This window comes from Sarcophilus harrisii, chromosome 1 (genome assembly GCF_902635505.1).
Source record: "Sarcophilus harrisii chromosome 1, mSarHar1.11, whole genome shotgun sequence".
NCBI lineage: Eukaryota > Metazoa > Chordata > Mammalia > Dasyuromorphia > Dasyuridae > Sarcophilus > Sarcophilus harrisii.
Genome location: NC_045426.1, coordinates 431,012,614 through 431,084,702, shown reverse-complemented (window position 1 = coordinate 431,084,702; position 72,089 = coordinate 431,012,614). Strand labels below are relative to the sequence as shown.

Below are 72,089 nucleotides of genomic sequence, written 5' to 3'. Positions count from 1 at the left end.
GGTGCATAGGAAGAATATATAAACATGGACAAGAAGGTAAAGGCTCAGATATTAGTTGGAGGACTCAGGCTTTGCTAAACCCATGTCTGCCTCATTTTTTTCTTTAAAATGGGAAAAACAATAGCACATACATACCAGAATTGCTGTGAGAATAAAACATAGTAATATTTGTAGCATGCTTGGGATCTATTTACTGTGTTAATTTATATATATATATATATATATATATATATATATATATCTTATTGTAGCTTTTGTTGTAGTTCCAAAGAACTAGAAACCAAGAATTTGTCTATCAATATAGTAATTGCTGAAACAAATTATGGTAAATCTCAGAGAAACCCAGGAAGATTTATATGAATAAATACAGAAAGTGAGTAAAGCTAGAATAATTTGTACATTAACAACATTATAAAGACGAACCACTTTGAAATACTTAAGGACCCTGATAAGCATAATGACCAGTCATGATTCCAAAGGACTTATGATCAAACATGCTATTAACAGAGAGGTAAGTGCATATTAAAGCATACATTTTTGCACATGAACAATATAGAAATTGGTTTTTCTTGACTATGCACCTTGCTTAAGTTTTGTTTTTCTTTTTCAATATTGGGAGTAGGTGAGAGGGACTGAAGGTGAATTTTTATAGTTTGAAAAAAAATAATCTTGAAAAACAAACTGAACAAAAAAGAAATAATAAAAAAGAAATGGACAGTTTCAGAAATACCTGGAAATATATAGATTGAAAAGAACAGCATCAGGAGAATAATTTATTATAAAGATTAACCACTTTGAAAAAGTAAGAATTCTGATCAGCGCAGTGACTAACTATTCCAGAGGACTTGTGATGAAAAATATCACCATCTCCTGATCTTACAGTGATGGTCTCAAAATGTTCAGAGACATACATAGCAACAACAGATCTACCTGGTTTACTGCTATGAGATCTAAGTAAATCATTTCCCCCCTCTTTTTTTTTCCAATAGTATTTAATTTTTCCAAATACATGTATAGTTTTCAGCATTCATTTTTGGAAAATTCTGTGTTCCAAATTTTTTTCTCCCTCTCTCCCTTACCTCAATTTTCCCAAACTCTTTCATTTATTGGTTGTACAATCTTGGCACATCATTTCTGGGCCTCAGTTGCATTATCTGTACAGAGAGAAGGACGTTTGAACTAAATGACATTGAAGTTCTCTTCCATCCTTACATTTCTGACCTGATGGTCTTCTAGCTTTTCAGCCTCATTATGCTCATCTGTGAAAGAGGAATGTTAGACTAGATAAACTTTAGAACTCCTCATATCCATGATATATTAAGTAACCATTTAAGAGTAAAAGAAAAATATAGTGATATCAACAAAATACCTATTTTACCTAGTGTACATATGTCTGTTCTGGCACTTTGAGAGTTTGTAGTTGATCCAATTTTAAATTTACATTTCAAGATAATTATTACATGGTGTTTTTGCTGCATTTGTAATCAGTGCCAATTATGTTTTAGTGAACCATATGTATTTCCATTTGTCATATGCTTGTTCTTCCTCCATTCTGAGAGAGAACATATTAATGCCCAGCAGTGTGTCTCTACATGAAGAGACTAAATGTACTGTTAAGCTCTGTTCCATAGAAGCACCAGCTTACCCACTTTATTTCCATCCATTTTTTCTTCTTCCTAGTGTCTGAATAGCTGTCAGTTGTTTGATTTTTCTAATTCTATATTTTTCTGTTGCACAGCATTTTAGTGTTCTGGTTAGCTTTTTGGAGATTTTTGGACCAGCCTTCGTTTCAGCAGAATAATTACCATGAGAATAGCCAGAGATAAAGTCCAAATTCTTTATTATTTCCTTCACAGTCTGTTTCCTTCACGTGGGGCCTGGCTAGCTTTCTGGAGGCCCTTCAAATGGGCCTTGGTCTCATGGAGAAGTGAAGGAGGTCAGATCAGCCACCATGGTAGTGGGGGATGGAATGAATGTCTCCTTGGCTCTGAGACCTTGAGCTCCAGTCTCTAGTCTTCTGTCTTCTCAGAGTCTGACTCCGAGTCCCCTCTAGGTCTGACTTTGGTCTCTTAAATACTCTATTACAATTAAATTCATTCATCATACTGAGTATGTCAATCATATCACTAGGGAACCATTATTTGTTGTAAGATTAAATCAATCATACTGAACTAGAGAACTATTAATCACTATTAATGCTAAACTAGATAAACATTGTCTTATCAATTCCACTGAGTTAACACCTTGTAAGAATCCTTGTTTCGAGTACAGAGTTCTGGCCCATTACACAGCATCTCTCATCACAATAAAGAGGAGAGGGATTAAGGGACATGAAGGAGAAAAGTTATATTTAAAGTGAGTGGTCAATGAACAGTGTTGTGGAAAAGAGGGAGAAAAAAGCTATGAAATAAAGAAATGATGACAGAGTCACAAAGTCTTTTGAGATTTCTGCTATGAACTGGGGTGGGGGGTGAATTTCTATCAACATAAGTAAAGAGTAACTGTTTTGAAACATTTAAATTGTCCTTGTTGTTTGTCCTTCTTTCAAAGAAGGTCAGTGATGTCAGGGAGTAGTCTTGACTCCCTTGTGAATTGGATTTAAGTGAGGCAGAGTTACACAAAGTTGTCAGCTTCAATCTGTCTTCTAAAGTCATTGAATTTCAGTGACAAGACATAAGTCAGAATGACTGGCAATGGCCTGGGTTGCATTGGATAATCTTGGCTTCTTTGATGTCTAACTAAGCTCCAAACACTCCAAAGCTACTGCTTCAGCTGCCTTCATGCTCATTGGAACAAATTGTTCTTATTTGCTCATTTCGGAAACTTTTAACATGTTATGGGGAGATATCTCTGTAACTCACTGACATGCCTGAGGACTATTAGTTACCCTCAACCTCTTTTAATTTGTCTGCCAAGGCAGTTTTACTTGCATGTGACCCCTACCCACAGGTGGCTGTTGGGTGAAGGTATACACTAAAGGTGAATGAACAGTGCTGAAAAGGATTCAGCAAGCCCTCACACCAGAGGTGCTAGTCCTCCCAGAACAGTCCAGGTACTGCAAATTGACCCTATGACATATAATAAACTATGATTTCAAATACTCGACATTTTACATACCATATGAAAAGAAAAATGTTTTTTCCATCCTCTATGATGATTTAATTCTAAGGCAGAGCTCGATAATATTTGTATGACAATGAATAAAAAATATTGCTATCCCAAGGTATAATTGCTAGACAATTATTTGTACTTTTTTAAACTTACGTCTTCCTTATATGAACTGATGCTGAGTAAAAGAGCAGGACCAGGAGATCATTATATACTTCTACAACAATACTATAGGATGATCAATTCTGATGGATCTGGTCATCTTCAGCAATGAGATCAACCAAATCAGTTCCAATGGATTTGTAATGAACTGAACCAGCTACGCCCAGCGAAAAGAACTCTGGGAGATGACTATGAACCATTACATTGACTTCCCAATCCCTATATTTTTGCCTGCCTGCATTTTTTATTTCCTTCACAGACTAATTGTACACTATTTCAGAGTTCGATTCTTTTTGTACAGCAAAATAATGGTTTGGACATGTATACTTATATTGTATTTAATTTATACTTTAATATATTTAACATCTATTGGTCATCCTGCCATCTAGGGGAGGGGATGGGGGGAAGGAGGGGAAAAATTGGAACAAAAGGTTTGGCAATTGTCAATGCTGTAAAATTACCCATGCATATAACTTGTAAATAAAAAGCTATTAAAATAAAAATAAATAAAAAACTTAAGTCTTCTTACATATTTCTTGAGACTTTACCTCATGATTGAATAGAATAAGAAATTGGAAGGTATTGAAATACTGCAGGAATTAAATTATCTTTATTTTGTTTTAATAGGAAGAGAGACAGGGTTTGTGATGGCATTGAAATATTGCATTCCCAGGTAAAGAAATTTCTTTAATGGTATCTTCTCTGGAAGTTATTACTTCAGATTGTTGCTTAATACCACCCTCCTCATCATCATTATCATTGGTATAATTAGTAGTATTTCTTTTTTGATATATTAAGTTTGAAATACTTACAGAACATTTAATCTGAAATATCCAATAGGCAATTGTTGCTATAAGTCTGTAGCTTAGGATACACTAGGGATAGATATATAAATCTGGGAAAGTCAGCTGATTTAGAAATAAATATGCATTTCCTACATACATAGATATATCTATCTATCCATCTGTGTGTACATGTACACATGTGTATACATGTATGTGTAGAGGGACAGACAGCACAGACACACACACACACACACAGAGGATAAAGTCAGAAAAGAGAACTCAGGACAGAATGTTTACTATTTACTATTCCTGGAATTTCAAGAGCTAGAATGAATGATGATCGAGCAATGGGGACAGAAAAGGCGTGATTAGATAAGTAGTAGGAAAAACAGGAGAAAGGAGTGTCACAAGAGACAGCATCCAAAGGAAGTGAATAGTTAACAGTTTAAAGGGTAGAAAAGATTAAGAAAAATGAGAATTGAGAAAGAGCCCTTAAATTTAGAAATTAAGTGATCATTGCTCACTCTAAAGAAATCAATTTCAATTTAGGGATGAGGAAAAGTGAAAAGAAAGTGAGATCCCCTGCTGCTTCCAGGGAAAGTCATTAATTCAAAAAGGATTTTTGAGTGCCCACTATGTGTTTAGGAACACAAAAGAGCACAAATGGATGCCCACTTAATAGGTAAGTTGTTTTGGGAATTCCTTTTGTGAATGAATTGGATGAGATGGATACTAAGCTCACTTCCAACTTTTAACTACGTAATTCACTGTCTATCTGGAGTAAAAATGTCAGGTTTCAAACATTTAAGCTCTCTTCTACTCTGCAGAGAGTATCCTGGGCACAAGAAACAGGGATGTACTCTAGGAAGCATCCCTGCATCCAAGAGGCTTCAAGAATAATGACTTCAAAAAGGATAGAAGCTGCCAGTGCTGGAGAGTGTTCAAAATGAATAACAGCAGGTTGCCAAAGTCTGAGCAGGATTTTCAACAATAACACTGCTGGAGAAAGAAGTAGCAGAGAGAATCATCCAACTGCACTAATGCCTGGGCAGAGGAGATCCTGTGAACTGAGGACACTGTCCTTCCCTGAGGGACATCATGCTGAATGGAAGGGATCCCAACAAATGAAGATGACATCATATAATATTAGTCAGTTCTTTTATTATTATTATTACAGTGAAAAATAGGTCAGGCCCATAAACCACAATGATCCAAGTAACTGTGGTGAAAAAACAGAAACCTCTATTATTTCATCAAATCATATTATCATAAGAATAAATTTGGTATCATGGATAGAGTTATACAATCAGAGAATTTGAGTTGAAAGGGATCTCTGCAGTTAGCCCAAAAGAAAACTCCATTATAACATAGTTCAGCCTTTGCTTTGAGATTTCCATATTTGGGGAACCCCACCTCTCTGTTGAAGTTATGTGATGCAGTCAGATTCTTTCCATACTAGGATGGGAATAGCCATCAAAATGATGAAGTATGGGTGAGAACCCAAAAGTATATTGGAGTTACAGACTGATGTCACAAGTCATCCCAAAAGAATTTGTACATATAGACCTCTAAGTCGAGGGGCAAATTCCAAGTAGAGTTAACAAGAAAAGTGGTTTTAGCAATTAACATGGGGAAAGACAAGTTCCCTAATGGAACTCAGAATTAACTAGAAGGAAGACATTATTAAGGGGAAAAACATGAGATGGGAATTTGTCAATGATTGGAAGGCTAAATTCATAGAGCAGTTTAACAAAGATCTACAATGTAAACAGATCTTTTATAGGGGAAGTATAATCTGGGACTTGCTGGGGTGAGGGGAGTGGTTTGAAATCATAACTTGACTTTCTGTTGGGGATATAGTAAGATGGAGTTACTAGAGAATTGAGACTGTAATCAAAAGTTTACTTGAATAAAAGGCCTACATAAAAATAAAAGGCCTTACCAAAATTAAAAGGATCTATTTATAATCCTATCAATTCTTTCTGCTTGCCTCAAGGAGTACCTAAACTTCCAGATTGTTTTCATAGATTCTGGTTTTCTCTGGCAATGTCTACCTGGTTATCCAGAAGCTCATCATCTCCAATTTTTGGAAAGGTCTAATTGTCAGAAAGTTTTTCCTCATGTTAAAAGCTTTAATGGTTTTCTTTGCAAACTCTGATAGTTCCTAATTCACTCCTTTGTTTTAGTTGCTGTTCATCCTTTGCTTTTGAAAAAGACCAATGATGTCATGAGGGTGATGTCTTGACTTGCATATAAATTGGATATGAGTGAGGCAGAGCTGTGCAAAGTCATCAGCTTTACTCTCTCCTCCAGGATCTTCAGAGTCCAGTAGGATGACAAAGATCAAGATGATTGTCAGTGGTTCCTGACGATGTTGGTGACCATGGCTAAATTAAGGTCTTTCCTAGTTTTTCTGAAGCCACATCCATTCAATGAATAACTGCTAAATAAGAACCGAGATAAATGGCCCGATTTATCACCTCACAGATATCAATCTGAGAAGAAAAGACCTTTATGAGTTTCTGGCCACAAGAGAAAATAATTGTTATTTACACTCTTTTTAAGTCATCAAAACCTAAACAATGAGACTCATAGAGACTTGGGCTGCTATTATTAGCCACTTAATGAAAGCCAGAATGATTTGGATTTAAAGGCATTGTCAAGTAGCATAATGAGGCTCTTATAAAATCAATTTTTTTTCAGAGCAATATTTCAAGAAATCAAAAATATAAACCTTGTAGGACAAAACCAACATATCCTAACTGTTTGAAAAAGGACAAGGAGGAGGACAAAGAGAGGGGGGAGAAAGAAGAGGAGGAGGAGGAGAAAAAAGAAGGGGGGAGGAAGAGGAGAAGGAGGAGAAGAATAAGCAGAAGAGGAAGAGAAGAAGGGAAAGAAACAGAGGAGGAAGAGGTAGAGGAGAGGAAGAGGTAAAGGAGAAGGGAAAAGGGAAGAGAAGATAGAAGAAATAGCAGCATTTTCCAACTTCTATTTGAATGGACAGATTGGGTGCCTAGGGATTTCTGACCTCTGGCACCAAACCAAAAGTGGATGCTATGGATAAGTTCACTTACCTTGAAGTACACTTTCCAGGCATGTAGACCTTGATAATGAGGTTGATAAATGCATTGCCAGAATGCTCTAACTCAGTGTTTGGGAGGCTCTCAAGCAAAGTGTAGGAGAGAAGTGTTATTAGGCAGATTACCAAACTGAAGGTCTACAGAACCATTATGTTGATCTCTTTGTTGTTTGCCTATGAAACCTGGACAGATTACTAGCGCCTTGCCAGGAAACTGAATCACTTATTGTTCGAATACCAAATGTACACTTGCCAAAAAGACTGTTTTATGGAGAACTCACAGAGGGCAAGCACTCAGAAGGTGATTAGAAAAAGGAACACAAGGACACTTTCAAGGTCTCTCTTAAGAACTTTAGAGTTGATTGTATACCATGGGAGACACTGGCACAGGACCATCCAGCATGGTGTGCTCTCATCAAAGAAGGTACTGTGTTTCATGAGCAAAAGAGAACTGAATTGGCTCAGAAAAAAAGCAAGATGTGCAAAGTTAGAGAATCCACCCAAATGTTCATAGGAACTATTTGTGTCCAATCTATGGGAGAGCATTCTGAGCTCATATTGGTCTGATCAGACACAGTCAGACACACTAACTGCATCCTAACATAGTGATGTCATTTTGGTCCTCTTCAAGAATAAAGGACAATAACTAACTAACCAACAACCAACCAACCAACCGATTAAGTGATGTAGTAGAGAGATTGCTGGACTTGGAATCAAGAAGACCTAGATTCAGAACCCATTTCTAACACTTGCTAGTGGAGGGATCATGGTAAACTAACAACCTCTTTGTGCCTAAATTTCTTCATTTTCATAATAAGAAGGGTTGGATAAGATGGTCTTTAAGAGGCCTTCCAGCTCCAAATCCATGATTATAGTACTAAGTGAAACAGAACAAGCTAGAACACTGACTTTCAAGGAAAAAGACTTGACTTTGAATCCCTGCTCTTTCATTTACTTTCATTTACTACTTGTGTGATGTTAAGCAAACCACATCACACCTATTAGACCACATAACACCTATTAATAAGTGGGCTGGGTGAGATCAACTTTAAATTATCTTCCAATTCTATTTTTGAGACTTTACCACTCTATTTATATTTTTTGGCCAGAGAGTATCAACATTTTAAAATTATTACCATGTCTGTTTTTTTTTTTAAATGAAACAAACAGAGAGGGATTCTGTTTAAGGCCATATAAAATTAAAAAATCCTGCTTTGCAAATTTGGAGATGAGAATTCCTTCATCTGAGGTCTGGAAATGATTATCTGATCCTTAATCTTCTATGTGGTACAATTTAGGTTCAATTATATTGTCAGATGGCTCTTCTAGTTCTTAGCACTAGTATTGTTACCTTATGTCAGAATCTTAAATTATTTTTCCTTTTAGAGTCCCAAATCTGAAGGAGACCTGAGAGATAACTTACTCCTAATGTAGTCTCTAACTCAATTGAGAAAATTTGGACAAGTATGAGTTGATCTGAAAAATATACCCTAAATAGTTACCCTAAAAAGGTTCTTTAGTACTTTGAATTACTTGGATTCAAGATATCATGAATGCAAGAAGGATAATGAAAAACATATGACAGATGTGAATCAATAAACATTTTTAATCATCTTCTGTATGCTAAGTGCTGAGGATATCAATATAAATATGAAAGACAGCTTTTAACTTCAAAGAGTTTACAATCTAATGAGGAAAGACAACACACAAAAGGAAGATAAAAAAAAGGTACCCAATTTAAGGGCATACAAAGAAATCTGAAAGTAGTACAGTCAGGTGGGAAATTAGATATCTGTTCTGAATCACCTCCTTAAATGAAGATTTTAGAGTTCATAACTTCATTCTCCAATCAGCAGAACAAAGGAACATTATTATGTGTGAATTCTAAGACTGATTGGATCTTGCAGAGAGATCCTTTCTTCAGTAGGACTGTATTTGGTTAATTATTTAGTTGATCATTGTATTTGATCATTGTACTATGAAGGATGCAATAATATTATGAAACTCTACATTGATTTTTATCTTTATACCCCCAGTGCTTAGCACAATGCCTCACATAGAACAGAATCTTAATTATAAATGCTTATAAAAAATAAAACAAACCCCAACAAAATTCCAGAATCTTTTAGTTACCAATTCTCTATCATCTAAGATGACTTTATATTTCATTTGTACATATGTTATATTTATTTCTGAACATACTAATTTTCCTCTAGCAGCATAAAAACTTTTAACTTTTTTATTTTATTAAATATTCCCCACTTAGATGTAAATTTTTAAACATTCATTTTTTAAGTTTTGAGCTCCAAATTCTCTTTTTTCTCTTCTACCTGTCCCTCTTCGAGAAGGCAAGAAATAATATCTTTCATACATATAAAATCAAAGCATATAAACTTCTTGAAGACAGAAAATAGCTCATTTTCATCTTTATATTCTTAGTCCCTAGAATTAGCTGTCATACTGTAGGTATTCAATGATTACAGGATCATATAATTATAGATTGAAAACCAGAAATGAAGTTAGAGGTCATTGAAATGAATTGAATTTGTGAGGGGAAAAGACAACAAAAAACCCATATTAGAAATAATAGAGAAAGATGGTGGAATAAGGTAGAAACTTGCTTAAGATCTCTCAATTACTCTCCAAACAACTTTCTGAAGAAGCAAAACTAACAAAAAGACAGGGTGAACACAATTTTCTAGCCCAAGACATCTTAGAATGTTGACAGTAAAGCCTGAGGTGAGAATGGAGTGCAGTTTAGCACAGGTGGCCTGGACAAGCCATCAGCAGACTGTGCCCCAGCATAGAAGTAAAGTTCTATGCGTTGGCTAAAGCCAGCAGTGAGACTCCCACATCTTCCTCCTTCCACAAGCTAATAGTGAGACCCTGCCTCTATTCCTCCCATGAGCCAGCAGCAAGGGCCCAGTGTGAGCTAACAGTAGGCTCCACCTCAACAAACTCTGCAGGCTTTAAAGGCAACTGAATCAGCAGGTGTGACATCTGGGGCTTTCAGCCTACGCATGGTAAGAAAGTTAGACAACAGAGCAGGAAATTGGAAGGAATATTTTGCTGACAATGAGATTAGAACTTTATTGTGTTGCTCATATAGGAATCAAGGGTACATAGGCCGCAATTCCAGGATGAGGAGGAGCACTAGCTTACTAGAGCTTGTAGACTGAAGGAAAAGCAGGGATCCTGGTTATAAATTCAGAGAAGAAAAGAGTGCTTGTGGTGGCTCACAGATCCTAGTACAGGCCAGGAGAGCAATAACCACACCTTGGAAGAACTAAAAACTTATAGGTTCCCACAATTAGCTCTGAAAAGAGCAGCATGAAAAACCTGAAGCTTGGGATAGTGCCCCCTCTACTCTAGAAGCACAGTTCCATTTTATTATAAAGGTAAAAGTTAAAAAAATTTAAAAAAGAAAATAAACAAGTTACTATGAAAAGTGACTATGGTTTTGCCAGAAAAAAAAATCAAATTAAAAAGAATGCCTGGAAGAACTTAGAAAATATTTTAAAAGTCAATAAGAGAGAGAAGAAAAATTGGGTTAAAATGAGAGTGATAAAAATGAATCGTGAAAAAAAGAGTCAATAGCATGGTAAAAGGAAGCTCACAAATGAAATTCACTGAAGAAAATAACTCCTTAAAAAACAGAATTGGCCAAATGGAAAAAAGATACAAAAATTTATAGATGAAAATAACTCCTTAAAAAGTAGAATTGACCAAATAGAAAAAGCGTTACAAAAGTTCAAAGTTCACTAAAATAATTCCTTAAAAATTAGAGTTGGGCAAATGGAAATTAATAATTCTGTGGGACATCAAGAAACAATAAAATCAAAAGAATAAAAAAAAGAAGATACTGTGAGATAGTTTTTTTTTGGGAAAATGGTTTACCTGGAAAATAAAAGAAAGAGAAATAATTTAAGAATTATTGAAACTACCTGAAAGTTGTGATCTAATTAATAGCCTAGAAATCATATTTGAAAAAAATTAACAAGAATAGCTTCCATGATACGCTAGAATCAGAGGGTAAAAGAGAAATCAAAAGAATCCACCAATCATCTCTTGAAAGAGATCACAAATGAAAACTTCCAGAAATATTACAGTCAAATTCCAAAACTCAGATTAAAGAGAAAATGCTTCAAGCAGCCGAGAAAAAAATTCTCATATTGTAGAACCAGAGTCATGATTACACAGTGTTTAGCAACTTCTACATTAAAAGTTCAGAAACCAGAAATATGATATTCTGGAAAGGTAAAGGAGGTAGAATTACAAGAAAGAATCACCTACCCAGAGAAAATGAATATAATCCTTCATATTTAATGAAATAAAGGATGTGCAAGCATAGAACAGGAAGTTGCCTGAGCTTTTTCTAGTTTCCCTCAGAAACATTAAATCAAGCCTCTAAAGAAACTCTAGAGTTGACAGAACCCATAACAAGATGGAGTGAAACAATTTTCCAGCTTAAGATAATTTAAATGAACTTTGGCCAAAATGGGGGAAAAAAAATCCACTGAAGAAAACAGCTGCTTTAAAAGTAGAACTGGTCAAATGAAAAAGGAGGTAAAAAAGCTAACTGAGGAAAATAATTCATTAAAAATTAGAAATTGGCAAGTGGAAGCTCATAATGCTATGAAATAAAAACTGAATCAAATAAAACCAAAAGAATGAAAAAATAGAAGAAAATGTAAAATGCCTCATTGGGAAAATAACTTATTTCAAAAATAGAACAGAGAATATAAGAATTACTGGACTTCCTGAAATCCACAATCAAAAAAGAGAGGCTGGACAACATCTTTCAAGAAATTATTAAGGAAAACTGCCCATATATCCTAAAAACCAGAGAGAAACATAGACATTGAAAGAATTTACCAATTACTTCCTGAAAGAGATCACAAAAGGAAAACTCCAAGGAATATTATAGCCAAATTCCAGAATTATCAGGTCAAGGAGAAAATACTGCAGGCAGTCAGAAAAACATCAAATGTTAAGGATCCACAATCAACATTACTCAGCATTTAGCAGCTTCTGCACTAAAGAATTAGCAAAGTTGGAATACAATATTCCAGAAGGCAAAGGAGCTTGGATTACAACCAAAAATCAGTTGTCCAGCAAAACTGAGCATCATCTTTCAGTGGAAAAAATGGATATTCAATGAAATGAGGAACCTTCAAACTTTCCTGATGAAAAGACAAGAGCTGAACACAAAATTCAATCAAATTTAAGAATAAAGAGAACCATAAAAAAGGTAAACAGGAAAACCACAACCATATTATTCAATAAGATTAAACTATTTACGTCCCTGTATACTTCTAAGTATGAGAATTGAAAACTAATTAATCCAAAAGAATAAATAAGTCAGAGAATAAATTATAGAAATAATCAATCATTTCAATAAAGAGAATGATAACAATGAGACAACATGCCAAAATTTGTGGGATGCAGCCAAAGCAGTACGTGGTAGGGGGGAGGGAGAAAAATATACATCTCTGAATGTTTATATCAATAAAATAGAGAACCACCAATCAATGAATTGTATATACAAATAAAAAACCCCAACAAATTAAAAATACTGATTTAAACACTAAATTGAAAATTCTGAAAATTTAAGGAGAGAGGAATAAAACTGAAAGAAAGAAAGTCATTGAATTAATATATAAAACTCAAGACTTGTTTTATGAAAAAAAAAACCCAATAAAATAGACAAGTCATTTGTTAATTTGATTTTAAAGAAAAGAAAGAAAAAAAAAACAAATTACCAGTATCAAAAAGGAAAAGGATAAATTTACCAAGATGAAGAGAAAATTAAAACAATTACTAGGAGCTATTTTGCTAAACTATATGCCAGTAAATTTGACAGTCTAAACAAATTAATGAATAATTATGAAAATATAAATTTCCAAGATTAACAGAAGAGGAAATAGAATACCTAAATAACCCTATCTCAGAAAAAGAAATTGAATAAGCCATCAATGAACTCCCTAATAAAATGTTCTCAGGGCCAAATTGATTCACAAGTGAATTTTACCAATTAAAAAAAATAATTCTAATATTATGCAAACTATTTTGGAAAATAGGTAAAGAAGCCCTATGAAAGAAATAATTATTTCTTGCTTATATTAATAATTAATTTTTGAATCAGAATCAAGATGAGATGTTTCCTTTTTTCTACTTTTTCATCCAGAAATCAACCAGTATGAAACATCTAATAGATTTGCTCAGCTAAGAGGTCTAATCAATGATAATAAAAGAAATTCTAAACTAAGGTTAATGGATGTATTCCTTCTCATAATGTTTATTTAGATAGGTCTAGAAAAATGTTGATTTCCTTTTTTGTTAGATAGGTGATTTGGAAATTCTTAAGTCTCTCTGAGCAAGATTTGGGTTTTCTAAGCCATGTACCCCAAGAGCTTCATTGTTATGTAGCCCAGCTCTCATTGTAATATTCATTTTCCCATTAATTGTTAACCAGTCATAATTGATTGTCACTTTCGGAACACTTACTTTTTCAAGAGTATGTAAACTATGAGCCAGCCACCATGATGGGTCTTTGATCTTAGAGAGATAGTCAAATGACCATCTCTTTATTAATAAATATGCTGTCATTATCAGTAAAGTGATTAAATTATTCAGAAGTTATGTGACTCAAACGTTTTAAATGCCCTGCTACTAAATTCCTTTTATGACACAAATAATGATGCTCCTACCTAAACCAGGAAGAGTGAAACCAGAGGGGGGAAAAAAAAACTATAGACCAATTTCCCTAGTAATTTTAATTTTAATGCAAGAATTTTAAATTTAAAAAACACTAGCAAGGAGATGCTATAGCACTATATTATAAAGATCATATACTGTGATCAAGTGGGAATTATACCAGAAATGTAAGGTAGTTCTCTATTAGGAAAACTATCATCATAATGGATCACATCAGTAACAAAATCAACAGAAATCCTAATGAAGCGGGTTGTGGTCCCTTTAAGAAACTGTATTTCCTGTTGATTTGTGATTCCTTTCAGATTATTCCCAGTCCCTCCTGGCTGAGGCATTTCAATTCAGGAAGCCAGGGCCTTTGATTCACAAATTCTAGTCAAAAGCATCCCTTTAAATTCCAATAGAAGATCCAGGCTTGTCCCAGCTCCCATCGGATCTGAGCCAACTTGGGCTCTCCCAGCCCCAATTCTGATGATCTGCTTGGGTTTCCCAACCCCCACCAAGACAAGCAATATAATGATCTTCCATCAACTAAGATCTTTACAGATGGACCTTGGCAGTTCCTTTTACTGCCAGGATCTTCTGCCCACTGAGAATTGAATTCTCAGTGCAAAACTCCATTTTCCATAGATCTGTCCATTAGAATACTCTTTTCAGTGCCATCCTCTCTTTACCCTCACCTATTTCCCTAACCAGACTGTAACCTTACTTCCAATCCCCATAATAAACCTCTTTTATCAATCTAGGTTTTGGGGTCTGTAAATTCCTTTACAGAGGACCTCTGCACCACCAGAAGGGAGTTCTCAAAACTCCCTAACCTTGTGCCAAATCCCAAGGGGTTGCAGGGGAGCTACATTTGATTCCCTGAGCCCCGAACCTGCCACTAGACCTCATTTAACTCCCTGACTACCAGAAACCCTAATTTCATTTGGGTTCCCCAAATCTAAACCTCATCACTTTGACTGTGTATATTCCTTCTAGCTATATGATTAGTGATACAATTTTAAAGAATATTTATATTTCTTGTGGCTATACTATTAGTGATATAATTTTTAAGAATTACATCTTCTTGTGGATGTATGTAAACAGTTTAACTCTATTAAATCCTTTATGTTTTCTTTTCCCTTTTTACCTGTCTATGCTTCTCTTGGGTCTTGATATTGGAGGTCAGATTCTGCTCATCTTATAAAAGCTTGAAATTCTTCTATTTCATTGAATAATCATTTTTTTCCTTTATATGTTATGCTTAATTTTTCTGGGTAAATGATTATTGGTTGTAGTCCTAGCTCCTTTGCCTTCCAGAATATCTGTTCTATGCCCTCCAATCCATTAATGTTGCAATTTGTCAAATCCTCTGTAATCCTGACTGTAACTTCCTGATATTTGAATTGTTTTCTTGCAACTACTTTTAATAGTTTATCCTTGATCTGATATTTCTGAAATGTGGCTATAATGTTCCTTGTTAGTTTTTATTTTTGGATCTCTTTCCTAAGGTGATCGGTGGATTCTTTCAATGCCTATTTTTATCCTCTGGTTCCAGGATATCAGGACAGTTTTCCTTCATAATTTCTTCAAATATGCTGTCCAGATCCTTCTTTTGATTATGGCTTTCAGATAGACTAATGATTCTGATGGTGTGTCTTGTGGATCTATTTTCCAGGTCAGTTATTTTCTCCATAAGGTATTTTCCATTTTTTCATTCTTTTGAATTTATTTAATTGATTCTTGATGTCTCATAGGGTCACTAACTTTCACTTGCCCAATTCTAACTTTTAAGATATTGTTTTCCTCAATTAACTTTTGTACTTTCTTTTACATTTGGCCCAATATACTTTCAAAGAATTATTTTCTGAAGTGGATTTTTATATTTTCTTCTCCATTTGGCCAATTCTACTTTTCAAGCAGTTTTCCAAACAATTAACTTTTTTTCATAATTCTCTTACATTTCTTTTCCCAATTTTTCTTTTACCTCTCTTCTATGATTTTTAAGCTCCTTTTTGAGCTCTTCCATAAGTTCTTTCTGGGCTTGAGACCACATCATGTTTTTCTTTGGGGATTTGTCCTTAGGTGTTTTGACATTGTTTTCCTCTTCTGAGTTTGTGTCTTAGCCTTTCCTGTCACCACAACAACTTTCTATGGTAAGATAGTTTTTGTAATTATTTTTTGTTCTTCTCCCTACCCCGCTTTTTGCTTTTTTTTTTTTTAATTTGAGCTCTGCTAAAAGGGTAGAAATTGTACTATCTCAGGCTTCTTGGGCCATTGGCTGCAAATCTTGATTCTTTGTCTGGTGCTGTACTGATATTGTTCTGAGGCTCATGGGGGACGCTTGTTTCTTGTTCTATGCTGAGGGAGTGGGATGGAGATTGTAGCTGTAACTACTGGAGGATATAACAGTCTGGCAGCTTACCTGGTACTTAGCTGGGATCCTAGTGGTGGTGACTCGCATATCCTGAGATCTCGTGGGATGTTTCTATGTTCCCATGGGTCTACACTGAAGTACACACTGACCTGACTGCTAAAGGATATCTGCTTGCCTGGGACCATGAGTTAGCTAAGAAGTCTCTCCTTGGGGGAGGATACCTAACCACCCTGGGCTATACCAAATTTGAAATGGAACTGGAGTCTGCTGGCTCCTCTGGCTATACCAAGGTAGACATAATTTCTTAAAATAATTTTTTTTTTTATTTTTAACTTAGATATTAACAAAAATAGCACTTTCATGCACATAAAAGAATACACAAAGATTTAATCTGAAATTATCCCCAATTTTTGCCTGGATAAATTGGATATAGGTCTAAACCAACCTTTCTCTCTCGCTCTCTCTCTCTCTCTCTCTCTCTCTCTTTGTGTGTGTGTACTGATGAATGTACAACTGTCTTTTGTCCATTTAGATGAATGAGTTTGATCCAAATCATTATTCCTTTCTCCATGTTTGTGTGCCCTTCTCACGAAACCAGATTATGAGAAAAAGCAAGTTCCCTTCTTCTTCCTTTCCACATTGATATATTCCTTTTACTTTCTCTTCTCTTCCATCTCTTCAAACTTTCAGAATAAAATCAATCCAATCCCAGATCTTCTGTTTTCCTTATTTGACTCCTTTAATACCCTTTGAAGAAATGGCATTTCTTCCTTATGGAACACTTGTTTTTATTCTCCTTCACTAACATATTTATACTATATCATCACACAGGTTTTCACTTTATTTTTAAGTCAATTGTTTTTGACATCAGATATCGGTTTCTCTTTGGTACATTTGAATTTTCAGAGATTTTATTATTTAGGTATGGCTTATAACTCTCTTCTAAGTCAATTTTTTTCTTCCAAATCTTTTTTCAAGAGTTTTTAATTATTTTTTAATCTCTTGCTTCATTTATTTTAGATAATTATGTAGTTCTTATGGAAAATCCTTTTTATCCTTTGCGTCTTTGCTTGCAGTTGTTATATAGTTATTTTCTCTTTTTTTTGGCGGAATGTTTTTATTTGCAATAATTTCTAATACTGGTCAGCATTTTTAACCTGTTTTTAGGGGTGACATTCGAGGGTTCAGAGGAGTCACAGGCCCAAAGTTATGTATAGAACAAGAAGAAAATTCAGAAACATGCAACTATTGCATGGTTCTGATCCCAACAGGGTCTCAGTTTTAGTCTCTAACCCAATTTGAAAACTGCAGTGGAATAAATAGTGTAGAAATCTCAAATCAAAAGATGGCCTGTAGCTTGTCTCTCTAAACCAGCAAAGTTTTCCAGTTGTCACATAGTTAATGAATTCAGGCATAGTTTACGGGAACTCCAACTGGGGCAAGTCAATAAGTCAATTGCTCAGACCCCAAGCCCAGGTCAGGAACTTGAAGATCTCATGTTAAGAAGGCAGAATTTAGATTTTGTCCTGGATCAGACCACTTTGAGAGTTGCAGATTCCCAACCTGAGTTTCCCTAAGTTCTTGAAGAGAAAAAAAGTCAATATTTAATGCCTCTATAAAGCAGCAGTAATGAGACATTCTCTGGGAAGTGGACTGAGCCTGGCTCAAACACCAAATCCAGAACCAGGATAAAGGATAAGCAAATAACAATTAAAAGACTCATCAAAAAAGTTGTTTGGTGATGTTTCACAAATCAAAAAAAAAAAAAGAAAAGAAAAATAAAAACTCAATGAAAAGCACACAGCTTGGTCAAAAGCACAACTAGAAGCAAGAATTTTAATGTTTTTTTAAGAATTAAGTTTTTTATAAGTAAAATGAGAGTCCTAGAAGAAAAAAAATGGAAAAACAGCTATGGAAGAAAGAATCAGAAAGGGAATTTGCAGTTTAGTACAAGAAGTGCCATACCCAAGAAATAATCTATTTAAAAATTAGAATGGACCAAATATAAGTTAATGACTATTTAGGAACTTAGTCCCTTGTGTTCCTTAACTTATTATTTTTACAAAAGGTCTTATATTAATTGCACACCTACCAGCTCTTCTAAGAACCTGAATTATAGTATATTTCATAGAATTTCAAATAAAATATCTATTCTGATCTTTTCTAGAATTGGAGAGAAGTTTCTGGGAAATAAAAATCTTCAATTTGCAAGATGAAAAGGTGGAGTTTTTTATTTTTTTTTCTCTGTAAACTAACCTGAGGTTAAGTTCTATCTAGTTAAACATAAGCCAGACAAAGGCAATCCTGGAAGCAGGATGGAATTTTTCCATCTTAAAAAAGCAATCAGGAAATGGAATATATCTGAATTTCCAGCTAAGTAAATGTTCCTGGGAGTAAAACAAAGAATGGTAATCCTGACTGTTTTAAAACATGCGTAAGGTCTATAATTGAAACTCTGATTTCATGGCAGCTGGAAAGAGAGATATGGCAGAGAGCTGGGTTTCAAAAGAATACTAACCATTCCTCTTGTCTCAGGATACACCTCTATAATTTTAGCTGAGTGGCCTTCAGCTTTGGATTTAAATGAGTTATGAAAAGCTTTAACTACTTGATCAAGGAATATATTAATGAATCAGTAAAGAAAATTTTTCAGGCTGATAACAGAAAAATCCTTTAAAGGGCCTTGAGCTAACACTTCATTGTATCCTATATTATACTCCAAACCACTCCTTGCAAATCCCAACCAGTATACCTATATAGTATACCTGTACAATGCTTGAGTGCTACAGAGTTTCATATCAAATAATTTCCAAATCTTGGCTCAATTTTTTTTTTTAAATAATCAAAATAAGTCCATTAATTGACATTTAAGTAGCATGTTAGGGTTTATAAAAATGCTTTACATATCTTTTCCTAAGGGATCTTCACAATAATCTTTTGAGCTAAGTACTACATATATATTTATCCTCATTTTACAGATGGGGAAACTGAGACTTAGAAATATAAAGTGAGCTATCCGAGGTAACACACAAATAGGTACCACAGGCAGGATTTGAACCTAGGATTCTTCTATTCCAAGATTAGCAATCTTTTTTAGCACACTGTCTCTGCTCCTTCATAGGAATTATGATTCATTGGCAGGGAATTCTATTTTTAAAATATAATGATGAGAATTGCAAGGAAACCTGAGAGAGTTGGGTTATATGTTTGAACATCATACATTTTAAAATATTACATTTTCCCTCTCCTCTTCGATGCTTTTGACTTCCTACACTTGAGCCAATAACCCCAATTTCCTCATGAATGACCTACCTTAAACAATATTCCTAGCACTGACCCACTTTTGGCTACTACTAATACTCCAAAGTGAGTAATTCCCTGGAAACACTATTCTTGTTATATGTGACACTGGAATTACTTTCAAGATTCTGAGTGAACATGTGGCTCTCTTGGTACTTCTCTTAAATCAACTAACTATTTTGTGCATTTAAAATGCAATCTAATTCTAAATATTTATGCAATTTTCTTTTTGTTTTTTTTTCCCTTTTTTCTTTTGCAGTATGTATACAGCATATTGTCTTTATTATCTGGTAGGAACCATGATTCAAGTTCAAAACTTCCTCAGTGGATGACTAGCTGTGCAATCCTGGATAACATTTAACCTCCTCAGTCTCATTTCCCTCATTTATAAAATGAGGATAATAAGATTGTGTTTCCCAGGTTATTGTGAGCATGAAATGAGATAACATATGTATTAATATGTTTCACAAACCTTAAAATATTTTTTAAATATTGATTATCCTTACCTAGAGGTAACATTATTATTAATATTATTAATAATTAATTAATTAATGGCATTATTATTAGTAGAATAGCAGTTTACAGCTGTTTTTCCAGGTGTGATTATTTGTTGTATTAAACCACACATCCTATTTTGCCTAGTCCTCTTTCTATCTAGTGGCATAGATTTGTGACATCTAAGAATCACAAGGGATTCAGAATTACAAGGGATTTTGAGAGGTCCCCATTTCTCAGGAAAGAACAATTTGTGCCTCTACAAGAACCTCATCTATAATCTCTTCCTCACCTCCACATAGTCACATGATTTTATTCAAAGACATCTAAACATTATATTTCTTGAAGAAGCAAGTAATGCCTTATTTCTGACTATTATAAATAAAAAATTCCCTATATTAAATCTAAATTTGCCTTTTTATAATTTTTACTATTTGCTCTTAGTTTTTTCCTCCACGGCTAAAATGACTAATCCCTCTTCCACAAACTCTTCAAATCTCTGAAAACATCCATGATATTTTGTCTACTCTTCTCCAGGTTAAATACCCACTGATCCTTCAAATGAACCACATATGGTACTAACTCGAAGCCATTCACTTTGCTTCCCATTAACTAAGGAATTCTTAACTCTGTGTGTGTGTGTGTGACAAGAGAGAAACAGACACACACACACACTGAGAGAGAGAGAGAGAGAGAGAGAGACACACACACACACACAGAGACAGAGAGACAGAGACAGAAAGAGAGAGAGAGAGAGAGAGAGAGAGAGAGAGAGAGAGAGAGAGAGAGAGAAAGAGAGAGAGAGAAACAGAGAGAGACAGAGACAGAAAGACAGAGAGAGACAGAGACAGAGAGAGAGAGAAAGAAACAGAGAGACAGAGACAGAAAGACAGAGAGAGAGAGAGAGACAGAGACAGAGAGAGAGAGAGAAAGAAACAGAGAGAGACAGAGACAGAAAGACAGAGAGAGAGAGACAGAGAGAGAGACAGAGAGAGAGAGAGAGAGAGAAGAGAGAGAGAGACAGAGACAGAGAGACAGAGAAACACAGAGAAAGAGAGTCTCTGAGTGAAAGAGAGACAGACAGATGCAGAGAGAGACAGAGTTACAGAGAGAGACAGAGACAGAGACAGAGAAAGACAGAGACAGAGAGAAGAAGGGAAGAAGGGAGGAGAGAGGGAGAAGGAGACAGAGGAAGAAAGAGACAGAGACAGAGAAACACAGAACACAGAGAGTCTCTGAGTGAAAGAGAGAGACAGACAGAAGACAGAAGAAACAGACAGAGACAAAAGACAAAAGACAGACAGACAGACAGAAACAGAGACAGAGACAAGAGACAGCAATGTTCCCCTTTCGAAGTCTAATGACACTTATGGACCCTTCTCAGAAAAAAAAAAAAAAAGTTTTTAAATACATAAAATCGAATAAATCTGATTTAAAAGGAACCCAATTATACTGTAATATGCTTTTCAAAATATAGATTGAAAACAATTGCAAGGTCTCCAAATTCAAACTGTTGCTCAATGTCCTCAAAACTTAATGTCCCAAGCTAACAACAACAGAATGCCTAGTTTTGACCAGGGCAGATGACAATGTGGCTATTATTCTCCTAATCCTGGGCCCTGTATATTCTGGTAGGGGTAATAATATCTTGTCTGTGGCTATTGACTATAAAGTAACTGTTTTCTCTGTCTCCAATCAACTGAGGTAATCAGCCCAAACAGCAGTTGAATAACTGCATATTGTCACCTCAGAGTTAGGGAGTCACCCTCCACCAGGACACATAATACTAAATTGTTGATGAAATAGTAGGAGTCTATCTTTCATAATCACTAGGGTGTTAGCTTCCTACTTGCTAATTTGCTACATTTTTCTGTCTTAGTTTCCAAAAGGATTTTAAGGGATACTGAAATAAAAGTGTCAAGGAGAGATTTTTTTTTAATGATTGATTTTACATTTTTTGGGAAAGATTTTTGATTTTTATTCTTTTTCTTCTCATTAAATTCCATTTAAATTTATTCTGAAATTACTTTTCAGACAGCTTGTTCAATTTAGCTGTAGTACTATTCATTCATGGTTTAACCAGATTTCAGAAGGATCTTCTTTGGCCTTTGGAAATCTTTAATGAGGTAGAGTCCACTACCTCCTGACACTGCCTATTCTTTTTTGAACCTCTTTACTCATTTGGATTATATCAAGCCTAAATGTGTTTTAAAAAACAAAAAAACAAGCAAATAATTGAAAAGAACTTCCACACTTTGCCTGTAGTCCTATCTTCTGAGGGCATTCTTCCTAGTAATAGTTTTCAATACTTGAACACCTTCATGTGTCTCCTAACTTTAATTACCATCATAAAGGTCCCCACCTTTCTTTGATAAATTTTCAGACATCATGTCCTTTACCCTTTGAAGCACCTTGACTGATCTTTCCATAACATTTTTAAACAATTTTTTTTTAATCAATGTCCTTCCTAAATCTTACTCTAGAACTATCCAACAAATATACATTAAGTACATATCTACTTATGTTGGATTATGAGTATTTAAAAGTATATATAGTTCTTGATTTCAAGGAGCTTTTTTATACTCTAATAGAGTTGTTAAGTGAGGGACTAAGTTATAATAAAGTCACATGTGATAGGTGTAGAGAAGTGCAACTCAACTTAAAATACTTTATAAGAGATTGGAGAAAAGAGTTTTGGGCTGGGGAACCAGGCAAGGATTCATGGAAGGAGTAACACCTAACCTAGGTTTTATCAGATGTGAAGAATTTCCACAGGCAGAGATAGAAGAAAATCCATTTCAAAACTGCTTGTCAGTGTGAATTAAGCATAGATGTAGAAAAATGGGGAAAGAAATGGGAAATATTGAAATTATGGACCTCAATCAGACACTTTCTATAACAGGATACCAAAATGATGGGATATAAAGTTACATCCCAAAAGTATTTTGGAGTTACAGGTCATATCCCAAGATGTCTCAAAATAATTTATAGAAATATTCCTCTAAATCAAGGGGCAAAGATTTTATTACATTGCTAAGAGTGGGCTAAATCCATAGAGAAGTTAGCAAAGAAAGGTTTTAGCAATTTACAAGGCTAAAGACAAGTTCCCTAGTAGAGCTCACAATTCACTGGAGAGGAAGATACCATTGAAGTGTGACAATTGATTTGGGGGAATCACCAGAGTAACCCTAAAAGGATTTTACATATGTGTGTGTGTGTATATATATATATATATATATATATATATATATATATATATACAATACCATTAGGTATTAGCTATTGTGATGCTTAGCAAGTAAATTACACTCCGAAAGGAATTAGCTATAACAAGGAGGTGGGGGTATATCTTGGAGGGGTAACCCTAAAGATTTTGGTGAGATTTCAAGATATAAGCAGATCTTTTATAGAGAAAATACAACTGGAGAAGTATGACATTATAACTTGGCTTTCTAATTGGATACAGTAAACTATGGGGTAAGGATGATTTTTTTCAATGCCCTTGCATTGAATAAAAGGTCTTCTTAGGAACAAAAAGGCCCATTTAAGGCTGAGATAATTCTATCAGTGCTCCTCCCTGTTTGCCTCGGAGGCAAGTAGGCTTCCAGACTGTTTATGGTGATTCTGGCTTTCTATGCTAACGGCCCATCTAGATACCTAGGACCTCATCAGAAATAGTATTGCTTAATTTGAATTTAGAGTGGGTAAGAAGATTAATGTGAGATAAACTTGGTAAGGGGGAGGCATTGCAGGAATGATGTAATTTGCAAGTCATTCCCCAATTGATAAATGATCAAAGGAAATGAACAGACAGTTTTCAGATGAAGAAATTAAAGCCATTTCTAGTCATATTTTTTTTAAAAATGTTGTAAATCACTATTGGTTAGAAAAATGCAAATTGACATCTCTTAGGTACCACTTTATATCTCTCAGATTGGCTAAGATAACAGGAAAAAATAATGATAAATATAGGAGGAGATGTGGGAAAACTGGGACATTAATATATTGTTGGTGGACTAATCCAAAACTCTGCCCAAAGGGCTACCAAACTGTGCATACGCTGTGGTCCAGGAGTGTTCTTACTGGATCTATATCCAAAAAGATTATAAAAGAGGGAAAAAGACCCACATGTGTAAAAAATGTTTGCAACAGCTTTTTTTGTGGTGACAAGAAAGTAGAAATTGAATAGACCCATCAGTTGGAGAGTAGCTGAATGTTATTATATATTAATGTAATGGAATATTATTGTTCCATATGAAATGATCAGCAAGCTGATTTCAGAAAAGCCTGGAAAGACTTATATGAACTGATGCTAAGTGGAGGAGAACCAAGAGAACATGGTCTATAATGACAACAAGATTATGTAATAATCAATTGTGATGGACTTGGCTCTTTTCAATACTGAGGTGATTCAAGGGGATTCCAATAGAATTGTGATGGAAAGAGTCATCTGCATCCAGAGAGAGCACTATGGAAACTGTGTGTGGATCACAGCGTGGTATTTTCACCTTTTTTATTGTACTTGTTGTTTATCTTTTTTCTTTCTTTTTAATTTTTCCCCCTTTTGATCTGATTTTTCTTGTATAGTATGATAAATGTGGAAATATTTTAGAAGAATTTCACACATTTGATTTATGTTGCTTTGCTTGCTGTCTGGGGGGAGACAAGGAAAAAATATTGGAATGCAAGGATTTGCAGGGGTGAATGTTGGAAATTATCTTTGCATGCATTTTGAAAAATAAAAATAGCTATTATAAATTTAATAAATAAAAAAGTTAAAAAAGCAATGATGTAATCTGACTTGTATATTCAGAAGATCATTAATTGTGGCGTATGCATTTATTGGCAACCAGTTTGAAAATGATAAAATAGCCTCAGTCAGAAATTAAAGACTTGAACTTGTGCAATATAAGTGAGAAGGTAAAGGAGATAATGTACACATTTTTTTTTTCTAAAATAAACAGAATATAATTGGCTCTTAGGAGTAAGGTAGAATGGCTGATGGGACTATCAGAAAGGAAAATTCAGGGGAAGGGCAGGCTTGAGAGAAAGAAGAAGAATTCAACTTTGGACACATTGGATATGAGGCAGTAGCAGGCCACTTCTATGAAGAGGTTCATCTGGCACTTTTAAGTCTAGGTGAAAAGAAAAGTCGTGTCTAGAAATAAAAGTTTCAGAGTCATCTTCCTTGATAACAAGTGAAGCTGTGAAGATAGATGACTTTACTTGAGGGTAAAGAAGAGAGATCTCAGAAGAGAGATGAGCCCAGAAACAAGGGAGAACCTATATTTTTGGGAAAGAAGAAAAAGCACTAGAAAAGGAGATAGAGTTATTCATCAGAAGAAGAAACTGGAGAGAATGTTGGGTAGAATCACCAGTCAGCAAAGAAGCTAAGGGAAGACAGCTCCAAAGAAGGAGCAATGGGTTTCTGTAATGATCATTACATATTGATGATTAATATTTCAAATCTAATCTTAGGATTATTTCTACTATGAGGGATATACTGCCCTTATAAAACATTTCTCCCCGTTGACAAAAAGAAAAAGAATTACTACCTACTGTTTAGAGGAAGACATTTTGTAAATCCAAGGATATCTTAGATCCATTCCTTCAGATTTCTAGAGCTCATTCAACAAGACATGTGAAGACATGTATTTTTTACAACATAGGAACAAACTATTGGTATTCTTGCTACATATTTATTCCAACAAAAAACTGTAGATTTTAGATTTTTATTAATTTTGCTAATTGTAAATTTCATAATTTCAATTGGAGTTAATGTTCAAATGATATTTTAAAATAAGAACTAGTTTGATAGTGAACAATCATGGTCCAGACAATAATAACAAAAAATTAGAAATATTTTTTCTTTGTAAGAAATATACTTAAACATGTAAAGAAGTCAAGTGTTTCAGGAGAATAAATTTGGTAGGTCCAAGTACCTCAAATAGAGGAAATTATTGAGAGAACAGGTTTCTATTAGAAGGTACTCATGAGATAAGTCAATACCTTTAAGAAATAAAGGTCACTTGAAAAAGCAAATGTCTTTCATGTCAGTAGAACTCATATTCCATAATAAACACAGTGGAAAGATATTTGATGCAGCCTGGAAATGGGACAAGTATGCATAGAGGTGTTTGATGTGGAAGAGGAGCAGACAAGAGAAGCAGGAATGTTTTATTATATAGTGCATGGAAACAGGTGTTGGTTGTCAAAAAAAAAGAAATGGAAAAGGCAGAGGTACAAATTAGAACAGAGAAAGGCTGTTAATGCAAATGCATCCAGGAGTCTCCAAAATTAAGAAAGAAAAATGAGTTAGGACCCAAGAATTCCCTATTATTCACTATGATAAGATATGATATGTTGATATGTGCCTTTTCAAACACACACAAACACACACACTCTAGAACATGAGTGTAGAAGGTTCCCCAAAAAGTCAGTTAATAGGAAAACAACCTATTTATAGATCAAAGGTAAGTCAGTCACTTCAATTAGCATTTTAAAAAATAATATTTTATTTTCCAAAATACATGAAAAGATAGTTTTCAATATTTACCCTTGCAAAATTTCATGCTCCAAATTTTTCTCCATCCCTCCCTAATTCCCCCTTTCCTACAGCAAGTATCGTACATATGAACTGTAATGGTCTGAGGCTTGAATTGATGCACTGAGGTCCCAAGAACGTGAGGCTAAATAGTAATTGAATGCTTGGATAAAGAATGGCCCCCCGCCCACTCTCTGTGCAAGTTCTGATGTGTTGTATAGGAAATGACGATTTTGGTGGGTGGAGGCACAGGGGCAGGAAGAGAGGCTGGGAGAGATTGCTGGCTGGGTTCTGTTCTGGTGGCTGCTGGTCTAGCTAGCTTCTTGACTCAGCTGCTGACATTGCTATTGCCGATTCCCTTCTACCTCCGATCTTTCTTCATCTCTGCTAAGAATAAAGATTGACGATTTTCCCCTAATCTGAATTCCTGACTCTGGCTGATTTTAAAATACAGGGTCATCACAATGAACTATATCGTAGATGAAAGGTGATTTCAGAGAGAAAGCACTTTTTTAATTGTTAAAAAGAATTGATTGAGCAATTCTATAGGAAGTGTAAAATACAAAATTCAGAACCTATAAAAAGTGTAAAATCTGGGTTAGGCCTTTACAAAAAAGGTTCTGAAAAAAGGTCTTAAGAGTTTAGATTTGGAAAGAAATTTAGAGATCAGTTAGTGAGTCATAGATGAAGAATGTTCACCTCAGAAATTTTCATCTCAAGGTCACAGAGGTCAAAGGTAGCAGAGGTAAGGATGTGATGCAGGTCCTTTAAGCTCAAATCTCATGTTCTTTCTGCTAGCCCACATCACCTGATGAGTTAGTTCTGTAGGAAGAATGAGAGGTTCTAGGCAAACTTTAATAATGAAGATATTGATGAGCCAGAGGAATGCCTCTAAGGAGTGTTTCTTTTTGGAGAAATAGAAAAGCATACAAAAAAAGAATTATAGAGGATGAGAAATCACAGCTAACTGGCATTTATATAGTGCTTCAAAGTTTGCAAAGTGATGTAATATGATCCTCACAACAACTTTGAAAAGTAGATGCAATTCTTATCTCCCTTTTACAAGTAAAGAAATTGTGATGATCCAAACAATGACTTGTCCAAAGTCACATGGGTCTAGGAGGTGTATGAGGCAAGGTTTGAATTCAGATCTTCCTCACTTTGAATCCAGCATTCTTACTCACTATGCCAAAAGTATAGAAGACTTGTTATCTGTACTGGCAGAGTGTACTCCAGCAACGAGTCCACATATTTATCCAGGTATCTAAGTCAGGATTTTCTCTAATTGGAGATGGGAAGGGCACATCACCAAAGAGTAATACCAAAAAGAGAGAGAGATACATACACGAGTAAGACAAGGAACAACCAATATGGGCAACAAGTGATGCCTGAAAAAATGTTCTCAGGACCAGAAAAAAAAGGGCTTGGTAGCCAATATCAAAAGAAGAAGAATAAAGCAGGGATAGATCCATGGTTTGGGGGCAGCTGGTATAGTGGACAAGAAAATGGTCAACTCATTCATCAGATTTCAGGATTTTTTTAAATTAGAAAGCTTAGAGCAAACAGAGTAAAGAGGAATTTGAGACTTGAGATGGAAGTTAATGGAAGAATAAAGGCTTTTCATGGGTTTGAGCCTTCAAATGCATATGAACTATATTTGAGGCTTCTGAAAGATCATAGAATCATTGTTGATGATCTTTGTGAAACCATGGAAAAGAAGAAAGGTGTTAGAAAACTAGAGATGGATGTGTGTGTGTGTGTGTGTGTGTGTGTATGTAACACACATACATATAATTTTCAAAATGCAGGAAAAAAGTAGATTCCAGAAATTACACATTGAAGAACCTGACATGTATCTCTGACAAAGGTCTAGAATGTACATTAAACAGACTATTTTTGAGAACTTAGATGAAGAAATAGCACTAGAAGCCAGCATAACTTTGATAAGAATAATTCTAACCTCCAAATGACTTGCCCCCCCCCACCCGTTAAAGCCATGTCTTGAATCTTTGTCCCACATAAGGATGTTCCACACTATCCACCAATGCTCCACTCCCTTAATTATCCCATCTCAAGCTTCAGATATCCCTTAAATCTGTTTGCTTTAGCCTTTCTATTCTCATTCTTAGCCTTTCTATTCTCATTGTTAACTTGTACGATTCTTTTCTTTAATCTTTCTGTAAATCTTTGAAGAACCTTTCTATTAGAGGTCTTCCTTTAGTTCAGCAATATCTCATGTGTTCCAGTTCCCCTAGAGTTTCTCATTCTCCCTGCAGAATGAGCACCTCATAGCAGGAATAATAGCCTGAGTATTTTTATCCTTCTTGCATTTCAACCCAGCTGTAGGCCATTTCAACTTTATATCCTGCTCCTGAATTTCCTTGCTGCCTTAGTCCTTCTCAGGGCTGCTTATCCATCTTTGGTGTCCAGCTGCCATCCCTCTCTCACCTGTGGCTCAAGAAGCTGTAGCATGCACACTAGATACATTCTGGTAAATCATCTTGAAAGATGGGCTAAATAAAATTGAGGATTACCAATGAACCTCAAACCCGTTGGTGAGTTAGAGGGATGTCTACCACAAGTATATGAAAACTTTCAGCAGTAGAATGGAGCAATGAGAACAATTTGTTTCAAAAGCCATAAAGACTGCTGAAGCAAGTGCTGTGGAGTGCTTAGAGATTGGTCAAGCATTGAAGATGCCATGATAATCCACTGTATCCTGAGCCATTGTCAGTCATCTTGACTTTTGTCCTACCATTGGACTTCAGTGATTTTGGAAGAGATCATGAGGCTAATATCTTTGGGCAACTCTGTCTCATTGGTTCTCTTTGAAAATAAAGTACAAACAATGATCCAAAACGGAGCTGTTCAAACATGGAATAATCTCCCACAAGTTAACTCTCTACTACTAGAAGTACTGAAGGCAAGACTGGATATCTCTTAGCCAGGGATGTTATGGAAAGAATTCCTATATTAGGCAGGGCATTGAACTAAATGGCCTCTAAAATGTTTTCTAATGCTGAGATTCTATAATTCTATAATTCTAACATGATATAAAATATTGTTATCCTCTATGAATAAAATTTCTTTTGGAGATTATCATTTCTTTTATGTGAATTTTGATAGTGATAGACATTTTTTAAAAGAATTATAGTTCATTTTCTACCTAATTGGAATCATTCTCTTGTATAATAAATATTTGAAATGTAACATATGTAGTTGAATTATCAAAAAATCTGAATATTCAAGGTCAAAATGATTTGTAGCTTCATGGAGAGTAAATGTTGAATAGAATTTCAGGGTAGACACGTTCAATGTTTATAAAAGCAAACAGCTTAGCTCACATTTTTATTCTTGGATTATTTTAAGCAGGGTTGTGCCAGAATAAATAAAAACAGATAACTTGGTTTCAGATTTTCATTCCTGAACCTGAGTTTCAAAATGCATGCCATGTAGGCAATTGTCCATGAGAAAACAAGAATAGTAAGTCACTTAGAAGAACTACCATGTTTGTTGGTATATATTTATATGGTATATTTGGAGCATGTCATCATTTTTCCTTGTATCTATTGTACCTGTAATAATATATACTTGAATATCTATTGATGGACTATAGTAGTACACCTTTAAGTTTGAAATCCCATGATTACTTAAAAATTTTGAAAGTTGGAGATGCATTTTTAATAAATCTTGGTTTAGTTATGGTGGTTTTTCAACAAAGTCTGAATGTAAGCTCTGAAATTCACAAACACACACCACATACACACACTGACCTGTATACAAGCAATGTCAATGGGCTTACAAGGAAGCCTCAGGAATTCACGTCCAGGTTTCGTGCACTGCCAATAAGCAATAGTAAAGGCTATTTTTGGAATAGTGTACTTATGATGATAAACATATTTATGAGCACAATGAAAAGTATCACATTATCCACATCATCAAATTAACTACAGCTACTGTTTTAACGAGGAATGCCAAGAAAGTATTATTCAAGACTATTGGTTAACTGTTGAACACGATGCTTAAATTTTAATGGATGAAATCTGTCCTTCAATAAAGAAAAATCTCAAAGGTTATTCAGTCTGCATCAATGGAAGGAGTAACCATTAATATATGAGAGGATTATGAATTTAAAAAGTATCTATTAGTAAAAAAAAAAAAAAAAAGTAACAGAATTAGAACAGCACTTGAAAAGTGACTGCCTTTATGATCACATTGCCCTCAAACAGGAGAAATTCACTCCTTCCTTCCTCCCTAACTGAAACAAACAATTAATTCTGGAAGTTTTCTTATTAGTTTTGCCTCCTCCCTCCCCATCGTATGAATGGAAATTCATCTTCGTGTATACAGATACTTTGATGTGAAGCTACAATCTTTGAGATTTCACAATTATTTTACAATATTTCAATAAAATTATTTAAGAAAATCTAATAAAAGGAAAAAAGGAAAGCCAATGCAAATGTTTTTCATGTTCGGTACAGTTTTTCACATTATAATTTTACAGTCTAGAAAATAAATCGCATTTTCCTATATCTAATGCTTTTGAATAGTAAGTTGGATATGTTGCTGAGAAAGATTAAATGCATTTGTGCACAATGGTGACCTAAAAACCATGAGCTGGATGAAATGGAATGTGACTATCTCAGATGTTTCTGCCTGTCAGTAAGTGATAAAGAAGCCATTTCTGAGGGATTAGCACTTATGCTAACGTGTATGAATTAAACTTTCTACAAATGTCAAGGGTCAACATCTTTTATAAAATATTGAATTGAAGAGGAATATTTGAAAATTGAAATTTCACATGATAAATGCTGACAAGTTCTTTATAAGTCTTAAATTACCACATAAATATGATTTATCATCATCATAATCATCATCATCATTATTATTGCCATAGCTAATCCTTCAATGAAAAGAAAAAGCATTTCTCTGTTGTAAAAAAAATTGCAATTTAAACAATGTATCAATTAAATAATTCGATCTACAATTTTCCCCTCTAATGAAATAAGGAAGTTATTTAAAGGACAACCTATAGTGAGTACTTCCTAGCCAACCAGTGCCAAAGTCTACTTCTAAATTCCTCAAAATAATGCAACATTCTAAAGATCAAGAGAGATGTTTGATGGTCAAAAACTCACTAGTGTGAAAGGCATGAAGTAATGGCTACTCCTGAACCAAGATACTCAACTTTAATTATTCTTTTTAAGTAGGGCATGTTACCCTTTAAGGATGATAGGATGGTCAAGAGAAGGCATATGCAATGTCAGACTGACACCATGGAATATCATTTATTTCTTTTGTCACACTGTCCCATACTAAACACTCAGCTGCAATCTGAGTCTCTAGCTTGAGTCAACAATGCCCATTACTCATCCTCTCAATCAAACATCAGTGTAGGAAGTTTGAGACTTAGGCCAAAGATGAAAGGATCTGAACAGCTGTTCCTCTTGGGTTCAGTGATGATACCAGTGTGAGAGAAAAAAAAAAAAAAAGTAAATGCCTTGGAAAAGTAATTGCATCTTTGCATACTATAGGCGCCAAATTCAAAGCATCTACCCCTTCTGTTTATTTTGGAAGAGTTATGTACACTAGTCTGGCTGTGAGCAAGGTATTCATATATCTGCTTTTGCCCAACATGGACTGTGTAGTTAGTCCATCCATCTTGTTCAAATAAGGATATCTCTCATAGAAGTTTTTATATTGCATTTACCTCATCTATTTCCTCACAGACTAATAAGCTACCAATATCTGGTATAGATATCTGGCATAATAAACTAATAGTGCCATGATAAAAACAAATGTCAAGCTTTAGTCTTTTCTGTATAGTATGCCACAGAAGTTGAACCATAATTTCTCTGAGAGCTGATATAGGAAAAATTATTTTAGAACAAATGGTCATCATGCAAAGTTACCCTAGCTCTCTAACCCCCTACACCATAATAATTGGGTAGATTAAAAATAGAACTAAAAATATTACAAAACTAGTAGTATTTATAAATATAGAATGATCCTTTATTTATTCTCCTTTTAATTTTTTTAACTTTAATTCAAGCAAACAGCTTTTAGGGTATAGGAACAAAAACCTTTTCTTTTATATGTACAAAGCAAAACTAGAGCTATTCTGAACTCAAAGAATTTGTTCTTAACTGAAAACATAACCAACATGCCCAGCATATTCATAATATAAATTACTCCTAGAAATTCTAGATACTTTTTTGTTTAAATGTTAATAATTTTAGCAATCATAATAACATGAAATATAATAAAGTTATATATGTTATGAGATTAAAATAATACATTTTGCCATTTTGGTAAAGACATTTGGAAATGCAGTCTATTAAAGAATTCAATCATTCAACAAGGATTGAAATGACTATACTATGACAGCCCCCTGGATATTAAAAAAAAACAAAAAATAGAATCTGGGATTTCTCCATTCAAAGGAGTGCTCAAGTAGGAATTTTTTGTAAAATTGCAGAGCAATTACTAAAAGGCTGGGAAAACAAGGAACTGGAGATGGCATACTGAGGGGTTAATACATGTCATGTAAGGTCTGGAATCCAAGTTGCCCTGATTCCTAGGTCAACTCCTTTATTCACTATGCCATTTTGTTTCTCAAGACACTATATATACAAAAACAAAAGCAAATCAATCCCTGTTCTCATGTTTTATTGGATGGAGATTATCACAAGAATACAAACAAGTACATGCAAAAATTATACAAAGTAAATAAATAAATCCAAGGATAAAATTATTTCTGCCAAATTTTCTAGAAAAAAATGAAGTGAAAATTTCAGGGATGACCATTTCTCTCTCAACTTAATTCTCAGCTTGTTGAGAGTGACTCTTTGCATTGCTCATTCATCCTCAAGGTGGACTGTGAGACAAATTGTTTAAGTAAAACCTTCCTTCATCAGCTTTTAGAACTCTTAAAGATCAATCTGTGTACCTCTTTAGGCCTGTTTCCTCACCTGTAACACAAAAGGCTTGGACTAGATAGTCTCTAGCCAAAGTTTCTTCTAACTCTTTTCATGATCCTGTCGCTAAAATCGATATAACCTATGTATCATATAACTCTTTCCCCTTTTTTGCTATTGTTGTCTTTTGTTTTTGAAGAGGACCAATGACATCACAAAGGGATGTGCTGATTCATGCATGAAATGGATTTAAGGAAGGCAGAGGTACACCAAGTCACCAGTCTTAGTGTCTCTTCCAGATTCATTGAAATTCAAGAGCAAAACAGAAGTCAAGATAAATGGAGATTGTTCTGGATGCATGGATGACTTTGTCATCTTTAATGGCTGATTATCAAGCTCTAAATGCACAGGCTCCTATTTCAGCTGCTTTAAAGATCTTTGGAACACATTGTTGTCAACTGTTCATTTAATCAGGGAAGACATTCCCCTAATCCACTGACGGGTTTGAAGCTTATTGGTGACTTTCAACTTGGTTTAGTCCATCTGTCAAGACATTTTACTAGGATGTGGCTCCTGAGCATACTATACCTTCTTTAGTCACAGGTGAGAACTGGGTGAAATAGAGACACCAAAGGTGGATGAGCAGCCTTGAAAAGTGCCCAGGTAGAGGGAATATTCAGGGAGGATTAGTACTTCTAAAGGTATGAGGGCTTGCTGAGCCTTTTTCAGGCTTGCTCATCTACTTTTTTGATATAATTAAATGTCAAAAAACAACAATCACATCACAGATGCTTTGGTCTAAACTTCTTTGCTAAAAGTTCCTAAAAATTAGAAAGTTTTATAATCTATGGTCATATGTTATATAAGTAATATCCTTTTCAGTTCCATTTATCTCCTGTATGATATTCCAAAAAAAGTAAAAATTGAAAAATCATACAGAAATTAAAATACTGCCCCTACATATAAATTTGATTGTAGAATCTTAAGCTTCTTAGTATCTCTCAAATTCATATGATGCTTCTGAGTTGATGAGAAAAAATCCTGACGTGAGTTTTTAGCATGAAGCAAGTTCCTATGAATGACTTGTTCTGACTTGTTTGTATAGTAGCCAGACAGGGTTGTTTCAGACAGCATTATAAACATAACTATTATAAAAGATGATCCTTTTCACTTGCTTTTATGAATTGATAATATCATACTTGAAATGACTGCCATCTGACTGCATGTGCACTTATAAGCCTTATGATTTTCAAGGTCACTGGGAGAATGAAAAAAAAAAGGCAATCAAACTTATACCCTAGTCAAGAACAGAATTTCAGAACAGACACATTCAAAGTTTATAAAAGCATACCATGAGCTCAAATGTGCATTGCTGGATTGTAACAAACTGAACAGTGCCAGAAGTATATAAAAACTTAGCTCAGATGTTCATTCTTGACTAGAGCATTCACTTCCATGAATACAAATGTTACACATGAAAAACTTTTAAAAGTCTCTTTGTTAGAATACTTTTTAACAATTCTTTTACCATTTTCAAGGACTGTATCGTTGTTACTTATTACATGAGGATATTTCCATTGTGCAAGAATTTTCTGATTTGTATCATGTACTACTAATTCCATTTATCCTAATTAACTAAAATCCATTTTTGTCAATCTTTCTTCATAGTTCCTTTACCAAATCCTGTTTCCATGTTCATCTACCAACACTGGGACACTTTATATTATACAATATGTGCTTCAACATCCACATCCAGAGTAAGAACTATGAAGACTGAATAGGGATCAAAGCATACTATTTTCATTTGTTTTTGTTGTAGTTTTCCCCCTTCTGTTTTGATTTTTCTTTCATAACATGACTAATTTGGAAATATTTGATATTAATTTACATGTATAATATATCAGATTATCAGGGGAGGGAGCAGTTACATGGAAGGGAGAAACTGAAAATGTGCAACTGAAACTGAAACTTGAAACTGAAAATCTTACAAAAGGGAATGTCAAACACTATATGCAATTGGAAAAAAATTATGTAAAAAAGAAGAAAAAAAATTGTTCAAATAATTAAAATTGAGGGGATAACTATCAATTTGAGAAAGGTTGAATAAGTTGTATTACATGATTATTATGGACTGTTATTGTGCTATGAGCAGGATGGCTTCTGAAAAACCTGAGAAGATTTATATACATTTATATAAATTGAAGTGAGCAGAAGCAGAACATCGTAATAATAAGTTATATTGTAATGTTGATCAACTTCGAAAGATTTAGTTACTGTGATCAAGACTTTGATCCAAAATAACTTCAGATGATCCATTTTGAAAAATGCTATCTATTTTCAGAGAGAGAACTGATGTACAGAGTTTAGAAGCATAATTTTTTACTTTCCCTTTGGGGTTTGTTTTGCTTAGAACTAATTTCTTTGATAATACACCCTTCCTGTAATTTCCTTTTCTTTCTTCTTCCCTTTCTCTCCCATTTCCCTGTTAAGTGAAATGTAATTTTGTATGCAACTCTTTGTGTATGCATTCTTTTCTCCTATGACCAGGTTAAATCACAATGATGTTCAATTTTTAGCTCTTCTCCCCCACCTATGCTTTGTAAAGATGTCTATATGGCCACCCTGATTATGTGAAATAATTCCCCTTAATCTTCCTTCTCTCCTCTCCACCTTTTAGTGTATTATTCTTCTCTATATTTCTTTCATTGAGTGACAACAGAACTACTTTTATATCTTATTGGTTAGGCTCTTTCTATGACTCCTGATGAAGACAGAATTTATAGAGAATACATATATCATCTTCCCATGTTATTATTATATAAACAGTTCATATTTGTTTAGACTTTTATCATTATTTGTGTTTACCTTTTATCTTTCTCTTAATTCCTATGTTTGAACTAATCATTTTTATATAGTTCTAGACTTTCATCAAATATGTTTGGGTGTCCTCTATTTCACTAAAGATTATTTTCCACCCAGTAGGATTATTTTCAGTTTTTTTGGATAAATAATTCTTGTCTGTAGGCCTTTATCTTTTGCTTTTTGGAATACAGCACTCCAAACTCTGTACTCCTTTACAATGCTAAATCCTGTGTGATCTTGGCTGTGGTTTCTCAGTGCTTGGATTCTCTTTTTTTGGCTGCTTGCAATATTTTTTCGATAATTTTTGAAACTCTGGATTTTGGCTCTACTTTTTCTGGGAGCTCTCATTCTGGGAATTCTTTCAGGGTTTGACTGATATATTCCTTCTATTTTCACTTTGCTGTCTGGTTCTAAGAGGTCTGGGCAACTATCTTTAAAAATTTCTTCAAATATGACATCTAGGCTCTTTTTGTTTTTGCTCATGGCATTCAAATAATCCAATGATTCTTAATTTTTTTTCCTTAAATTTTTTTTTCTTGCTTGAGCTCCTTAAGCAAAATCAAAGTCAGTTATTTTGGCTATGAGATACTTTACATCTTTTTTTTTTTTTTTTTAGAACTTTTGACTTTTTGAAAATAATATTTCTTGTTGTCTAATGGAATCATTGGTTTCTATTTAGTTCATTTCAATTTTCAGAGTTTGTTGTCTGGGCAAGCTTTTCATTCCTTTCTAATTCTTCTTTCCACATCTTTCATTTATTTTTCAATTATTTCCCCCTACTGTTCTCAATTCATTGACAAAACCTTTTTAAGTCTTAATATTTCTTCATTTGGGAGCAGCTAGATGGCACAGTGGATAGAACACTGGCCCTGAAATCAGGAGAACCCGAGTTCAAATTTGGTCTCAGACACAATACTTCCTAGCTGTGTGATCCTGGGTAAGTCACTTAACCCCAATTGTTTCAGCAAAAAAAAAAAAAAAAAAAAAAATCTTCTTTTGGCCTCATTTCTAAAATATATTGAGAACTGATTGAAATTTATAAGAATGCAAGTCATTCTCCAACTGATAAATGATCAAAGGATATGAACAGAGACTTTTCAGATGAAGAAATTAAAATCATTTCTACTAAAGATGTTCTAAAATATTATTGTTTAGAGAAATGCAAATTAAGACAACTCTGGGGTACTACTACACACCTCTCAGATTGGCTAAAATGACAGGAGAAAAGATAATGATGAATGTTGGAGGAGAAGTGGGAAAAATACATTTTTGGTGGAGTTGTGAATGGATCTAAGCATTCAAGAGAGCAATTTGGAACTATGCCCAAAAGGCTATCGAACTGTGTATACTCTTTGGTCTAGCAATGTTTTTATTGGGTCTGCATCTTAAAGAGATCATAAAAAAGGGAAAAGGACCCTCATGTGCAAAAATGTTTGTGGCAGCCCTTTTAGTAGTGGCAAGAAACTGGAAACTGAGTGGATGCCCATCAGTTGGGAAATGGCTGAATAAGTTATGGTATATGAATGTTATGAAATATTGTTCTATAAAAAACAATCAACAGGATGATTTGAAAAAGACCTGGAGAGATTTACAGGAATTGATGTTAAATGAAGTGAGTAGAACCAATAGAATATTGTACACAGTGGCAACAACATTATATGATGATTAACTTTGATGGACTTGGTCCTTTTCAACAATGAGGTGATTCAGGCCATTTCAATAAACTTGTGATGGAGAGAGCCATCTGCATCCAAAAAGAGGACTTGAGGACTGAATGTGAATCACAACATAGTATTTTCACCTTTTTTGTTTTTGTTTGCTTTTTTGCTTTTTTTCCTCATTTTTTCCCCTTTTGATCTTATTTTTCTTGTGCAGCATGATAATTATGGAAATATGTATAGAAGAATTGCACATCTTTAATATATACTAGATTTGCTTGCTGTCTAGGGGAGGGGATAAGGGAAAGGAGGCAGAAAAATTTGAAACAAGATTTTGCAAGGATGAATGTTGAAAATTATCTTTGCATGTATTTTGAAAATAAAAAGCTATTTTTAATATAGCTTTTTATTTACAAAACATATGCATGGGTAATTTTTCAACATTGATCCTTGCAAAATCTTCTGTTCCAACTTTTTCCTTCCTTCCCCCCACACGCCCTCCCCTAGATGGCAAATAGTCCAATACATGTTAAAGTATATGTTAAATACAATATATGTATACATATTTATACAGTTATCTTGCTGCACAAGAAAAATCGGATTTAGAAAGAAGGTTAAAATAACCTGAGAAGGAAAACAAAAAATGCAGGCAATAACAGAAAGAATGGAAATGCTATGTTGTGCTCCACACTCATTTCCCATAGTTCTTTCACTGGGTGTAGCTGGTTCTCTTCATTACTGAACAATTGGAACTGAATTGTATCACCTTATTGTTGAAGAGAGCCACATTCATCAGAATTGATCATCATATAGTATTGTTGTTGAAGTGTATAATGACCTTCTGATCCTGCTCATTTTACTTAGCATCAGTTCATATAAGTCTCTCCAGACCTCTCTGAAATCATAAAAGCTATTTTTTAAAATTTCTTCCTTTGTGGGGTAGAGTCAAGATAGTAAAGTAGAGGAAACTCTTAGCTGACCTCTTTAAAAAATCTGCCTCAAAGAACTTTAAATAATGACAAATCAAAATCTGGAGTGTTAGAATTAATAAAAGCTTATAGTGACATTCTTCTAGTCCAAGACAATTTAAAGGGTTGGAAAGAGATCTGTGATATAGTATTAGTTGGTTTAGACACCATATGGATGCAACTCCAGTGGTGGGACAAAATGGTGAAGTGGTGGTAACAGAAGTAGCAGTGGCTTTGGCTTTGGCTTTGGGTCACTCAAGTCAGAGACAGAATAACTGATCAGAAAGAGATTACAAGAACTCATACTAGCAAAGGACACAGGCCTAATAGCTGTTTGGCAATTCCAGCGACTATACTCATTTCTGGGTCACAGTTCAAGGATGAACAGGAACACTTTTGGTCAAGACAGAGCAACAGCCCTGAAGAGCAATATTGCTTCTGGTTCCAAGGGAGCAGAGACACAGACAGTATCAGCTTCAATCCCAAGAGATCAGGTACCTTCCTGAGAAAGGATCAGAGAACAATCAGTTGAAAAGTGACCATACTTCTCTTCAGATCACACCACCTTAAAAGCACTGAAAATTTCCAATCCTCCAAATCTAGCTCTGAAAACAGCAATGCAAAAAAGGCTGAAGTTTGAGATAGCCTTTCCCATCCCTCCTCTCTACCCAATGATGGGAACAGAACCCAACTTTATCATAAAATTTAAAAAAAGAAGCAAGACTAAAAAGAAAATGAGCACACAACAAAATAAGAACTTGACTATATAAAACTAATGACAGAGAAGATAATGACACAAACTCAGGAAAAATGAAGTCAAAACAGCTATAAGCAAAGCTTCAAAGGGGAAAACAAATTGGTCAGAAGCCCAACAATAATTTCTAGAAGAGCTAACATATGATTATTAAAATCAAATAACAATGATGGGAGAAACGAAAGTGATGGAGGAAAATTATGAAAAGCCAAAAGCTTGATAAGAGATAGTAAAATATTAAAGAAAATAACATCTTAAAAAACAAAATTGGACAAATGAGAAAAAGAAGTATAAAAATTCACTTCTGAACATAACTCCTTGAAATGCAAAGTTGGACAAAGGGAAATAGAGGTACAAAAAGTCACTGAAGAAAAGAATCTTTTTTTTATAATTGGAACTGGGCAAGTGAAAGCTAAAAAATGCATGAGATAGCAAAAAACAAAACAAAGTCAAAAGCTTGAGAAATAGAAGAAAATGTAACTATGTCATTGAAAAACAACTAACCTAGAAACTATAGGAAAGATAATTAAAGAATTACTGGACTAACTGAAAGCTATGGTCAAAAGCCTAGACATATTTTAAGAAATTATAAAAGAAATGTGACCAATATCTTAGAAACAGAGGGAAAAATAGAAATGGGAAGAATATATCAGTCATCTCTGGAAGGAGATCTCAAAATGAAAACTCCAAGGAATAACATGGCCAAATTCCAGGGCATCCAGGTCCAATAATTCTTCACCTTTCCTCTGTCAGTACTGTCTAAATAAAATAAATACTTAAGATGTGAAAGAGATGAATAGAATCTTAGAAAACTTAGGACATTCCTCTGAAGAAAATCAAATGGGAGTAAAGAAGAGTTTATCCTTCTTTTTAGTTGTACATGGCACCTTCACAAATATTAACCATGTTTTAGGGTATAAAACCTTTGCAACCTAATGCAGAAAAATAGAAATATTAAATGCACTCTTTTAAGATCATAATGCAATAAAAATTACATTCAATAAAGCTGTGGAAGTAGAGATTTAAAATTAATTGGAAAATAAATAATCTAATCCTAACACTGAGAGGGTAAACTCTTCCTTTATCTCTTTTAGGAATTCTAGTCAAATCTGTACCCAAACTATGTTTTTCTCTGAGACTTTTCTTATAGATTTTTTTTTCTGAGTTTGTGTTTTGAGTATATCTGTCATTACAATAGCTTTTATGGTAAAATTGCTTTTTTTCTCTTTCTTTGCTTAGTCTTCCAGTCTATTTCCAAACTTTAAACTTCATGTTAAAGCCAGACTCAATGGCCTGAATTGAACCTGTTGCTGCTTTCTTGGAGAGTACTGAATATAGTGTTGTCCCAGATTCTCAGGAACCTTTCCTGACCTTCCATTTAGCTTTGTCTCTTCATGACTTACCTTGCATTTATATATCTTTTCATATATTGTATTTTATCAGAAGAATATAAACTCCTTGTGAGAAAGGACTTTAGGTTTTGTCTTTGAATTTTAGCTGTCCAGCAGAGAGTAGGAGCTTTAGAAATGTCTCCTGCAATATTTGTTGAATGTTATTGACATATTTTTAAAAAGCACTTTAAAAAAATTCATAATGATATAGTCTTAATCATCTGTGTTGAAAAGAAATAAAACACTTTGTTCAGTAATTCTTCAATTAACTTTTTTTAGCGAAATAATGTGTTCCCAAAGACTTGATTCTTAGAAATATACATTCATTTTATTTATTTTTGGTAAGTCAATTCTTATTGTACTTTTAGCAATTCCTATCTAACAAGCTTTAAAAAAATGAAACATATTGTAGTGAAATTTTTGATGAATAGTTTTTTTCATCTGTGGTTATTGAGCTGTTTTTCTTTCTTTTTTTTTCTTTCTTTCTATTTGAAGGCAAACATGGAGAGTTGAGAAAATGACCAATTTACTAGTTATTAAAACTTCCCTTGATTACTGATTTTCAAATGTATTTAAATATGAGCTGATGAACTGGAATTCTATATCTTTAAACATAGAGGAGAGAGGCTGTTGGATGGGATTAGTTTTGTCCAGGAACAAGTATTTTCAGTGACACAGTATCCATGTGTCCTACATATATGAGACATATGAAGGAAGGTTAGCAAATATGTTCTGCATTATGAGAATACTCTATTTATTAACAAAGAGGAAAAAGAATTATTTAGAAAGTTATAGTTCATTAAGAAAAATTTGGGGGGAAAAAAGGAATTTAGGCCAAATACTAGTCAAACTGAGCCACTAAAAACTCTGAGATCCACACATGTAATACATAAATACATACATAAATGCATGCATTAATATACATATAGAAAGAGAGAGAGAGAGAGAGAGAGAGAGAGGTACACAAACCTATCTTTTAAGTAAACTTTTATCAGATAAAGTTATTTGAAAGTTCTTAGAAAAGGAAAAAAATCCTTGACAGAATGAAATTAAATATACAAATTAATTTATGCATAAAAAACCTTAATAGAATTTCTTTCAAAAGTTATGGTTGATCCTCTTTTTCTTTTCTTCATTCTCCAAGTTCATAAAAATAGTAATTTAAATTAAGAAAGATATGTCCTTAGAAAAGTTCCATAAGGTCATATAATTATGGAATCCATGTTTTATTTTAAATACTAATTAGCAATTTTAGAGGTCACCAAATTGATTATTTTCCTTTATTTTTATTTCTTCTGTCATATTGTGATGTAAGAGAAGATATGATGACAGCTTTTGGTGTATTTGAGTTCATGCTCATGATTTGATACTATCCTTAATAAGATAGAAAACCATACCCATAAATATATGAAACATTTTTTGGCATTGAAAGTTTTTTTTTTTTTTTACTAGGTCACCCTCATAAGAAGCATTGTTTTCTATATTAACTTGTTTAGATGGCCACATAGTTAGATTACTTTGTGCTATGTAAGGACAAACTATTTTTTGAATGATTATTATTATTATTATGACTAACTTAGCAAGTCAAGATACCTATTTTCCACAGATAGAATGGGAATGTCAATGTGCTATTTGATCAGTACTAGATAATTGTTGGTGACTGTCTTTCCAATATTAGCTCAGTATGAACTGAAGACACATTGGAAAAAGCAAGACAACTCCAAGAATCTCAAGATCCTGCTTTAGATCACAGTGTTCTTTTTCTCTGTGATCAAATTTTTTTTTTACAAATTATCATTGACAAATATGTCAAGGAGAAATTAGCTGAAAAGAGAAGGAAATAACAATTAGTTTTTGTTTTCATTATAAAACAAAATAATTTTTGTGCTCTAAAATCATATAATTTCATTTGAACCTTAGGAAGAGTCTAGCCATTCCTGAGATGCATTTAAATATTAATTTTTTGTTTGTTTTTAGCATTGATGCTAAGAAGAAATGTGGGAGTTGCCATTTTTAAGGGAATTCATCTAACTATGAAATGTATGTAGCAGTATTTCCTTTTTTATTTGCTGTCTCTTTAAGGAAAATAATTTGCCACATAAGCATATTCTTTATTTGAATATAATTTGTTATCTTTGTATATCCTTACTCCTATCATGCACACAGTCCTAATGCACAAATGGCAACATTTTGGTGGATTGGCCTTGGGATAAAGATGGTATAAAAGAGACCCCACATTGTTACCTTAAATGTAATTATGTTTCTAATTATGTGTACTAGACAAAGAGAATTAAAAAAAAAATTAACCTGGGTTATTGGTGATGGAAATTACTAGTTAATAATGCCAAAGACTTTTTAAAAATCTCTATAAATAGAGAGATTAATCATTAAAGTTAAGTTTGTAGTATCAATGACAAGAATTGAGGAAATTTTCCAAATCATTTAGACCAAAAGTGTCTCCAAATGATATAATATTTCAAGAAATGAACTTAAAATTTGGGATGTAAAGTTTTTTTTTTTCTTTTGGAGGGAGGAGGTATGAAGGTTAGAGAGAAGAATTTGTTTATAAATGCATTTGTGGATTAGCTAACCAATTCCTTCAGTTCCTGATATCCCTTTGGTAATGTAGACTTGAGTTTCTAACCCTTTAGCTGTGGTATAAATATCCTACCCTCATGATTGGCAGTCTATGTGAATGTGGTAATACATTCTGCATATCTTGGAGATGAAATATCTTTTCCATTCTGGGATATAATTTCCTTTTTTACCTTTGTATTCTCCAAATACGTATACACTATATGTAGTATATGTCAAACTCAGGAAGAATTCTTTTGCAGTTATGAGGCAAATACATTTAAGCTTAGATTTCTTTTTCAAAGTTGCCTTGTTTGCCACGTGTCGACTTTAAAACTCGCAGGAAGATGTGGAAATCAATGTTTGCAGTTTTTCTATATCTACACTCTCAATTTTGCATCCTCCTCACTTCTCTTATTGTAAATTTCAACTTCATTTTTCTATACATACAGCACAGGTAATGCAGTACAATGCTCATGTCCTGATAACGGTCCACCTTGAATTTTGGTTAAGAAAACAGAGCGCAGAGCAAGATTGCCTCATCACTTTCTTTTGTGCCAGAGACTAGCTCAGTACATGGCGGGCAGTAAGAAGTTTAAATAAATCCGAGGCAGCCCTTGCTGCACGCGTATTCTTCCAAAATGTATCTGCTCTTTCCCCGACCTCCCCTGGCTTCAGAGAACTAAGGGGAAACTAGTTGGGAACTAATACTTTGGCAGCTCCAGACGCCCGCTGGCTTGCAACGCAACATCTTCACACACCCTTCTCCCTGCTCCTTCCCACACTTAGTACAGCCCTTTCCAAGACACGCAGGATGGAGAAATCTTCCTAGAGCTAGTCTTAATTCCAGGGCAATGGCTGCAGAATGGGACCTTCAGACATAAGGCTGACAAAGTAGTCTTCACAATTCCTCCCCATCTTTTTTATGTTTGCCTCCCTCTTCTGCTCAATGGAGCAGGATAGGAAGCCTCCAGCCAGCTGTTCACAGACTGAAATCGTAGGGAAGGAGAATAACAAACTCATGGGAAGGAACCCGAGGCTGACATCCAGGCTTTAGCCTGACTGTGAGTTTAGGACTTGGATTCAGGAGTTGGAAGGACCGCTCTTTTTAGTCTTCTGGTAAGGGCTAATGGAAAAGTGTATCCTTGCTCCTGCACATTCCCTTCACTCTCTCAAAAAAAAAAAAAAAAATAGAGAGGGGGTGGGGGGGTGGAGCGTGGGAGAGGATCGGAAGGGATAAGGAGAAAAAAGGAATTTTTAAACCTTCTCTACTTTCTAGCTTCCACCTAGCCCCCATCGCCCAGCACCTTGCGGAAGTTATTGGAAAAGGTCATTTCTGCACTATGCAGCTGGAGAAAACGCAGATTTCCTAAAGCCCCCTCCCTCCCCCGCTGTACAGAGCCAGCTGCAGGGCCAAGGCAGAGGGAGCATGGGGTGGGGGCAGAGGTTAGAGCTTAAATCAATGCTTCCCCCCTCCTACCCCAGCCATCAGTCAAAGTGTCAGAAATTCTCCCCTCCCACCCCTCCTCTTTCTCTCCTAAACAGGAGTCGGGTCCTTATCATCCAGCCCCCTGCCCCACCCTCTTCTCCTGGTCTAATAGGGACATGGTATTGGCGGGCACTTATAAAAGTCTCAGGCTCAGACAGACACAGAAGGACGTCCTGCAGGAGAGGCTAGGAAGCAGTAAGTCCTGAGAAAGAAGACCATGGCCAAGGAGTGGGGCTACGCCAGCCACAATGGTGAGTGAAGATATAAATTGTTTAGTTTGATGAGACTAAAAGAATCCTTTCATATTTTTTAAGCTCATTCCTTCGGAAGGAAGTTAGCTTTGACAGACTTTGGGAGTACCCCATATCTTTTCCATATTGGTGCGATTTTTTTCCCCAGGTGTTTATGATTGCTGGTCAGCAGTGATAGACCCTGACGCTGGGGCTCTTGGGAAAGCCCATGTCTAGAAAGCTTAAAGGATTCATCTACAAAATATAGATACTTAGCATAACTTAGGGTTGTTGTAAAATTTAAATGAGGCAATTTAAGGGAATTCTTGTTGAAAATTGTAAAGGCATTATTCAAATATAAGATGCTTTTTGCTTCTATTTTATGGGCAGGACCAAGAGTCCTTCCCCTTAACCTTTACCAGAAGATAGAAAACATTGGTTTCCACCCTCTTCAAGTCGTTTTTTCTATAAACAAAGTTATATAGAAATTTAATTTTAATTTATGCTTTCTATATTATCCCTGAGACAAGATACATGGGATGAGATTCCTTCTTTGCAAATTCTACTGGAAGATTTCTTTTAAAACATGTAGCTTCCTTATCACTATGTTTTGTTAGTTCATCTACTAGCAAATGGCATCAGAGAGATGCCAATGATTAACTTCTTTAACTTTTCTTTCCCCTAGGACCTGATCATTGGCATGAAATTTACCCAATTGCTAAGGGGGACAACCAATCACCTATTGAACTGCATACCAAAGACATCAAGTATGATCCCTCTCTGCAGCCTTGGTCTGCCTCTTATGACCCAGGCTCTGCAAAGACCATTTTGAACAATGGAAAAACTTGCAGAGTTGTGTTTGATGACACCTATGATAGATCAAGTAAGTCTAAGTTCTTGAAAAATTTTTGCATCCATTCTCAATAGGTAAAATACATATATTTTCAATGTAAGTTTGAACTGAAGCGACTTTGTTATATAGTAGATCTAATGGTGAAAAGAGGCAAATTCTTGTGTAGATGCCAGGAAACGTTAATGCAATGAAGTAAAATTGTCTCACCTTCCAGGTTCAAACATAGTGCTTCTGAGATGTATCCCTCTATCTAAAAGGGAGCTTAGTTAGGGCAAGACAAACATGTGAGGATATACAGTTGGATTTTCTCCCAATCCTATAGGACTGCTGCCATAATGTCACTCCCTACAATAGCTCTTCTTTGTCACTTCTAAACTGTGTAGGAGATCTGGGTTAATAGTATGTGCAAAGAAGAATCCAAAAAGGAGACAAAATAGATTCCTCTTGGGTCCTGAGGAGGGTGTCAAGCCCCATAAAAGAATCAACCCATTGTGTGACTCTGAGTTTGCTTCCTTCATCAGTAAGTCAGGAAACATTTATTGAACAAGTATTATGTTGCAGACACTCTTCTAAGTACTTCATCAATTTCAACTAATATTTTTTGGAAACCCAATAGGGACTATTGGACTTATGTCAGCATATAGCTCAAATTCTTGCACTTACTAGGTGTGAAACTGAATTTCATGAGAAACTAGGTTTCTCATGAATTTCTACCTTCAGTCACATCGTTGTATGAAATTGGAAGATCTTCTATCAAAAGTCCCCCATATTATCTTTCAGCTTTAAACAAATAACTGAATTATAAGAAGACTGGGAGAAAGATTTAGTTTTGCTGTCAATAAGGTGAAGGAAAATCATAATATCACCATTATATCTATTACCTGATGCAATACAATTTCTAAATTCATTCCAAACATCAATAATGTTTATGTTGTTTATGTAATGTTAAAGGAATATTTAGCCATAATGATAGCTATCTTATCATTATCATAATTAACAAAAAAATTTTTAGTTGTAGTGCAGAGTAAGAGAACAATTTTTGTATCCCAGGTTACATGTAAAGTCTATGACAGAATTTTTCTTAAATGTTATTTCATCTTAACTCAGTTTTTTGTTCTTTTAAATTGAATTTTCCTTTTTTATAAAAATCAATCCAAAGTATTTGAAAGTATTTGTGTAGTGCCAAAGCTGGACCAATATTTCTACACAATCAAGGTATCCAAGTTAATAATCTGCAGAGTACTTATATAGAAAAGTTAGAGCAAATCAGATAAATTAAGGAGTTGGAGTTACTTTGGCCAAACTCATATAGATGAAATGATTTTTGTTTAGCTTGCTACAGTAGCTTTCATGTTTGTTAAGTACTTTCTAATTACCTCTGAATGGTTATTCCTTATATTGAACAAATTTATATTGTTAACTTTCAAATTATATTTCTCTTCACTTACTTTCCTTGGATCTTCATATAAAGCAAACAAAGTGGTACTGTGGTTAATGTGGCAGGGGTAGGGAGAATTTGGAGACAGGGCATTTGAAGAGGAATCTTGGCTGTCATTTATTCCTGTGTGATCCTTGGCACATCATTTGATCTCGATGGTCTCAGTTTAATTGTTTAGTCATTTTTCAGTTGTTTCTGAATCTTCATGACCCCATTTTGTAGTTTTCTTAGAAAAGATACTAGAAGGATTTGACATTTCCTTCTCCAGATCATTTTACAGTTGAGGAAATTGAGGCAAACAGGGTTAAGTGACTTGCCCAGAGTCACACAGCTAATAGGTATCTGAGGACACTCTGAACCCAGGTTTTCCTGATTTCAGACCAAGCAGTCTATGTACTCTGTCACTTATGGCCTCAGTCTGTTCTTTGTAAAAGGAGAGGAGTAAGAATAAAGGATTTTAATCCCTTCTAATTCTTTTGATTCTTTAAAACAAACTGCCAAGTTTAGGTAGCTAATCAGATTATTCAGATCCAGGCTCAAACGATTAAATTTTGGATTTATTGAATTTATTGGAAACTTCTCAAATCTTGGATTTCTTCTTATCTGCTTAGGAAGAATTCAAAGTAGAGTTGGATACAATTGTTAGTTTACATATCAGTATAATAGTAGGGATAACTGCAAATAAGCATCTTAATAAAAGAGGCAGTTTTCCTCTCTTTTATTTTGACTATATTTATTGTGCTAGGCCCTAGTTTTCATGAATGTCAGTCAAATTATTATTTTAAGGAAATCAGAGGGGAAATATTTATTTTGAATTCGTCATGTCAGGAATCCATTTTAATGAGTAAAAAAGTGATGGATGTAGTTAAGGGTGCCCTTATCCCAAAGATGATCCTACCCATAAGCTAAGCCTGCAACTACCTTCATGGGATGTTTAAGAGGAGGCCTGCTATCTACCAATAACACTCTCCCTTCCAAAATATATTCTTCACCAATTTCCTGATGCCAAAAATTCCTTTAATGGCATTATTTCTTTTATTCCACTATTAGAAACAGGGCTGGAAAAACAAATGCCCCTAAGAGAGGTAGCATATTAACTTTAATTCACAAGTCTAAATAACTGATATAAAATGCTTTCTTGGGAACAAGTTTGATAAAGAAGTCAGAGAGAAAGTAGGAGTGCAAAAAAAGTGTACCTGAAAGTGTACAGAGTAAGGAAGGTAAGAGGTTAGAGGGATAAACAACAGAAAAGGGAAAAGGATGGATAAGAAGAGGGTGGAGATTGTAAAGATAATTTCCCTCACCGAGGCTGAACCTGAAAACAGTTGGAACGTTGCAGAGAACCATCATAGGTTCATTTTATATGTGAGGAGCTGAGGTCTAAAAATGTAACCTGGCCTGGCTAATGTCACTCGGAAAACAGGTTTGAATCTAGTCCTCTTAGCTCCAAATCTTGTTTGTTTGGGGTTTTTTGCCACTTCACATTAAGATAAATGAAAGAAGCATTGAGGAGTATGTATCCAACACTGGTCAGATATTTCTTGGGTTCCCAACTTTATTTTCCTGGAATTGCATCAAATATTTTGCCTATCATATTCTATTATCAGCTCCCATTTTTTCTCTCTTTTTCTTTTTTTTTTTTTTTTCTTCCAAAAAGAAAAGTCAGTCTCCACTTTGGGTAATATAGATTTAAAAATATGTTGTTTTTAAAAGCATGCTCCCCCTAAACCTATTATTTGGATATCGCAATTAGTGGATTCACAGCAAAGACAAAATGGTTTGAATAAAGCTTTTTGCTTCTCCATATATACAAAGCTTCAAACTTCCCATTTGTTTTCTTCTTTCTTTTTCCCTCCAAATAGATTAGTGCTTTAGGTTTATCTAGTATTCATTACAAAAGTTCACCTATTATATCCGCTACATGCACTAAAACCCTCTTTCAGTAGTTCGCTATTGTTTTAATTTCTATCACTAACAACACTGTACTACTGGTTATTTCAAAGAAATGTGGATTTTTTGGAGAGATTTGTGATGGACAATTTTAGAAACCTGATTTTGTAGATCATACTTGCTATTAAAAGAGGGTTCTTGTAAAGCAAGAATGCTGTATAAATGGAAAGGGCCACACTAATGCTTCTTCATGTTATTGATGCCAAGAAATAGCAAAGATTACATTTTTGGTAGAATCTGTCCTTGTCTTCTACTATACTAATTGCTGTGGGAAAATGTTAATGATGGAGCTTCCTCTCCCCACATTCTTTCAGATGATATTTTTACACCTACTTAATACTTACTCATCACAGCCTCATAGCCTCTAAGTTCACATTGATGAGTTTTTTCCAGACTCAAGCAGATGACAAATGGAATCCAAATATTGACCTGTAGCTTTATCCACTTAATAAAACACACACACTTCTTTGATTTACATCAGAAAGCTATTACTATCTGACTATCCTGGCTGTGTATTCTTTTCTGAGACAGTATTCCCACAACGAACCAACGTCCCTTATAATGGTTGAATCTACTTTCCTGAACTCATAACATTTGAGTATTGAGTTGTTTTGGGTCAACCAATATTTTTACTGAATAATAACCTGCTTTTCCTTTTGTGATTCAGTCTTTAGCTTCTGATAAAGCTGATATCAGCTGATAATCAGAACTGATAAAATCAATTTTTCCATGGTACAGTTCATCCTTCTTTAAAAAGCAGTGTGGTGCAATGGTTAGAAAGCTATCTTCAGAGCTGGGAGAAGTTGAATTCAAACCCTGCTTTTTACATATATTGCCTATGTGACCCTGAGCTAGTCACTGAACATTTCAGTGTACTAAAATACTGTTCTAAGACTCATATTTGAAGAAAAGATGCAGATCTGCTTTGGTAGAGGGAGCTTTCTTATCTAAAATTCTCTATATCAATGAAACCACAGTCCCATTCCCACACCTTGTCACTCTGTAATAGAGCTGAGCACGTGTAAATCTCCAAGCAGGTCTTAGTATGCAGATTACTGACTCAGTTAGATTTCATAAGCACTTATGAGCTTTCAGTTATTCTCTAGCCACTAAAGATGCAAATATGAAATACAACATTTTTCTACTCTCAAGGAGAGTACATACAGTTTAGTAGAAGGGGTAAAATTTGTACATGAAAAAACTATAATGTAAGATGCATGCATAGGAAAGGTGAAGATGGTTTGAGAGACCTGAGAGGGAAAGGTCATAGAGAAAGGGAGAAGCAGATGAAGAAAGGCTTCAAGCTAACACTTGTTCTGTACCTTGAAAGAAGGGAGGGATTTCAAGGGGCAGAGATGAGCAATGTCTGTTCTAGGCAGGAATAGACCATGGACAGAAACACAGAGATGGAGAGCAAAACAAAATCAAGGAATAGATCTGTTCAGTTGGGCTTGAATATAGAGTATATTATAGAATAATATAGAATAAGGTTGGCAGAGGAGGTAGGTAGGAGCCAGATTGTGAAGGACTGGAATGTCAGGCTCATTATTTTGTATTTTATTCTGTAGATAATAACTTAGTATATATATATATATATATATATATATATATATATATATAAAACATATAAATTTAGTACTCTACAGCTACTTTTGTAGGATTTTTTTTTTACAACTATGATGACATACATTAAATATTGTCTTGAAATTTCTTGGCACAAAAGGGATTAATTTTTAAAATATTTTTAATATTTTAATCTAAGGAAAATGACTTTATGAATGCCTTATCTAGAGGAAAGAATTAATACTTTGAAATTAAAACGTAAGAATTAAATCTATCCTTATAAAAGACAAAGTACATTTTTTCATCTATCTGTGGGAAGGGATATTATGTTACTGTGTACACAGGAGAAGTGACTAGAGGTAATTCTTCTAGTCATGAATTACAGAATTAAATTCATTACTTTAGAGCTGCAACTGTTATATGTATCTGTTTTGCACAAACCTATATATGTACAATATTGTTTCCTTCAGATAGATTCTAAGTTTCTTGTGGGTAGGGACTGTTTTATCTTTGTCCTTTTTTTTTTTTTTTTTTCAGCATGCAAGACAATGCCTGGCATGGAAGTGCTTAAGGAATGTTTGTTAATTCATGTTCTCATGCGTAATTTTATAGTTCTGAAATGCTGTTGTAGATAGTATTATTTTCAACTATCTTACATAACTCATTCTCTTCACCAGTAAACAAGCTGTAATATCTTAGGACTCTGAGGAAAATATTTTCAGAGTCTATGTGAGATATCAAAAGGGTCCCTAGCATTCTATGACACTGTGGAAGATGTCCTTCAATCAAATCCTTGGCAAGATATAAAGAGGAATTTGGAAAATAAGGTTAGGAAAATAGCATTGGGCTATCAGAAGAGGGACTTACTTTTCCCTATGTAAAAATAAGTGCTGCTAGGGGAGAGGATGGAGGAAGGAGGAAAAATAACACCTCATGAATATTGTGCATTGTTGTAATTTGAGAAAGAAAATAAGACCAGTCTTTCAATAGGTACCACATATTGGAATTTGACTAGGCTTTGGGGTTATGGAGCCACAGGATTCTTGGACCTACTGGGCTCTGTTTCTGAATCAGGTCTAAAAATGCAGAAATACTTTCTTAGGAGAAAGCTGGTAAAGGTGTACTGAATTCAGTATTAACCCAAGTTATCTTTTCAGTGCTGAGAGGGGGACCACTCTCTGCACCCTATCGACTCCGCCAATTTCACCTTCACTGGGGCTCATCTGATGATCATGGCTCAGAGCATACTGTGGATGGAGTGAAATATGCTGCTGAGGTAGGAATTACCTTTAAGTCTCTCCCAGATATAACTTAGAGATTAAGTCCTTTTATATATGAAGAAAGGGAGTCAGAGGACTGAGATTCCTTACTCCCAAATTGTTTTGTTTGTTTGTTCAGTCAAATTTGTTCAGTCATTTCAGTGTCCAACTCTCTGATACCTTTTGGGTTTTCTTGGCAAAGACACTGGAGTGGTTTGCCATTTCCTTCTCCAGCTCATTTTACAGATAAGGAAACTGAGGCAAATAGATTTAAGTGACTTGTCCAAGATCATACAATTAATAAGGGTCTGAGGCCAGATTTGAATTTAGGAAGAGGAGTTTTCGTGATTTCAGCTCAGCACTCTATTCATTTTGCCCCCTTGCTGCTTAGAATCCTAGATATCCTACTAGAATTAGAATGTAAATGTCTTGAGGGAAGATTTTTAGCATGGGCCCTGGAATAAACCACTTAATAAATGCTTATTAGTGGCAAAATTAGGTCTAGAATCCAGATCTCCTGATTCATCTTTGTGGTTTTTGTCACTGCATTATACTAATATCATAGATCTAAAACTGAAAAGGATCTTAAATACCTCCTCATTTTATACATGAGGAAACTGAAGGTCAAGGTCACATAGGTAGTACCAGAAATGAGATTTGAACTCAGGTCTTCTGATTTGGTGCTCTTTCCATTATATCATGCTACTTTTTTATTGAGGGTAGTGAGGTGGCACAGTGAATAGAATGCCCACCCTGCAGTCAGAACCTGAGTTCAAATTTAGTCTAAAACATTTATGAAATGTGTGATCCTGGACAAGTCATTTAACCCTGTTTGTTCATCTATAAAATGATCAGGAAAAGGAAATGTCACACCCTTCAAGAAGCCAGTATATCAAATAAATTGTAATTAAGAATAGCTGAAGATGCTGACTAAGAGAAGGCTAATATTTAGAGAGGGCAAACCTGAACCAGGCTGCCAAAATGCAGACAGGCACTAGATACACTGAAGGGAAAGGTAGAAGTCTGACAAAAAGAGAGAAAAACCTAAAAAGGAAAAAAAAAAGAAAAGAAAAGAGCGACTACAGTGAAACCAGTTTGTTATTCTATTTCTAAACTAATATTATAAATATTTTTATAAAACATATTTTGTGATATTGTTTGTGTTTATAACTGAAAAAGTAATAAAGTTCCTTAATATGAGAGAGAGAGACAGAGAGAGACAGGGACAGACAGAGACAGAGAGAAAGTGAGAAAGAATGGTTGTTATAGAAACAAATTAATATAAATGCCATTTTATACTACACCCAACTAATTTATTCATTAGGGTAAATAGAAATATTTTATGGCTTGAGAAATGAGCTATATGATTTTGCATACTGATGTAAATGCAACTGACATTTCTTTGATTTTTCTCTTTTACTAATTCTATGGATCAGAAAGATAAGTTTCTATAAGTTAGGAGATAAAGAAGGTACAAAGGAGGTGATAAGAAGTCATGAATATTGCTAGTGAAGAAGGAAACTCCTGGCAACAAACTCTTCCTAGGACCAATTAAGCAAGATAGTAATGCAAGCAGAGCTGACAAAAATCCAAAAGCCAAGACAAAGCTTAGAGGACTTTAACTCTAAAAGGGTTGTAGTAAATTTTCTTCTCTTATTGGTAAAACTAAGATTAGATCAAGCTTCAATTAAGGGCATGTGGGAAATGTACTGAATAAAGGTTTGTTTGTTTTTTTTCCCTTCAATATTTTCTTCAAAAATACATGAATTTCACATGAGTGTATTGTACCACTATTCCCAATTTGAAGGGAGGATAAGCCAATTTATTGACTTCAGATTTTGACATAATATGTGATTTTATCTTTTTCTGCACATAAAATTTTTATGTCATTATGTTCATAATTAATCTAAGGCAAAATATTTCTACCAAACAGTAAGGTATTTTACATTAAGAAATAATAAATTTAACCACTGTAGAATACCATGGGCCTTTCATTCTATGTAGAATTCCATAGGAAACTTTTCATGTATTTTGAATCTAGTGTTCAAATTAAAATGACCATGAATTTAATTGCTTTGCCACTAAGTCCTCTTTTTCTCAAAACTATAATTACTGAATTCCTTTAGGCTGAAAATTGTCATATTTGAAAAGCTAAAGATAGTTTCCCTCCTCATTTTTCCACTCCTAATTATCACTTTTAATTTCATAGTCTTAGATATTCTTTTTTTTTTTAAGTTCTTTATACAACTCTAAGTTGATAAGAGCAATGAAGTAATTTTTTTTTTTTTGGAGGTAACTTAAAAATGTTTGATTAGATTCAATTGGATATTCAACATTATAGGCACATGTCTTTATTCCTCTACAGAGTTCATGGACATTCATATATCCTTATAATAGGTATGCTTATGCATATATTCATGAGTAATTTCGAAAGCAATCAAAACCCATCACACAAACTGTGTTTTTAGGATTTGATTCCTCAAGAAATGTCATTTTTACTTGCCATTGTGCAATTATAAATATAAATATAAAATTTTTCATTCAAAATCTATTTGTTATAATTTTAAGTAATTTAAATTCTCATGAAACCCTCCCCCCTTTCCAGTCCTCTTCCTATGTACTTTTCACTCTTAGATGAGGTAGAAGGAAGAACTATTTTACATTATTCAAAATGTATTGATTTACAATTGGAAGAAATTTTAGAGGCAAGTCTCATTTTGTAGATTAGGAATCTGGAGATCCAAAAACTTAAGAAATGTATCCCCAGTCACAAAGCTAAGGAAGTATTTCTTGGTTTAGAGGGCCAAATATTGGTAGATCTGTATACATGTTTGATGGAGTAGTTTGTACTTGGTTGCTGTACGTTCTTATTCTTGCTTATTTGTTACATATTTTTATTGTATGGTTTCAGCTTCACATGGTTCACTGGAATCCCAAATATGGCACTTTTGGAGAAGCTCTGAAACAACCTGATGGAATTGCTGTTGTGGGCATTTTTCTGAAGGTCTGGTAAACAGTAACCATATATATTTTTTTTTTTTTTAAGTTTAGTGTCTTATCAGTCAGTGAATTGTCTTTGCCCTTTGGAGAGCTGCCACAGTGTTTCCTTCTGCAAAGGAGGAAATAGGAACTCCCAAAGTTTTTTTCCTGCTTCAATTCAGTATTCACCCCATATATCAAGTTATTTTTAAATTTAAAAAAACAAAACAAAACAACAACAACAAAAACCTTTCACTTTTAAACACCCAAATCCTGAACAGTTCCATGTACAAAGAAGAATAGAAACAGAGGGTAATGTATAAAACTGTGAATCAAATTAAGTCAATCAAGGTCAGGCCAAGAAGTGTTTTGTTTTGTTTTGTTTTCTGTTTGCAAAAATTTGCTTGTCCCATGGCACACCACTTCTTAGTTGCAAGGCATCTGTTTGTGTGTTGTGTATAAGTATTGGTATTCAGGGACATTAGAGACATTTACTCCCTGGACCCTCTTGTACTCCATTAGTTTCCCTAAAAACTGAAAGATCAACACTTTGATCTCTAATCTCTGGCTTGCAATTCACTCAGCCCAGTCTAGCCACCATGCACATTAGACCATGCCAAGATAACCACACGGAATGCTTGTGTTGTTGAGCCAACCCTGGTTTAATGAGTACTTAAGTGTCATTCTCACATGAATGTAGTAGTAACAAGATCCAGAGTTTAAACCAGAGGTGAAAATCTTGCTTCTTTTTTTCTTGTTGAATGACCAAATTTGTTATGTGCTGTAAATTCAGAAGTTAATTTTTAATGCTAGACACAGGATGACAAAACTATTACATTATTAAGGAGCTACTTTGTTATGATTTTGTTAAGTCTGCCAATGAGAGAATGAAATGCACGTTATTAGGAAGGGACTGTAGCATGGGAAGCATCAGCTCTGAAACAGGATATAAGTACCATGTTAGTCAGTTAGTTAAAAAGAGTTGTTTTCAGGAGGATTTGAATGTGTGAACAATCTGTGATTTCTTTACTGTTGAAAATTCCTAGTGTGAGACTCCCTTCCTCAACATTAGACTTTCTCTAGGATATAGTAGATAAGTCCTTAGGAATTGCCTATGGCAAAGAGGTTAAGTGGTTTGTCCAAGGCTTGCAGAGCTAAAGGTCAGAAGAGCTATCTGATTCCAGTTGACCCTGATTGCAAGCCAAAGATGAGCTGGTGAATATTTAACAATAGGATCAATAGAGGGTGGGGCAAACCCCCCAAACACTTTCTGGTTTAATTTGTATTAATACTTTCTCTGCATAGCTTTCTTTAGTATAAACAATCAACAAAACAATAAATAAAACCCTGATTTTATAACATCTTTAGTTTGGGTGTAAATGCTTAACCCACAGATTTTACCATTAGCTTTCCCAAATTGATTTAAACTGACTCCAGAACATTAAGGCTTCAAGCCTAGTACTCTATTTGCTTCATTACAATCCCCCTTGTTATAAGAATATTTGCAATGAATTATAAGAGTATTTAATAGAATTTGGTGGACATGATAATTCAGCTTGTGTAGTAGAACAAATGCCAGACTTTAAGTTAGGAGAATCCTGGGTTCAAATTCGGATTTTATTACTTACTAGCTCTATGACTTTAAATAAATAGCTTAACTTATCTGAATCTGTATTCACAGTTAAAAATTGAGTCAACAATATTTGTAATATCCACCCCACAGAGTCAATATGAGGATTAAATGAAACATATTTTGAGTGCTTTGTAAATCTCAAAACATTACACAAATATCAGCTATACACTAGTAATGCCCTAGTAGATATTAAAGTTGTATAATTCTTCATGATAATTTTGTATGCTTTGATTGAATGTCTCTAGGGAGTTGTTAGAAAAAGATAAATAGCCATCATATTTGCCCAAATATCATTGAGAAGTATCTGAGAAAGATAAAATATGTATAGGATAGCATAGATATAACCTGACCATAGTTTATCACACTACTGCTAAAGTCTTTTCATATTTGAGTCTGTTAATTCCCTACCATGGAACAGACCTGGACAGAAGCCCAAAGTATACAGCAAAAAGACCTATAATTTGTGACTGCTGCATTTTTAAGACTTGGAGTTCAAATTTAGATTAAAAAACCATATAATCTAAAATCATAGTGGAAACTGGAGAGTTACATTTCATTTATGAACAAAAAGCTCTATCAAGTTCAGCTTTGTCAGACAATGGAATTCTATAACAATTGATTTGTTGTTTTTTTGTTTTTCTTTTTGTATTACAGATAGGACGGGAGAAAGGGGAATTTCAGCTATTTCTTGATGCACTGGATAAAATTAAGACTAAGGTAAAAAAAAAAAAAAAGCTCTCTCCTTTGAATATGATGTAATTTCCAGTTTTAAAAATACATTTCAGGGCAGCTAGGTGGCACAGTGGATAGAGCACATGCCCTGAAGTCAGGAAGATATGAATTCAAATCTAGTCTCAAACACTTAACAATTCCTGGCTGTGTGACCCTGGGCTAGTCACTTAACCCCAATTGCCTCAGCAAAAAAAAAAAAAAAAAAAATACATTTCCAAAGTTCCTTCAAATCTATTTCTTTGTCTGAGGAAGTATCAAGAATATATATATATATATATATATATATATATATATATATATATATATATCTTCAATCATCAAGCTAATTTAATTCAAACATCCAGCTAATGCTTATATGTACTAGGCATTGTATCACGTATATATTGAGGACAGAAAATAAACAAAATGAAACAATCCTTCTCAAGTTTATATTCTATAAATTTGATCAATAGGCATTTTTAATTTTAAAAGATAATTTTGAATTCTATTTTGGAGCATTTTCATAAATAATTTTATTATAGAGATTAAATATATCTAAATAGAATAATATGTATTTCTATTAGAAATCTTACAGTGAATGCATTATAAAATAATACCAATATAATTAGTGCAGAGATTCCTAAAATTTGGGCTATCAAAATCCTGGTTAAATGTTAGCTATATGTTCAGGAAAATAAACATTTTGGCTAGAAATAAGTCAATATGATTTATTATGGGAAGTGGTGTTTAATGTCCAAATCCAACTTTTAAAAATATTTGTGTAGATATGGAATCATAATTATCTGCTTATCAACATGCCCCTCAAATATCTTTCAGCTTAAAAAAATGTAGCTGGAGAATTATACTGAAATTTATTCTCAAGTACTCTTCCTCCTTTTCTTCCTCCTCCTCCTTCTTCATCTACTACTATACTGCTGCTGCTATTACTATACTTCTATTATTACTACTATTACTGCTGCTGCTGTTGCTGCTGCTGCTACTACTACTACTATTGATCCTTCACTTGACTTTTCTGCTCCTTCCAGCTACTCTCATATTCCTTCCTCACTTTCATTGCCAAATTACTTGAAAAAATTTGCTTTTACTGGATGCTTCCACTTCCGTCCTATTTATTCTCTCCTTAGACCTCTGCAAACTATTTTCACCCCTCCCAGCACCATTCTTTCTCTCAAAGGTAATAACTATTATTTAAAAAAACATAAATCCAGTGATCTTTTATGCTCTTTTCCACCTTTTACTATGAAAATTGAAAAACAGTTGGTTCTCTTTATTCTTAGCTTCAGAGAAACAATCTCTTGGCTCTCATCCTACCTAGTATTGCTCCCTTTCTGTTTTCTTTGATCATTTCTTATTTTCCAGATATCTCAATGTGAATGTTCCCCATGTCATGCTCTGCCAATATTCTCTTCAAATTCTGCATTATCTCTTTAAGCAACAATCAGTGTACTTCAACCATCACTTTTATGCAAATATGACTCCTAATTCTTTATTTCAAGATTGGACTAGATTTTTGAGTTCCAAGTCCATATCTCTACTTACAAGACTACTATATTTAGACATTCTAACTGGCACATCAAATTTACCATGTATAAAGCAATACTTATCAGCTTTCCCCCTAAATCTGATCTTTCTAGTTTTATTTTGATGGTAGAATCAACATTTACTCTTTCTCCTATGTTCAAAACCTTGAGGTTCTCTTTTCACATATACTTTGTATATCTAAGTTGCTACACTCTACAATATTTCTTTAATTTCCTTCCTCATCTCTATGCCATGCCATCCTAAGACTCCATTCTCCTTTCTGGACGATTAAAATAGCTTCTTAACAGTTTTTGGTGCCTCCACTTTCTCTTCTCCTATTAACCTAACCTTTATACTACTGTTAGTACTTTATGTACATATATATATATATATGTATATGTGTATGTGTGTCTGTATATATATATATATGTATATGTGTATGTGTGTCTGTGTGTGTGTATATATACACACACACAGACACACACACACACACACACACTCATATGCAGCTATAAACTGCTCATAAAACACCAGAGCTACCTGTTTCTTGCAGAACAGATTTCTGCCTGACATTAAGGTACTCCTGAGTTTGGTGAATCTTACCAGATTCCTCTGCTCCCCATGCCTTATGTACTCCCATCTCTGTATCTTTACTGATTCTGTACCTAGAATATCCTCTCTAACCTTCCATGTTTATTGAATTTTTATCTATCTTCTTGAGTCTAAGTGAAATGGCTTCATTTCAACTAAATCTTCTCTAATCCACTGACTTAAAATTCCCCTTTCAACCTCAACAAGAACTTGGTACTGCAATTTCAAATGACCTAATGATAATGATAATATTGGGTTTTTTAAATTATCTGATTCTTTCTCACTTTCTAGACTAAAAGCTCCATGTGCCTTATTTAAATTTTACAGTTTCCCCTACTACCTAGAGCATGGTGGTCTTCACAGATGATGTTTAATAAATGCTTTTTGAATCAATTACAGAATTGTTAGTAAAACTGTATTTTGGATCTAAAAGGAGAATCTTTTGCTTTTAAAAATGATATATTCAGAGCAAGTGGTAATTTTATGAAAGTGCTTCTATCTCTTAAAATTTAATTTCTTTGAAATTTTGAAGAAGATTTGCTCATGGTTTGAAATCAGTGTCCTAAATAGATGACTGTATTTTGATATGAAGATGTACATTTATACTTGGCCTGTTTTATTGAATCTCTTTTAGGGCAAAGATGCTCCTTTCACACGCTTTGACCCATCCTGTCTTTTCCCTGCTTGTCGGGATTATTGGACTTACCACGGCTCCTTCACCACTCCACCTTGTGAGGAGTGCATCGTCTGGCTTCTTCTGAAGGAACCAATAACTGTGAGCTCTGACCAGGTAAACAACTATCTAACAAGAATTTTAAAGAATGTTACATTTTTTGCTTACAATTTCTTGGTGATCTTGTTTCACAAAAGCTGGATGACTAACGAATCAGTATTTTGACCCAGTTAGTCACCTTCAATCAGTTTGAATGAATCAAAGAGCGAGAAAGAAAGAAGGAAAAACTATTTATTAAGTGCTAATCATTTGCTAAGCTTTGGGGATGCTATAGAAAATGCTAGACAAACCCTATCGTTCACAATCAGAGGCCTCCAGGAGAATAGAGTGTATTACTGCTATTTCAGGGTGTTTACACTGACAAAAATCCTACTGCCCAGAATAAGGGAAGTGAGAGTCTATCTGCATTCTTCTTTCCAGACTCTATCTGAAGCATTCTTCTCAGTTTTGGGCACTACATTTTGGGAAGGTCATTGTCAAAGTAGATATATCCTGTTCTAGAGGAAGACAATCATAGTGGATGAGGGTATTTGAAAACACATCATATGAGGAACATTAGAAAGAAGGGGGTATATTTCATTCAGAAAAGAGGCATGTTAAGAGTAATGTGAGAGCTGACATTAAGAATATGAAGGGCTCTCATATCTAAGAGGATTTAGACTCTTTTTGCTGTGGCCCAGTAGGTAAAACTTGTTTGGGAAGTTATAAATTCTTTGACACTGAAGGGTTTTAGGTAGAGATTGAATGAATCAATCTACACTTGTCAAGAATGTTGAAGATGGGGTGCTTAATTTGCCTAGAATTAGATGAGAACTTCAGAGGGCTCTTTTAGTTGTAAGATACTACAATAGGAAGAAGATGATGAAAATAGAAATATTATCCCATCATTTTTTGTGCTAAATGTTTTGTGTATTTTCTTTTCTGTACTCAATAGTATTTTATTTTCCCAAATATATGTAAAGATAGTTTTCAACATTCATTTTTGTAAAACTTTGTGTTTCAAAAATTTCTCCCTCTTTTATCTCCTCTTCCCCAAGACAATAAGCAATTTGATATAGCTTAACACATGCAATTCATTTAAACATGTTTCTGTATTTGTCATGTTGTACAAGAAAAATCATACTTAAAGGAAAAAAAATCATGAGAAAGAAAAGAACAATAAAAAGGTGAAAATATTATGCTTCAATTCACATTCAGTGTCCATAGTTCTTTCTCTAGATGTGATTGACATTTTCCATCTATCCTACTATCATTAATTATCAAAAATGCCATCACTAACTATGTATATTTGTGCTTCTCATGAAATCCTGATACAGTTACAAATAAGTAGATAAATCAGAGGGAAATACATTTTGGCAGTAGTCAATGTTTATCTTCTATTATAGTGAAGCAGAGGGTTGGGCCAAGATGGTGATCATTCAAGAAAAAATTCTTTATGTATTTATGGAGAGAGAGAGAGAGAGAGAGAGAGAGAGAGAGAGAGAGAGAGAGAGAGATGAAAGAGGAGAGAGAAGAGAGATAGAAGAGAAGAAGGGAGAAATAGACAGAGAAAGACAGAGAGGAAAGAGAAGAGGAGAGGGGGAGAGGAGGGACAGAAGGAGAGGGAGAGAGATTCTTGAAATATCTAGTTTCCTAATTCCCTGTTTCATGAAGTGTAGCAAAAGTAGGTTACAGACCATGTTAACATTGAATGTATGAACTCTTACAGATGGCCAAGTTGCGAAGTCTTTTCTTCAGTGCTGAGAATGAGCCTCCTGTGCCCATGGTGGATAACTGGCGCCCTCCTCAGCCTCAAAAGGGCAGAATTGTGAGAGCCTCCTTCAAGTAGGGCTATCTTTGAAATGGTTGGAAAGCAAGGGAATCAATCCCATAATCAATGCTTAGTTAAGTGCGCACCTTGTATTACTGCTCTACACTCAAAGCAGATTTTCTTTTTCCAAGTGTAAAACTGAGCAAAGAAATGTCATAAATCATTGTCACCATCTAAGAGAACAATGTTAAAACTTTCAAACTCTAACCTTAAAATGACAAAAAAGGTGAAGTTCATGTTTGATTTTGTATAACAATTGTCTTTAACAATAATGAAAAGTAACACATCTAGAAATGCTTTAAAGAAGAGGAGAAAAAAAAAGGAAAAGAGAAGTTGTAACTGATGGTTGGTTAAATACATTTTTACCAGCCTTTAACTTTGTTTTCAGTTTTACTGTTTTCATACTATGAGTTTTCAGTCTTCACAGAAGTAATGAATAATCTACCATGTAAGAATAGCAGCATGTGGAGAGCAAATCATCATAAAATGCCAGCATTAAATTAAATTGTTACAAATTGTAACAATGTTTTGAAGTTTTAAATGAAATAAAAGAAAAATACATAAATCAGAAGAAGAAAAAAATAGCAGCTATTCTAATTGGCATTAGCTTAATTATCAAAGTTAACTATTCAAAGAAATGGTAAATCCCAGAATGATTTTTTATATAGACTTTCTGGCCCAGCATGAGGGCCATGGAGCTTTACTCCTTCTCCTACCTGTATCTTTGCATGCTTATACACAGCTGACTATAATAGACTTCTGGATTCTGTTGGCCTCTTTGATCTGATTGCACCATACAGGATTGTATGATTGTGTCACTGAGTGCCAACCCAAATAAAGACTCATATACGAAAATGATGGTTTCAATTGCCTGCTTTTTTAATGGATGGTCAAAAATGTTAATAAGGTATGAAAAAAGGTTAATAAGGTATGAAATAAGGTAAAATCTAGACCAGAAAATTCATTTAAATCTTTTATAATTAATAATAAGGTACACAGAATACTCCCTTATCTTGTGAATTTTGTTGTTTGTCCTAATTCAGTTCACTACAATTTAACAGATATTTATTAAATACCTGCTTCAGAGATACTGTGCTAGGTGCTAGAAAAATGAAGGTGGAAAAAACAATTATTCATATGCTTTCTCCAAGGAGTTTAAAATTTTGACTGTAAACAAGCAATCATATGCATTTAGTTGAGCATCCACTCTGTGTAGTCACTAAGAGTGGAGTAACAAAGATAAAAATGAAATCAAGGGGTAGCTAGATGGTGCAGTGGACAGAGCATCAGCCCTGAAGTCGGGAGGACCTGAGTTCAAATATGACCTCAGACACTTAACACTTCCTAGCTGGGTAAATCTGGTCAAGTCACTTTACCCCAATTGCCTCAGCCTGTCTTCAAGGAGGATATGTAAATATAAAGGACTGTCTTCTTCATTAAGGTGCTACATGCCGAAAGTCCTTTTGATATTTAAATACAAGTCTAATAAATGCTACTATGAAAGAATATTTGCCAGTCTTGGTAAACACAAGCATTCCAAAGCATATAGGTTTCAAAGTTTATTAAGAAGATAAAAATGAAATAACATGTAAATAAATAATACCTTTTGAGTAGGTTATAAACAAGAAAGGTACATGGCTTTATTACTGTTACCCTGGGGATAGATTTAGAAAGTTCCAGAGTTAGTGTAGCATTTTTACACTGTGCCAACAGATCATATATTTATTTATTTTCACTTTTTTTTATAATAGCATTTTATTTTCAAAATACATGCAAAGATAGTTTTCAACAGTCACTCTTGCAAAATCTTGTGTTCTAAATTTTTCTTCCTCTATTCCCTCCACCCTCCTCCCCTAGATAGCAATAAGTCAATATAGGTTAAACATATGTAATTCTTGGAAATATATTTCCACATTTATCATGCTGCACAAGAAAAATCAGATCAAAATAGAAAAAAGGGAGAAAGAAAAAACACAAGCAAATAACAACAAAAAAAGGTGAAAATACTATGTTGTGATCCACATTTAGTTCCACAAATCCTTTTTCTGGATGCAAATGGATCCCTCCATCACAAGCTTATTGGAATTGGCCTGAATCACCTCATTGTTGAAAAGAGCCACTTTCATCAGAATTGATCATCACATATTCTTCTTGCTGCTGTGTACAATGTTCTCTTGGTTCTACTCACTTCATTTAGCATTTAACATGGAAGCTTCTCCCGGCCTTTCTGAAATTATCCCTGCTGATCATTTCTAATAGAACAAAAATATTCCATAACATTCATATGCCATAAGTTATTCAGCCATTCTCCAAATGATGAGCATCGACTCAGTTTCTAGTTTCTTGGCATTATAAAAAGGGTTGATACAAACATTTTTGCACATGTGGATCCTTTTCCTTTTTTAATGATCTCTTTGGGATACAGGGATACATATACAGCTGGGATCAAAGAGTATGCACAGTATGTTAGCTCTTTGGGCATAATTCCAAATCACTCTCCAGAATGGTTGGATCAGTTCACAACTCCACCAACAATGTATTAGTGTCCTTTCCCTTCCAACATTTTTTCCCTCACATCTCTTCCAACATTTATCTTAATCTTTTCCTGTCATTTTAGCCAATCTGAGAGGTGTTATAGTGGTAGTACCTTAGAGTTCAGACTACAGATTTAAAACTGGAAGGTGGACCCCAAATGTTGACTGCTTTAGTTCTTCATCACTTCCTTATTTCTTTAGACAAACTATTCTCCTTCTAGTCAACCAGGTTCACAAATTGGGAATCATCCTCAACTCTCCACTGACTCTCTCCACCTCTATATTAGATCCATCTCCTTTTCTTAATTGACAAGGTAACTAGATTAGGTTGCAGCTACATGGTACGGTGGATAGAGTGCTCAGTATAGAATAGGGAAAATCTAAGTTCAACTATGACCTTAGATACTTACTAACAGTCATTTAACCCAGTTTGCCTCAGTTCATCATCTGTAAAAATGAGCTGGAGAAGGGAATGACAAATCCATTCATTATTTTTACCAAGAAAATCCCAAATGGGATTACAAAGAGTTGGACATGACTGAAAACTACTGAACTACAAAAACACCCTAATTCAGACCTTCCTTTTTTCTTCAAGTACTTCAGGCCCCATACCTTTAGTTTTCCTTTTCATCTCCAAAACATTCTGTATATAGTTGCTAAGTAGATATTTCTTATGCAGAAGTCTTACTATATATACTACAAGAAGTCCCAATAGCTTGTAGGGCAAATACACATTCTGACATTTAAAGCTCTTCCCAATCTAGTTCTAACTTAAATTTATAGCTATTACAATTGTTCTTACATAGTCTGTGTTTCAGTTATGCTGACCTATATGCTGTTACATACATATAATATGTCATAAAATATATGTATATAATATCATAGCATAACACACATATAACACAACATGCTGTCTCTCATCTCTATGCTTTTTCACAGACTATTTACATTCATGAAACCTACTCCATCCCCATTTCAGTTCTGAGGATCCCTAAAACCCTTTAAAACCAAGCTCTTATGTTACTCCCTACATTCTCCTGAATCCTTCAAAGGCTAGTATTCTTTTTATCTACCACAAATTACTTTATCTTACATTTTCTATTTTGAACTTATTTGTCTGTAGTCATATTTTTTCCAATAAAATGTAAACTTCTTGAGGGTGGAGTCTGTTTTGTTTTTGTATTCCTTAAGAGTCCAGCACAGTGCCCTGTACATAATAGCCACTTAATAAATGCTATTTAAAAATACTTTTTGAATGAATGAATAAAGCAAAAGCAAGTGGGACATTTGACAATTTTTCAGAGTAAGAAATAACCTACTTGGTCCAGTAAAAAGTCATATTCCTTACAACTTAAATTTGCATGAGTTAATTGGTCTTATTCCTCTGAAAATATGTTGGTATAATATCACTAGAACTTTAGTGTCCTCATAGAATAGTATAAAATGCTTTGAAATGTCCTCTCATCATCAGCTAGTATGCCAACTGTTTTTAAAAATGAAAAAAAAAATAATTTCATTGCCCCAAGGAATGAGAAGATATTGGGTCAGAAGAGTCCTGAGGGGCCCTGAAGTTAAATCTGGTGATAGATTCCTATGAGGCTAAAGTCATTTAACAGATTACCTTCCACTTGGGTGAAGTGAAACCAGGTTGGTCAGTGTGAAATTGAATGTTTTAATTAAATCCCTTGAAATTAGCAGGTGTGGAACTTTCATCATTAGTGCTAATGTGGAAGGCTAATTCTTCTCTTGTGATATTTAGCTCCCAATATCAGTTGAGGGGGAAACAATGAGCATTCAAAAGTATTTTCAAAAAACATTTGGATAATTACACATTCTATTGCATAAGCATAGGTGTTTATATCAGGCTTAAAAAAAAATCCTGAACATACATGGTTTTATATGTACAGGGAAATCTCTCTACCAATTCAGATTAGAAACTACTCTGAAATTATACTTTTAGGGAGTTTCCTTGGGAAGACTGAAAGGTTAAGAGGTTTGCCCATAGTTTCAGTCAGTATGTGTCAGAAGCAGGATTTGAATGAGGGTCTTTTTGATTGGGATCAGCTGTCTATCAATCACAATGTTGTCTTCTTCCCCATCTTGATTATTTCCAACTTTTTCTATCCATATCTTACTTGTACATAATTATTTGTTTGTTTTCTTTCCCATCAGACTTTGAACTCCTTTGCAACAGAAATTGTCTTTAGCCTTATTTTAAAAAAAAATACAACACATATCATACTGTCTGGCATGAAATAGAAGTTTAAAACATATTTATTGACTGACTTTTGCCTTTTACAGGACAACAAAGGGTGCTAATGGTAAAATAGAGATGAAAAGTTTGGGATTTTGTTTTTTTAGGCAATAGGCCTAATAAACAAGGTACTGACTGGACTCCTAAATCAGGGATGGTGGATTTGAGTTACAATTGGTATTCACAATTTAGCTAATGTTAGGGGAAGTTATTACTTTTCTAGAGACACTTAAGCCATAGTTTACATTTTAAAAGTTTAAAAGTTTTTCATGGCAACGACTGATAAGTTAAAGGATATTTAGGAGGCAGTAAATGCCAGTATATACTATTTTGTGGTGATGGTAACATAGTGACATTATAACAAAAAACTTTTGGAGAAATAGGACGAAATCATCCATAAACATTTAAATTCAGGGTAAAAAATACTGGCTTAGGAGCATTGCTCTAGATTTTAGAACTAACATCAGTCATAAGTTTGGGAAAGTTTCATCTTTTCTAGTTAGTATTCCTAGAGTCTCCTTATATAGGGTATCCAATTGAATTAAACAAACATTTATTAAATATCTACTGTGTGCAGAGCATTGTGCTAGATGCAAGGCCCTGAGAGAGAAAACAGAAATAAAATAAAGTCCCTGACATTGTGAAATTTAAAGAAAAAAAGTGGTGATCTCTGCCACCCTCAAGTAGCTATATCCCAAAATCAAAAAAAAAAAAAAATATTATGCAAAAGACCTTTACAAAATTGTAAAATGTTATAGGAAAGTGAATAAAAATTATAATAATAGTCAGCATTTATATGGTGTTTTAAGGTTTACAAAGCAATTTTCGTGATGTCTCATTTAGTCCTCCAAACAACCCTGCTGCAAGGTAGGTGCTTTTCTCACCCATGTGAGGATTGAGGAAACTTGAGGTTTAAAGAGGAGGTCACATGACAGCCAATAAGTATTTAACTTGAGACTTGAGTTCAGATCTCTTCTTGACTCCAATTTCAAAGTCCTATGCAAACATACCACTTGGCTACCTTAATAGCATTACACTTATGCGGTATCATGAATAGAGATAATGAGCAAATATTGTATCTATGTAGCTCCAATATTTTGTTTTCTTGAACAACAGGATAGTAGTTTATGATTATAGTTGATACTCACAAATGATGAAAATTTGTTTGACTCAGAAATTTTGGTTGGAATTCTGGAAGTGCTCTACTGGGACAAAGCTGATGAGTTACTGGCAATCTATCTATCTATCCAGTTAGACATCTATCTGACATCTAATTCAGTGGTCTCCAAACTTTTGAAAATTATATACCAGTTAATTTTTTCAGCACAAAACGCTGATATATGTATATTTATTTATGATACGGTAGAAAGAACACTGAATTTGGAGTACCTAGGATATGTGTTCAAATCCTATCCTTGAAATGGTGTGATCCTGAGTAAATTACTTTGACAGTCCAAGTCTTGCTAATTTGAAAAGTGATGATCTTCACAGGTCTGAACTTATGATCCTGTGATCCAATGCTATAAATGTTCTACTGCATATATTTTTATTATAATAATGTACAAAATAGAGATTAAAAGGATGAGGTCAAGATAAATTTAATACATTTTTTAAAAAGCTAATGTATTTGACAATATAAAAACTTTGCTTTCATTATTGTAGTTATTTGCTAAAATGTTAATAATATTTTAAGTTTGAGTAATGTATATGTGGTCCATTATTGTAAAAATATATTAGTTTAACTATTTGTGATGCAGTAATTTGAGAGTGTGGTTCTGAATTCACTTTCTTTTAATACTTGGCTTTAATGGTTATTATAACTTAGACAGAAAACAGCACATCATGATGTTTAGAACCAAATGGAAGAAGTTCAGTGTTGGCTACATTTAATACATCATAAGACTCATGTTTAATCACCATCTGCCTCCAGGGCAAAGACTTTCATTGAAATCTGACTAGTAAATTTCCATTTTCCCCAGATGTTGATTAGATGTTCCTGGTAACTTCTCAGTAGGTATTTGTTGCATTTTAATTTTTTAAAAATAAATTAGTTCAATGCCTGTAGAAATGCTTTATTTGGAAAAGTTTTTAGAAGATTAGAAAATTGTCTCCATGTTTTTAATATAATTTTTAAAATGAGACTTCTTAAAAGTTTTAAAGTTAAGACTTTTTATATTTTCTTGATTTTTAGCAACAAAAGCTTAGTTTCTAAATGTCTTCTAATTTTGAATACTAGATAACATGATCAGCTAATATATACCTAGGGAAAAGTTTATTGTTAATAGGGTGACTAAAATTTCATATTTAAGATGACATTGATCAATTTAGAGTTTTATGGCTTCTTCTTGATAGATCAGATTAGATCCTCACTGTTTACCTCATAATGTAACTGATAAAGAATTTGCACTAAGAGAAGAAACAGGGTCAGGTCTGTCATTTTCTTATTATTTAATTATCCTCATGTTATTGGTATTATCTCCAATCTGTGTTTCCTTTGCAGGAATTCTTTAATTCCACTTGTCTATTTTTTGGCACATTATAGTTTATTTAAAGCAGGGTTCTTAATCTGAGATCTACAAATAAATTTTTTTTTTGGATAATTATATTTGGCTACAATTGGTATCCTTTGTAAATCTTTATTTTATGCATTTAAAAATAGTCTCAGAAATAATCCATAGGCTTTGGTAGACTACTCCAGGGTTAAGATTCATATAAAATATGAAAATATAAGATTAATTTTCATTTAAATAGATATATGCTGAAAGTGGATATGAGGATGTTTCTATTAATTCCTTCCTTCCACTGGAAATCTCACTTTTCTTTTATACTTGTCTACTACACATAACCTTTCTTCTTGTGTGGTCAAAGTGAAGTTACCAGAGTCAATACTTACTGAGTTACCAAAGGTCTTAGTTACTTAAAATGGCACTAAGAGCATTGGGACATGCTGCTTAATATATAACACTTAATTTCTTCTTTAAAAAAAGTCAATAGAATTTATAATCTTATTCCTTATCTCCAAGAGATAATACAATATATCATCTTGTGTGTATATACTTCAACCCTAAAAATTATTGGTTTAATTAAGACTTTGAAGGATCAAGTGATGTGTTCTCAGCTATCAGTACCAGTATTCAACCTAATGTTATAGTAAATGCATTTTTAAAAAATGAACTCTTCTTCAATTATCTGTGATTTCATTGGTGTGGGAGCTCCCCTCCATTTATATCACACATCCCGAACTCCATCTCACAAGCTTTTGACATCTTTCTGGCTGGTCTTCAAGAATACCTGAGGCTGAAAACCTCAACCCTGTGTAATCATTCTAGTGCTGACCCCTTCTTCACTAGCTTAAGCTGGATTTAGGACAACAGACATAGTGGTCACTGGGAACATACTTGAAACCTTTCTAGTTAGGTAGCACCTACAAGAACTTGAATTTGCCTGACAGAGCCTTTGAAAACTGAGAATCACCTTAACATCATGAGGAGTAAGCAAGGCAAGACAATGTAATGAAAGTTCACATGTCATATGTTATGTAAAATGACACTTTCATCTTTTGTATTTAAGGATATACTTAGAATATATACATACTTGGGTCCCCCTGAAAAATTACTTCATGATTAAGTCATGTACTCAAAACCATTGCTCACGAGTTACCAAGAATACATTTATTTTGCTGAATAACCAGAAGACACATCAGTTCAAAACAAAAGAGGCAAACAGCATAGCAAGATTTGGATGGAAATGTTCCTGCCATGCGCATAGGAGTATATTTTCCTACATATTACTAAAATGTAGGAAGCTATGACATGTGAATGTGTCTCCTGCTTCTAAGGTAGTATTTCTGATAGAACAGTTCGATGCCTCCAGGGCTGCAACTTGCTTCCCTGAAGAGCTACTGAGGATCTCTGCTGATGTCATGAGGCAATGAACCTATTTGATTGATGTCTATTCCAAGTACAGGATCTGCAATGAGCTTTTTTCTGCTGCCATCTTCTGGTTTCTTTATTAAAATGCAGCTGCTATGATTTTAGCCATTTCAGTGCATAGCCTGGAGGCTATTTGTTTCTCTCCCCTTTGAAATCTCCAAACCATATAAAGGAAGGAAAAAAGTCCCAGCAGACCACTTTCAATGATCTTGTGATGAAGAGAGCCATCTACACCCAGAGAGAGAACTGTAGGAACTGGGTGTGGTTCACAACATAGCATTTTCACTCTTTTTGTTATTGCTTGCTTGCATTTTATTTTTCCTCATTTTTTTCCCTTTTTGATGTGATTTTTCTTATGCAACAAGAAAATTGTATAAATATGTATGCATATATTGGATTTAACATATATTTTTACCATGTTTAACATATATTGGATTACCTGCTGGGGAGAGACTGGAGAAGAGAAGGGAAAATTGGAACACAAGAATTAATGTTGAAAAATTATCCATCCATATGTTTTGAAAATAAAAAGCTTTAATAAAAACAAAAGAAAAGAAGTCCCAGGTCAGGACAGAACCTTGGGGGACAGTCACAGCTACTTATCAAGTGTAACTTATATAAAGATCAAGCAAAGGAAGACTGCAGTGATCAGATTGATAAGAAAATTAAAAGAGAGCAGTATCATTAAAACCCAGAGAGAGGATCAAGTTGAAGAGGGTGACCAAGAGTGTCAAAGGCTGCAGAGAAGTCAAGAAAATGAGAACTGGAAAAATAAAAAAGCCAATAGATTTGGCAATGAAGAGAATAGTGTCAATTTGAGAGAGTGCCTTTTTAGTCGAATGGTATGCTTGAAAGCCAGACTGAAGTGATTTAAGAAGAGAAGTGAGAAAAACTGAAGCACCTAGTTATAGATGGAAG

General features: G+C 34.3%; 1 protein-coding gene across 1 annotated transcript; it reads left to right on the top strand.

The window, feature by feature from the left end:
- Positions 1 to 44,748: 44,748 nt before the first annotated feature.
- On the top strand, positions 44,749 to 63,306 carry CA3 (carbonic anhydrase 3). Its single transcript, XM_003759665.3, has 8 exons — positions 44,749 to 44,789; positions 45,216 to 45,410; positions 46,075 to 46,272; positions 52,351 to 52,469; positions 55,364 to 55,456; positions 57,719 to 57,781; positions 60,543 to 60,698; positions 62,350 to 63,306. Exons 2-8 carry the CDS (start codon positions 45,377 to 45,379, stop codon positions 62,467 to 62,469), a joined length of 783 nt encoding a protein of 260 aa, XP_003759713.1. The 5' UTR covers positions 44,749 to 44,789; positions 45,216 to 45,376; the 3' UTR covers positions 62,470 to 63,306.
- Positions 63,307 to 72,089: the final 8,783 nt, after the last annotated feature.

Coding starts and splice junctions, on each gene's coding strand:
- CA3 (XM_003759665.3), top strand. CDS start 45,377: ATGGCCAAGGAGTGGGGCTACGCCAGCCACAATG. Junction 52,470..55,363: donor GAGTGAAATATGCTGCTGAG/GTAGGAATTACC, acceptor GTATGGTTTCAG/CTTCACATGGTTCACTGGAA. Junction 60,699..62,349: donor TAACTGTGAGCTCTGACCAG/GTAAACAACTAT, acceptor GAACTCTTACAG/ATGGCCAAGTTGCGAAGTCT.